The 71487-nt window shown below is 39.7% G+C and overlaps 4 protein-coding genes, 1 long non-coding RNA gene and 1 pseudogene across 10 annotated transcripts; 1 reads left to right on the top strand and 5 right to left on the bottom strand.

Annotated features, from left to right (window-relative positions):
• Positions 1 to 15467: 15467 nt before the first annotated feature.
• On the bottom strand, positions 15468 to 19809 carry LOC121766130. 4 transcript variants are annotated; one of them, XR_006042918.1, is made up of 13 exons: positions 19650 to 19809; positions 19335 to 19452; positions 18692 to 18927; positions 17691 to 17834; positions 17548 to 17627; positions 17037 to 17123; positions 16835 to 16959; positions 16690 to 16746; positions 16545 to 16598; positions 16378 to 16455; positions 16004 to 16119; positions 15783 to 15922; positions 15468 to 15692 (listed from the first exon to the last, which is right to left on the bottom strand). It is a non-coding gene; the product is annotated as an uncharacterized LOC121766130 (long non-coding RNA). The 4 variants fall into 4 exon arrangements; XR_006042919.1 differs by having other exon boundaries at positions 18692 to 18774; XR_006042916.1 differs by having other exon boundaries at positions 18692 to 19452.
• Positions 19810 to 22194: 2385 nt separating this feature from the next.
• LOC121764942 lies at positions 22195 to 23396 on the bottom strand (annotated as a pseudogene).
• A 21056-nt stretch (positions 23397 to 44452) lies between these two features.
• LOC121763996 (xylulose kinase 2-like) lies at positions 44453 to 48607 on the bottom strand. Of its 3 annotated transcripts, none has more exons than XM_042160087.1 (12): positions 48533 to 48607; positions 47515 to 48169; positions 47336 to 47424; positions 46988 to 47052; positions 46396 to 46451; positions 46192 to 46312; positions 46037 to 46111; positions 45903 to 45956; positions 45744 to 45835; positions 45490 to 45664; positions 45049 to 45301; positions 44453 to 44637 (listed from the first exon to the last, which is right to left on the bottom strand). In XM_042160087.1, exons 1-11 carry the CDS (start codon positions 48589 to 48591, stop codon positions 45069 to 45071), a joined length of 1674 nt encoding a protein of 557 aa, XP_042016021.1. In that variant the 5' UTR covers positions 48592 to 48607; the 3' UTR covers positions 44453 to 44637; positions 45049 to 45068. The 3 variants fall into 3 exon arrangements, with proteins under 3 accessions (XP_042016021.1, XP_042016023.1, XP_042016022.1); XM_042160089.1 differs by having other exon boundaries at positions 44454 to 44637; positions 45777 to 45835; XM_042160088.1 differs by lacking the exon at positions 44453 to 44637 and having other exon boundaries at positions 44863 to 45301.
• A 1658-nt stretch (positions 48608 to 50265) lies between these two features.
• LOC121763671 (xylulose kinase 2-like) lies at positions 50266 to 54382 on the bottom strand. The gene is made up of 11 exons (XM_042159732.1): positions 53454 to 54382; positions 52574 to 53228; positions 52390 to 52478; positions 52216 to 52280; positions 51897 to 51952; positions 51476 to 51596; positions 51317 to 51391; positions 51189 to 51242; positions 51020 to 51114; positions 50771 to 50945; positions 50266 to 50679 (listed from the first exon to the last, which is right to left on the bottom strand). Exons 1-11 carry the CDS (start codon positions 53510 to 53512, stop codon positions 50447 to 50449), a joined length of 1677 nt encoding a protein of 558 aa, XP_042015666.1. The 5' UTR covers positions 53513 to 54382; the 3' UTR covers positions 50266 to 50446.
• A 1650-nt stretch (positions 54383 to 56032) lies between these two features.
• LOC121764778 (MLP-like protein 34) lies at positions 56033 to 56879 on the top strand. Its single transcript, XM_042160802.1, has 2 exons — positions 56033 to 56262; positions 56477 to 56879. The coding sequence occupies exons 1-2, from the start codon at positions 56073 to 56075 to the stop codon at positions 56737 to 56739; spliced, it is 453 nt and encodes a 150-aa protein (XP_042016736.1). The 5' UTR covers positions 56033 to 56072; the 3' UTR covers positions 56740 to 56879.
• Positions 56880 to 64990: 8111 nt separating this feature from the next.
• Positions 64991 to 67000, bottom strand: LOC121763957 (probable cinnamyl alcohol dehydrogenase). Its single transcript, XM_042160048.1, has 5 exons — positions 66833 to 67000; positions 66640 to 66753; positions 66281 to 66508; positions 65649 to 66088; positions 64991 to 65478 (listed from the first exon to the last, which is right to left on the bottom strand). The coding sequence occupies exons 1-5, from the start codon at positions 66907 to 66909 to the stop codon at positions 65273 to 65275; spliced, it is 1065 nt and encodes a 354-aa protein (XP_042015982.1). The 5' UTR covers positions 66910 to 67000; the 3' UTR covers positions 64991 to 65272.
• Positions 67001 to 71487: the final 4487 nt, after the last annotated feature.

The raw sequence follows: 71487 nt of genomic DNA, 5'->3' as shown, positions 1-71487 counted from the left end.
TGGAGTAGCAACATCTTCAACCAAATACTCGTCGAAGAGACACTGAAATTTAATGTCATTAAAATGTGATTATCATTGTTATCTGGGGTAGTATAAACAAAAAAATTATTCAAATAAGTTATAACCATCTCACCAAATTGGGGTCCCTTTTAGACGTGCATGATTTATGCAATAATGCACTACGTCCTTATTTTATGTAAGAATTAGAAATATTTATGTAAGAATTTGAAATATTTATTGACGACAAAGGATAAGACCGAGTGACCTATTTCTTGTGTCACGATTCATGTATTAATTAGAGTATACTATTGCTTTTTAGAATTTATTGTCACTTTTAAAATTTTGAAAGTAGCTTATTCAAAATTATTTTTTAATAAAATATTAGTTTTAATAAAAATATCAATACATAAATAGTATATCAATTGATAATATGCCATTTTGAAGCCAAATATGATTAAAAAAATAGCATGATTTGGTAAATGAATGCTGGTCTTTATCAAAACGTATTTGCTCAAATTTAAGTAAATGTTAATTATATTGGTAATATATACAACTTTTAGATGATCGAGCACATACGAATATGATGGGATACGAACTAAACAACTAAACAATAATTGCGAGCCCAATAGCAGTGACGGCCCATCAGCCCAAAACCCAAGAAAGAGTATCAGTTCGGCACAACCAAAGAGTTCGGTCACAGCCTATAGCTCGGTAAAAGCCGACCAATCGAGCTCAACTCTCAGATCGGCAAAAGCTGATCGGCAAAGTTCAGCAGTTCGGTCTCAGTATTCGACCGAACAAGGAGATAGTGGACCCATGCAGGATCTCCACGACCTCCATTACACCCACGATCTATTTAGTGGTATTAAGCAGTTATCAACCCCCCTACCAGGGCTGCAAACCACGATCTTAGTTCGAATGTATAAATAGAACTTAGATCAGATAGACCAAGGTTAAGTTCTCTAGATCCTGAATCTCTTATAGCAAATCAGTATTGTAATCTGTAAGCGAGATCAAGCAATACAAATTTGCCCTCTATTCTTCCCGTGGACGTAGATTTACCTCAGTAAATCGAACCACGTAATTTTCAGTGTTGTGATCTTCATTTATTACTTGCATTTATTCCCATCAAAAATTCGCTAAATCATCACTGGCGCCGTCTGTGGGAAACGACAGAAAACCAAAACTGTGATAAAAGCGAGTTTTTGATCCTCTTCCACCAAAAAATGCGTACCAGATCACATAATACCCATACTTCCGTCCGTGATGAACGTGAGGAAGCTAGTCCAGCCCGTAGGTCTGGGAAACAGCCTCGGGAGAAATCTGCCTCCAGTTCTCACGGTGAAAGAACAAACCACTCAAAAAGTCATCGCACCGAGCCTCCCCAGCAGCTCGATTTGAATGAGGCTGTCAAGTTGTTCTTGGCTGAGAAGCAGGATGAGTTCTTAACATTCCTGCAAAAGAGCCAGAAGCCGGAGAAGAAAACGGCGGATTCTCCCTCCCCCTCCAGACATGAAAGTCACTACCGCAGTAGTGTCGTATCTTCCAGGAGAAAGAATCCTCACCACCGATATGTTCCTTCTCCTCCTTGTTACCGAAATCACAGGAGAACTCCATCTCCACCATACCGTAGAGATGTCGGATTCGCTATGTATGGAGCGCTGAAGACTCCATTTTCGGATGATATCACCAGAACTCCGTTGCCACAGAATTACCGAACTCCGTCAGTGACTTATGACGGGTTAGTGGATCCTCATGATTTCCTGGGACGCTATCAGTATAATATGGCGAACCAAGGTCTCAATGAGGTTCATATGTGTAAGCTGTTTCCCGAGCTGCTCATCGGGAACGCAAGAAGGTGGTTTGATAGCCTCCCTCAAGGCAGCATTAGATCTTACAGAGATCTAATGGATGCTTTTCATAGGAGGTTCTTCCAGAAAGCTGAAACCCGAATCACTTCGGCTCAGCTGCTTTCTATACGTCAAGGTCGCGATGAAAAGATTAGCGACTTCATGACAAGATTCCACAAGGAATGCCTACAAGTAGATGATCTCAATGATCTACTTGTCATTTCGGCATTCCAAAATGGAATTCTGCCAGGAGCTCTCTACAGAAAGCTCGTTGAATGCAGTCCGCAAACAGCTCAAGAGATGTGGGACATTGCGGACCAGTTTTCTCGTGCTGATGAGGCAGACCGTCGAAAACGGTCTTTAGACAGCTCTTCCAGAGGAGACAAGAGGAAGCCCGATCATAGCGATCAGGGAACTCCTCGCCGAACTCCTTTTGAAAGAATTCAAAGGGCACCGGTACAAGACAGATTGGGACCACGTCTCAATCCTGAGAAACCACCCGCTCAGTTCGTACCATTGAACAAGTCGAGAGCGGAAATTTTCGAACTGCATTCTGATATGTTCGAAAAACCAAAGCCGATGACGAAATCGGCCACGCGCCGAAGTCAGGATAAATATTGCTCCTTCCATCAAGACCACGGTCACGATACCGAGGAGTGCCGAAATTTGGCAGCAGATGTTGATGTTCTTGTGAAAGCAGGGACGTTAAAAAAATACCAAAGCAAGCCGCCGAAAAAGAATAAGAAACAGAGAAGTGCGAACTGCGCACCTCAGGATCCTAAAAGGCAACAGGATCCCGAAGACGATGACGAGCCGCAATATGATGGAGTGATCCAGACTATTGACGCTCTCCCAGCCGGGAAGACTAAATCGTCTCTAAAATCAGAGCGCAGAGGCTTCAATCGAGAGGAGCCAACACATAAAAGGCTGAAGAAGGAGGAAGTAATTACATTTTCAGATGCAGATCCCGTCCCGGCCATTTCTCCTCATCAAGACGCTATTGTCATTCAAGCTGGAGTGGCAAACAAACTGATCCACAGAGTGTTTGTGGATACAGGAGCGTCGGTTAACATTCTTTTTAAAGAATGTTTTGATAAACTGGAAGTGGATCCAGCTCGGCTCAGTCCGGCCCCACTTCCTCTGAAAAGTTTCGCCCAGGAGGACACCCGCCCTGAAGGTATTATCAGCCTTCCGATTACGGTAGGAAGAGCGCCTACTAGCTCCAGTACGGTGATCGAGTTTTTTGTGGTAAAAGCTCGATCCCCGTATAACATTATACTGGGATTTGCTCTACTTATCACCTCACAATCAAGATCCCCACTAAAGGAGGGATAGCAGTCATCCGAGGTGATCAAAAGAGAGCAAAAGAATGTTTGCAGATTGCGCTTAAAAGTGCCGAACAATCAGATCGGCACCATCAAGCATAGCAATCACAGCAGCCAGAGTCAGAGGCAGACGAAATGAACGAAGTCACACCGGAGCCGAACTAGATGAAAGTTCAGTTATACGAAGATGATCCATCCAGAACGGTCGAGATCGGTTTCGCGGGAACACCTCTACTCCGGGAAAAGACCATCCAGCTCCTCAAAGAGTACAAAGATGTCTTTGCGTGGTCTCCGTTGGACATGACTGGAGTGTCTCCCGAGGTAATTACACATCGGTTAAATATTGATCCTTCAGTCCGGCCTATAAAACAGAAGCAAAGACTCTTTGCGGCAGAAAGAAATCAAGTCATCCATGACGAAGTCCGCCAATTACTGAAAGCGGATGTATTATTTGAAGTAAAATATCCTTCTTGGGTGGCCAATCCTGTGATGATCAAGAAAAAAGAAGGAGGATGGCGGATATGCATAGATTTTACGGATCTAAATAAGCACTGTCCTAAAGATTGCTACCCCCTTCCCAACATAGATAAAAAAGTAGAAGCTCTGATAGGCTTCGAAATTTTCTGTTTTCTTGATTTGTATAAAGGATACCACCAAGTTTTAATGGATGAGAATGATGCTTCAAAAACGGCTTTCATTACTGACTTCGGTATTTTTGCTTATAAAAAGATGCCATTTGGTTTAAAGAATGCCGGAGCCACATATCAAAGGATGGTAGATAAGCTATTTCGGCACCTGATCGGAAAAGAGGTTGAAGTATATGTTGACGACATAGTTGTTAAAAGCAGAAGCACTTCGGAGTATGAAAACAATCTCAAATCCACTCTCGACGTGCTCAAAAAGGCCAACCTCAAACTCAATCCCCAAAAATGTACCTTTTTGGTAGATTCGGGAAAATTTCTGGGTTGTTGGGTTTCAAAGGAAGGACTCAAGGCAAATCCCCTAAAGGTTCAAGTTGTTCAGAACATGGCAATGCCGAAGTCCATACATGATGTGCAAAGGCTAACTGGATGTCTAGCCGCACTGAATAGATTCCTTTCCCAAGCAGCCGAAAAGCAAATGCCGTTCTTCAATGTTTTGAAGAAGGCACCAAAGTTTGAGTGGGGAGCCGAACAGAAAAAGGCTTTTGACGAACTCAAAAGTTATTTAACCGAACTTCCTATTCTCTCTGCTCCAACAGATGCCGAAGTGATATTCTTATATTTAGCAGCATCAGATCAAACCATTAGCGCGGTGCTTGTACGAGAAGAAGGCTTAAAATAGCGTCATATCTACTTTACAAGCCGAGCATTAAGAGGTCCCGAAACAAGGTATCAACCTCTAGAAAAAATTGCTCTGGCATTAGTAAATGCAGCAAGGAGACTGCGGCCATATTTCTATGCTCACAAAGTATGCGTCTTAACCGATCTTCCACTTCGGCAAGTTTTGACTAAGCCAGAAGCATCAGGCAGAATTGCCAAGTGGGCCATAGAGTTGGGAGAACATTCAATAGAATATCTACCTCGGAAAGCCATCAAGGGACAAGCCTTGGCAGATTTTCTTGTAGAGGCAAAGTTCGATCAGGCAATCCCTATTATTGCCGAACAGAAAAATCCTACCAATGATGAACTAACACAGCCCCAGAAACCCGAAGTAGAGCCGCCGGACTGTTGGATTGGATTCGTAGATGGAGCTTCGAATAAGACAGGAAGTGGAGCTGGTATTCTACTTATCGCTCCCGACGGACACGAAGTAACTTATTCACTTCGGTTCTTATTCCCAACCACTAATAACGAAGCCGAATACGAAGCCCTTCTTGCCGGACTTCAGTTAGCGCAACGTCTACTTGTCAAATCTCTCAAAATTCATTGTGATTCACAAGTCATAGTGAATCACATGCTGGGTACAAGTGAAGCCCGTGGTGAAAGGATGAAAAAATACTTGGACAAAGCGCAAAGTATTAGCCGAAATTTCTCTTATTTTCGGATAATCCACATTCCCAGAGCGGGAAATAGCCGAGCAGATACTTTAAGTAAGTTGGCCTCATATCCGAGCTCAAAGGTGGAGGAATTACCGCACAGAAGCATTGATGAAGCTGAAGTACACTCAGTAACCAGTTCACCAAACTGGATGACGCCAATATTAAAGTATCTAGATCAAGGACAACTGCCCGAGGATAAGAGAGAAGCAAGGAAAATCACATGCCGAGCACGTCGGTATGAACTTCATGAAGGAGTCCTATATAGAAAGTCCTACCTTCAACCGTTATTGCGATGTGTAGGACCAGAAGAGACGGATTACATCCTTAGAGAAGTTCATGAAGGATCTTGCGGTAGCCACATCGGAGCTAGAGCATTAGCTAAAAAAGTTCTGAGATGGGGATATTATTGGCCAACTTTGGTACAAGAAGCAGTACAGCTAGTTAAGAAATGTACGAAATGCCAAATCCATGCAAATATCCCAAGGACGCCGCAGACTGATCTATGTGCTATGCAAAGCCCTTGGCCTTTTATGCAATGGGGCATAGACATAGTAGGACCACTACCACAAGCTCCCCGGCAAATGAAATTCTTGATCGTTGCCGTGGATTACTTCACAAAGTGGGTGGAGGCTGAACCATTAGCTACGATAACAAGCTCAAAGGCATTAGATTTTGTCTGGAAGAACATAGTTTGCCGATTTGGCATACCCCATATCCTCATTTCAGATAATGGGACTCAGTTTACTGACAAAACATTCAAGAATTGGTGCCAAGAGTTGAATATTCAACAGCGGTTCACTTCAGTCTCTCACCCACAAGCAAACGGACAAACGGAAGTAACACACCGTACTTTGGTGAAAGGATTAAAAACTCGGTTAGAACAAGCCAAAGGACAATGGGTAGAAAATCTTCCTCAAGTCCTATGGTCTTACCGAACTACACCAAAAACCTCCAACGGTGAAACTCCGTACAGTCTAGTGTACGGCACTGAAGCCGTAATTCCGGTTGAGATCGGCATACCCAGCCCCCGAACTCTTAATTTCTCAACAGAACTGAATGACGACGGACTGAGAGCCGAACTAGATCTTGCCGAAGAAAGAAGAGAATTGGCCTTCATAAAAGAAGCCAAGTACAAGGAGCAAGTAACCCGGTATTATAACCAAAGGGTGAAAAAGCTGCAGTTTCAAGTGGGAGATCTCGTATTGAGAAACAATGAAGTAAGCCGAGCAGAAAAGCTGGGCAAACTTGAACCCACATGGGAAGGTCCGTATCGGGTGTCAGAAGTCCTGGGAAAAGGGTCTTATAAATTAACTCACATGTCAGGAGAACAAGTACCCCGAACATGGCATATTTCCAACCTCAAGAAGTTCTATTTGTAAGAGACAAGGTCCGGTCAGTCTTGTGTCTAGTTCGGTCCTAGGGTTATGTGCTTTCATATTTTTATTGTGTCTAGTTCGGTCCTAGGGTTATTGTTCGTTTTTTAAAAGATTAAAATCTTTTTCGTCCTTTTTATTTGTCTCTCTATGTGCGTTTTGTCTCTTACAAATGTTACTGAGGTATATTGTTCCTTAAAGGCTGATCCCCTTTTTTTAGATCATGTATTAAAGACAATGGTGAGTCCAAGCTTCTAAGGAAGATACAAGATTCCACAATTCAGCTTAAGAAACAAGCAATTCGTCTGAAACGAACTGCAATAAGCCGGAAACCACTCCGGTTAACTAGGGAAAGTCCAATCCAAGCGATAAAACTCGCCAAATAAGGACACTAACTAAGTCCGGTCAAAGAAGAGTTTACTTCATAAGACCGAGGACGAGTACAATAAATGAAATAAAAAATCGCTGAACTGTAAATACGCAGTGATAGAAGCGAAATGAAAAAAATTCATTTACTAAGTCTTGTTGGGCATACAATTCCGCTGCCCTACGAGAATGCGTTACACCATTACAAAGGACTATTCTACTGTCTACGATTGCTAAAGTTGAGCCACCTATCCGAAAAATCCTCATGATGCTGAGTTCGGGCGTTCCGAGCAGATGAATAATAAGTAGGTGGGCGAGATGCTCTGATCGACCTACCGCCTCTTCCCTGAGTCCGGGAAGTTCTAGCACCTCGGCGGCGAAGAGTCTCTTCACGAAGCATTCGCTGATCTTGCTCACTCATATTCACAACTCCTCTACGAACTTCAGGGCGTTCTTGTCTTGACGTTTCCGGTTGCTCCTGAGTCCGTTGCTGATTTGGAGTAGAAATTTGAGTAAGTGGATTAGAGGTTTGAGTTGGAGTGTGAGCATCTGTTAGCGGGAAACGGCTAAGGAATCTCTCGATTGAGGGACGCCGGGAAAGAATGATGTCGTACAGAGAAGCCAAGCGCCGCAATGATTTCACAACTTGTTGGCAAGCCGAGCTCTCCAGCACATTGTTCTTCCGGAGTACATGAAGCTTCTCCCACTGTTCATCAACTTGATTCTGAACTTCAGATATAGTCATTCCCCCGCGCCCGCAGATGAAATCTTCATATGCAGTCCTCTCAGCGATGACAGTATTCAGCTCGGCCTCCAGATCTTTCTTTATGGACTCTAAGTCCTTATTGTTGGACTCCAGCTCCACTAAACGAGCCAAGAGTTCATCATACTTCATCTGGTCATCTATAGCTTTTTTCTCAGCTTCATTTAAAGCCAAAGAGTATAGCCGCTTCCAGTGAAGTACCTCCAGCTCCTTAGAGTTAAGAATACGAAGCAGCTATGTCAGTTCGGCATTTCAGTTTACCGAGCAGGCAGTAAACCACAATAGGAGTAAAAGAGATTAAGAAAAGCTATAAGGAAGACACGAGTGTAGAAAGAAGAATTTTTTTTCATTCACAAGAAAAAATTTACACAAGGAGGGCTTCAAGGCCATTTTACAAATAGAAAGAAGGAAACTAAACTAAGAGAAGGGAGACGAAATCATACTCCGCCAGTTTCGTCTCTGGCTTCCCTGTGGGTTTCAGCTTCTTTCTCCTTGTCGACCTCGGTCTCAGCCTCGGCCTCCCTCCTCCCTCCCTCCTGCTCGGCGCCCCCATCGCCGATCTGCTGCACCTCTTGCTCGGCGTGCCCGTCGCCGGTCTGCTGATCCTTCTGCTCGGTCTCCTTGCCGGCCTCATTTTCCTGCTCACCCTCTTCTTTGAAAATTGAAGCGGGTGAAACAGGCCCCAAGGAGGCAAAGATGGCCTCCATGTTCTCGTCACGGTCAGCACGGCAATTACGGACTCGTTCAGCAGAAAGCAGGACCGATGAAGACGCAAGCTCCTCAAGGAGCGGCAGACTTTGGAGACGCGCTGCAATCTCTCGGCCATACAGCGGCAAGACGACTTCGGGTTCCTGCTCAACATTATCGGTCATCAATTTCAGCAGATCACCGATAAGGGCCGAAAATTGATTGCTCAAAAAGAGTTTCTCCGTGTAAACACGGAGAGCCTCCCCCTGAGCCACCACGGCAGCCGCCTCCCTCTGTTTCGACCGCTCTCTCTGGATGATGAGCTGGTCTTTGGCACGCTGGGCTTCATCCTGAGCCGAGATCATAGCGGCCCTTGCCCTCTCAAAGTCTGCCCGAGCCTGTTCGGCCTGGTGACGAGCAGCATTCAAATTCCTCTGCATCTCATCATAATCGCTGGACGCTTTAGAGAGTTCAACTGTGACGAGTTTGCAGAGCATGTTGTTCCTCTGAAAATGGAAAAAGGAAAAAGTCAACAGAGGGGCCACAAAAAAAATATAGGAAAGAAGCAAAGCCAGAAAATCAAGAAGAAAATTCACCTCTACAAAGTCCTTTGGCCATAAAAAGGGCTCAGAGATATGTTCCGAAGTGGCCGTAACCACTCCTGATCCATAACCCCCCTGGACAATGTCTCTCTCTGGCGCTTTTGGGGGTTTCTGAGTCTTCGCCTTCCCCCTTGCCGAGGTCGATCCCGGCTTTTTTGGATCCGAAGACTGACTCGAAGAGGTCTTCTGCCTCTTCGGATTCTTCTCGGCATCAGACGCCGAGCTGGTGGTTTTCTGTTTCTCCGGCTCCTTTGATTCGGAGGATTTGCGACCAAGCCTGCTTAGCATGTTCACTGCCAAAAAGCAAGAAAACAAAGTTAGTTTTCGCCGCTAAAGCAGTAAAGCATAAAAAAGAAATCCTCACCCTCAGTCTCTTCGTCCGAAGACGAGGAGTCGAACACGAAGTCACCCTTGACGAGCTCAGATTCCAAATACTGTTTCCTAATCATGGGAATCTTATTGAGCCCGCCCTTGAGCTCGTCCAACGGTTCTACCCGAGGATGAGGAATTACGGACTTCGGCCCTCTCCAGGAAAAGTCCAGAGCCGCTGTCCTATTGTAAAAAAAGAAGCGATTTTTCCACATCGGCCATTTGGTTTTACAGAAGGCTCTAAAGGGCTGTAAAGGGATCAAGTAAAACCAGGATCCCTTTCTCTTAAACTGAAAGAAATTAAGGATTGCCCTCAGAGACAGATCCTTTTCTAGTCTACGCAGCTCGGCAGCAAAGGCCGATAAGTGCCTCCAAGAATTTGGAGTCACCTGACCTAAAGGAAGTTGGAAAAAATCAAGAAGCTCTACAAAGGCGGGGGGAAGAGGGAAACGAAGCCCGCATTCTAAGCAGGCTTCGTAAACGGTGGCATAACCCTCCGGCGGCGAGTTAGCCCTATGAGTGTCGTCGGGAATCACCACTAACCCCCCAGGAAGAAAATATTTTCTGTGTAAGGATATCACAGTATCCTTACTCAAAATGCTGTGAAAATATTCTACCGTCTTCTCCCTGGACTTTTTCCGGCCAGAAGATCCCTTACCCCCCTTCCTACCACTACCTGATTCAGAAACAGTTTCAGAAGAAGAAGACATGATTCTTACTCTTTGATGGTCGAAAGTCTCTGAAGAAATTCTTGAAGAAGCGGAAGAAAATTTTACCAAAAAGAGAGAGAATGCAGAAGAAATAATCGCAAAAGTGTTCCAATGATGAAGAAAGGAAATATTTTTCAAATTCGTCGCACCGTTTCAAATCCCACTTTTTCTGGATTCTCTGGCCGGATTTGCTGTCACATTTAATGCAGACACGTGCAGAGCACGTCCCCTGACGTCAGCCTCCCCCTTACACTTATCCAAAATGCCGAAGTGATTCACTTCGCTTTTCGGGGGGGTGGTGATGGGATACGAACTAAACAACTAAACAATAATTGCGAGCCCAATAGCAGTGACGGCCCATCAGCCCAAAACCCAAGAAAGAGTATCAGTTCGGCACAACCAAAGAGTTCGGTCACAGCCTATAGCTCGGTAAAAGCCGACCAATCGAGCTCAACTCTCAGATCGGCAAAAGCTGATCGGCAAAGTTCAGCAGTTCGGTCTCAGTATTCGACCGAACAAGGAGATAGTGGACCCATGCAGGATCTCCACGACCTCCATTACACCCACGATCTATTTAGTGGTATTAAGCAGTTATCAACCCCCCTACCAGGGCTGCAAACCACGATCTTAGTTCGAATGTATAAATAGAACTTAGATCAGATAGACCAGGGTTAAGTTCTCTAGATCCTGAATCTCTTATAGCAAATCAGTATTGTAATCTGTAAGCGAGATCAAGCAATACAAATTTGCCCTCTATTCTTCCCGTGGACGTAGATTTACCTCAGTAAATCGAACCACGTAATTTTCAGTGTTGTGATCTTCATTTATTACTTGCATTTATTCCCATCAAAAATTCGCTAAATCATCAGAATAATTTATACACACAAATAATACTCATGCACTGTTTTCAACTAGTGATGTAAATACGAGAGTCAAAAGAAGAAAGGAACAAGAAAAAAAGGTGTTTTATATGGGTCATTAGAGCATCCACAACGGTGGACGGCGGCCCCGCCTCCGTCCATACCAGCGGCGAGGACGCATACCGCCGCCGCTGCCCTTGCGCCGTGCCAGCGAGCAGGCGACGTGGCGGCTTACGATTGGGCAACGGCATAGCCGTTGCCTTTGAATTATTATTTTTTTTTATTTTAAAATTCGATTTTTAATTATATAAAATGATAAAAAAAAATAAAAAAATATTTTCTAAATCCCAAAAATATGGCCATTTTTCCCGTTTTTTCTGAATTTTTTTGATTTTTTTTTGATTTTTTCCCCCCAAAATCATCTATAAATACACACATTCATCATCCATTTATCACATCAAATCATCTCTCATTCATCTCTCATTCATAATTCTCATACAAACTATCAACACATTCATCCCTCACTCAAAACCTCAAATGGATTTCACCCATATTATGGCGGAAGCGGAACGCGAAGAATAAGAATACTACGAACAACATCGTGCCGCTTACGAAGCATATGTCGCGGCGAATACCCCCGCTCCTCCTCCTCAACGAACCAGATCAAATCGCCGCTACATCCATCGCGACCGGGAGGGAGCCCACGAAAGGCTCGTTGCCGACTACTTTGCCGACCAGCCGCGGTTTCCGGCAGATTACTTCAGGCGCCGTTTTCGCATGTCAAAGCACTTGTTCATGCGAATTGTCAACACGTTGTCCGCACGTGTTGAATTCTTCCAAACAGGTCCAGATGCAGCCGGCCGGCAAAGTATCACGCCGTTGCAGAAGTGTACGTGTGCCATCCAACAACTCGCTACTGGGCAAACGGCCGACATCTTCGACGAGTATTTGCATATCGGTGAGTCCACTGGAATCCTTTGTCTAAAGAATTTTTGCGAGGGCGTTCGTTCAGCTTTCGGGGATGAATTCCTTCGGGCACCCACCACCGATGATTGCCAACGGTTGCTTCGTCTTCACGAATCAGTCCATGGCTTTCCCGGAATGCTTGGCAGCATTGACTGCATGCATTGGAGGTGGAAGAATTGCCCGACTGCTTGGAGGGGGCAACACTTGAGCGGTGTCAAAGGCGGCGGCCCAACGCTTATCCTTGAGGCGGTCGCCAACTACCGCCTATGGATTTGGCATGCATATTTCGGCGTTGCTGGATCCAACAACGACTTGATGTGCTATATTTTTCACCACTCTTCAATGATGTGATGAATGGTGTAGCACCGGCGATCGACTTCACCATCAACGGAAATAGATACCACATGGGTTACTATCTCGCCGATGGTATCTACCCAAGGTGGTCGACTTTCGTGAAGACGTTCAACAACCCGCACGACCCGAGACGGGTTCTTTTTGCGCAGCGTCAAGAGTCCGCACGGAAAGACGTCGAAAGAGCTTTCGGGGTCCTTCAAGCCCGATTCAACATTGTGAAGTCCCCGGCTCGGCTATGGTACGTGAATAATATCGCCGACATCATGTTCACGTGTATTATCTTACAAAACATGATTATAGGCGACGAAGGGCCGAGGGCGGCTAGCTTCTACGACGAGGACGAAGTCGGAAGCTCAACAGCGAGGTCTCCCCCACGCCGAGGCGAGCATACGACGGTCGGCCAAAGAATCGAGACAAGGCACACAATGCGTGATACCCGAATCCACAATCAACTACAAGAAGACCTAATCAAACACATGTGGGCGAAATTCGGCAACGCGTAGTGGTTTTTTTAATTTTTAGTATTTTAATTATGTAATTTTAAATTTTTTAGGATTTTAATTGTGTCGTTTTTATTTTATTTGTCATTTGTAATATTATTTAGATTTTTTTAATGAATTTTAGTATTATTGAAATGTTATTGTTTAATTGAATTTTAAATTAATTGTGCTCGTCCTTGCGGAAGAGCACAGCTGTGGGTGTTGTGCTCTTGCCAGAGAGCAGGCAGAAAAAGTGGGGTCGGGCCCACAACCGTGCCGCTGGAAAGAGCACGGTCGTGGATGCTCTTATATATACACATAAAGACAAATTAAAAGTCAATCAACGTGTTGTCTTTACCACCTTGACTTAAACCCAAGATGTGAATAATTACTAAGCAAGTTATCAGCAATATTTGTTAGTATTTATTTGTTTTGTTTTATTTAATAAGAATATCTCATGTAATTAATGATATAATAGTTTTACTTATGATTAAAACGTGAGCAATTTGTCCAAAAAAAAAATTTGTTTCGGGCTACCTTGATTATTTGGCAAGCCATATATATAGGAGTGGGGGAAGTCCAACCACCAAGTTTAAGACCAAGTTTTACGTTTATGAATAAATCCATAATTCGGCTAAATTTAGTGACATTACCGACTAATTGCTCTAAAATTATAGTACTAAAACATAACATTTTCTCCAATTACGTATTTATTTAATGAGAAAAGATAAATGTACATTTATGGAAGACTTGGATTTTAATTTAAGATTAAGTAGTTGTGCCCTTCATGTATTAATTTTGTGGTGTTTATTTGGGTTTTTGGGGTATTTGTTGTTTTCTTTCGTTTTCAACTTAAGGATCCCACAACATTTGGCATTTTATTAGGTACACTGGCGATATATGCATAAAAACCAATTTTTTAATAATTCATCGACATTAAGAGAACTCAAAGTTTGTTCCTTAATCATTGCATAATAATTAAGTACTCCATGATTAGCTCCATGCTTATGCACAAGTGAATTTGTTCTGAACAAAGATGAAACAAAATAATACTATCACAACCACGAAATTATTCAATAAAATTGCTGATACTCTACCATAAATTAAATATTCATTACTTGAAAATAATAAATTAAATACTTTCATTTGAAATACATTTCTATATCATCGAACGCCTATGGGCTATGTGTATCGAAAGGTTGTTTGGGGTCAAAATAAAATTTCAACGAGAAGTACAAATTACCCAAATATTATAAAAACGTCGATGAGATATATAAAATGATGTTATTTAATTCAACCCCTATTTCATATTCACATCATAAAGTGACTAAGTACCATACTACGTCCTTAAAAAATAGACAAATTTGTAAATGACACATACTTTAATGTGCAATTAGCAAAATAAGATAGAAATGAGAATAAGTAACAGAGCGATGGGAGAAAATGGAAGTAGTGGTAGTGGATCATGTGATCAACATTATTGATGGTGTGTAATTGGCTAAAAACATTTCATATTTAGACTTTGATATAATTTTTGGGGATAACTCAAAATGGTAAAATTAGTTATTTTTTAGGATGAAGGTAGTATGTATCAAAGCCTCGCATTTGAATATTGGACTTTAAATAAATATTTGTGTAGTCAATTATATCTTATAAGATATGTCAGGAATTGTGATAATAACCATACACATAATATTTCACAAGACAAAAAGTCAAACTAATTATAGTCCCTCAATGTCCTAGTGTAGATTACTATTACTATAATGTCACGAATATACTTTTCAAATAATATTAACTCACGAGAAATCAGAATGGATGTAGAAGAAGGGGTAGAAAGGGTAACATACCATAATGAAAAAACACTCACGATAATCAACACTAGATCAAAAGAACCAAAATTTTAAGTATCCATCAAAAAATAAAGTAAATTAAGATGATTAGTATTCATTTATTAATTTAGTAGTAATACCCAACCGTATTTCAAAATAGATTTCAATAAGTCATGCCATTTACACCTTATTTAAGTACTAGTAAAAGTTTGGTGGTGCAGTCATGTATCTCCAGGTCCATCATGGATATATCTCCAAATTGCACTTGCCATACTTACTTCATCTTCACGGCTCAAATTAAAACTATTTCCAGTATCGATAGCCATTACGTTGAAGAAACAAGTAATAAGAACATAAAGAGTAAGTGTACTGCCACATGGAGCTATTGTTTCTTCGTATGGAGCATGGAGCATTTGGTCCTGCACATATGGCCTCACGAACCTCATCAACGAACCTCATCAACAAAATATTTAGGCAAGTTTTTATAGCAATCGGGTCCTGGGAGAGTAAATGAGTACGATTCATCTAAGATTGTTGCACATATTACTAAGGAATGTCATCATCTTGATTATGGATTCAAACTTCATTATCAGTCTTTCCTTTTGACAATTTTTGTTCAATTCCTTTTGACAATTTTTGTTCAACTATAATTTTTTATTAGTCTTTATACAAGTACACTGTTCTAGATGGATATGTTACTAAACTACTGTTGAAACATAATTTTTATCTGTTACTAAATTAATGTCGAAAAATTAAATATGCATTCAATTAAGTTTATAGTCAAGACATAACGATTTGAATCGTTACATTACACACACTAAAAATAATACTTTAAATCATGACTATTTGAATCGTTACAATACACACACTAAAAATAATACTTTAAATTATGACAATAACCATACGCACAATAATTTACAAGACAAAAATCAAATTAATTATACTAGTGCAGATTACAATTACAATAATGTAAGGAATATACTTTGCTAAGTCTCTATCATATACATAATAAGAATAATCAAATAATAAGACCCGATCAATTATTTAGGAGTACATGATTGTGGATATAAATTAAGACTATCTATCTCTTGAAATGTACTTCGATCATAGAACCAATCACCAATAGCTTCCCGTACAGTCTGCGCCACATAGTATGTCACACCAAATAATTATCAGTATATAAGGAGACTGATAACACCAAAATACTATATATCGAGTGATATTCTTACTCTATTTTGAAGTACTGGTGATGTCATCCAATTATATCTTTGCAAGATATGCGTATGAAGATAGCATGAATCCAAAAATATCCCTCTACTCGAAGACTTATCGAGTTTCATTAATGTCTTCTTGAAAATAGGTCCAAAATCTGAAAATATGAATACCGATGATGAAAAATTAACATTTTATTTCACAATTTCAAAATGAAAGGAAAATTATTTAAAACTACCTTTTATGATTCCTATTTGTGCAGCAGTGCACCGTTCCATGCTATATGCAGAACAACTAACTAACCCATTGCGTTGGATCCAGACCAGGAACAGTTAATATGAAGTTGCTCTTAATCTGTAACATGTATAATTAAACATAGATAAGTAATTTAGATTTGTTGTATTTGATGGATATGTATATTTAGCTAAATATATAATATTACTTTGTTTCTTACTTTTTCTATGAATGAAAACTGTATGCTTAAGCTAGATGGCAAGCAAAGTACGTCAAGAATGATAATAATAGAAATGATAGCAACAACTTCATACAAAAATATGATGCATGCATATGTATCGAGTTTGCAGTATACAATACAAATTTATCTTTTCTAACCTGGTATGTATCAAAAGCTGATTCAACTATAAAGAGTGGAGTGGCAACATCTTCAACCAGATACTCGGCGAAGAGACACTGAAATTTAATGTCATTAAAATGTGATTATTATTGTTATCTTGTGTATTATAAAGGAAAATAATTCAAATAAACTATAATCATCTCACCAAACTGGGGTCCCTTTTAGACGTGCATGATTTAGGCAATAATGCACCAAGTCCCTATGCCAAAAAAAAAACAGTACAAATTAATTTATTGCACTATATGAAAATTTAATTACTATTTAAATTTAGTTACTAATTAGAATGATACATTTGCAGCAATCACTTGAGCAAAATGCCTCCTGATTGGTTTGCCAATTCACCTTCCCTGTTAAAAAATCAATTAGGTGATTTAACATGTAATCTATCTGTATTACCGTAAATAAATAATAAAATTAGTTTTAACTTTAATTTACCCGCGAATAAAAAATCCACTATCTGATATACACTTCACTCTTATAGTATTTGGAAACAGAGCTCGAAATCTATCACAATGCAGGATTGTGCTTAATCCACCTGCTGACATTCCCGTCAAGATAGCCTAAAAAAAATCAAAATGATGAATATATGTTAATGAATAATATAAATTGACAATAGATTTTAGGCACTGATATGCACATTTTGAGCATTCCTCATTCCTTTGTCGAGCAGCTCCTCCATTACAGCATTATAGATCCTCCCACCTCGGAATGTGAGCTTGTTAGTCTGAAACAATTTTAATTAAATAAATAAATAAATTATTTTGATGTAAATGACACAATTTTAATAAAATTGAGATAAAAAATACTAATATATATATAGGGAGATGATCAAAATAAAAATGCATTTAAATCCAGAAATGCAGCCCAAATCTTGGCCCTAGGATTAGATGATCTAATGGTCAATAATTAACCAAAAATACGGAAGGTCATAATTAAGCAATTTTAGGTCATATTATAATATTTGGGTTTAATGTCATGCTAATATCATTTTAGGTCATGCTTTGTTAGCATGACCTAAAAATTAACTAACTATGACCTACAAGTGCCCTACGTATGATATTGTTCTGCGTTTCTGTATTTAAATCTATTTTTGCATAGATCAAAACCCTATATATATATATATATATATATTTATTTATATGCCTTACAGGATCAACTTGGTCGACGTCCGACATAAACAACGAGCCATCACAGTAGTGAACATAAACTTTATGCCAGTTATAAAAATCTAAAAAAAACATAGTTAACTTACGGTTAAATTATAATTAATATAATTGATTTTTAAACTTACCAGGATTAAATTGACAATCTGAGTCAAGTATTCCGTTAAATGGTGTCTCTTTTTTAAAAAATTCATCGCCGGTGCTTCCTAAATAGGATTTTGACCTGTTTTGACAGCTTGTGTCTCTTTCTCGAAATCACACCATGCACCGCCCTAACATGACAAAACCATATTTCTTTTTTTTAATTTGAACAATTTACGTTATACACATGCTCAAAATATTGAAACAAATTATTAATATACCATGATATCCCTATTTTTTTTTTTAAAAACAGCACCTATAAGATCCAACATTTGAGTAATATTTATGTTGAGATAAATTATACTCCATCAATTAACAACCGATGCCTAGAATCATGAAAATTAAAGATAAATGGCCCAGAAAACTGCATCTAGAAAATATTTGAGAATAATTCTCAAGTCTTATAGAAAAGCCTATTTTGTGTGGGTTTGGTAAGTGAGAAAAAGTATAGGGCTTGTTTGATACAATGGCCCATAAAATATTTGAGAATAGGTGTATTTGATAAGTTAAAAATTGATCCATATTAAACACACGAATTACTTTTTCTTTTTCACCCTTTGCAAAATGCTCCATGAGTGTTGGTTAGAAAACATTAATAATTTATTAATTAATTACCGATCATTAATGTATTTAATCGATGACAGACTAAGGTATCTTAGTGTTTGTGTTGTGAAAAAGTGAGGTGTGAAGAAAAGCCCATAGCAAATCAAACTGGTCAAGAACACGAGAAAAAATATGGAGATGAATATATGGGAAAACTCATGAAATTATGAAAAATTAAAACAAGAAAAGAACATGTGAAAAAATAAAGAGATGAATTTGAAGATGAACATTAATTAATTTGAGGACACATGCACAGAATCTCCATCACACATCAAATTTGGACAACAACAGGGAGGAACTATAGGAATTTCAAATCAACACAAGATATCATAAACTTCATAATTAATTAAAACATAATGTAAATTAGTAAGAAAGATTTAAATACCTCCAAGAAAACGAGCCAGTTTGTAGATCCATCTCCAAATCCCTCACTGTAGGCATATGCTGGTGGAGTTCCATCTAAACAGACTAAAATAATAATCTAATTAATGAGTAAAAATTATTACTCCAATATTTACAAAATACTTATATAAGTCGGTGGCTCCGGATCCGGTCGCAGCGTATGGCGTGAGGATTGGCGGCGATAATACTCGTCCATGCGAGTCTCTAGCCGAGCCATACCTGCCAGCATATGCTCGAACATCACCTTAATCTGATCGAGGGAGGACGACTCGGTGTAACGAGCCATGAGGACGACAATGAAAGCACCAATTGTTAAAGGGATTTACCCCCTTAACAAGATAACGACGTCGACGAGTGATCGACGATGAGAAATAAGCGGCGGACGTCTCAAGCTTTCCTTGAGATCAGCTCCGATTTAAGGTTTTGCAGAAACGTAAAGAACAAGGAAATAGGGAAAACGGTAAATTGAGGAAAATGATATGTTATTTCATTGATTGATTAAAGAGAATCACAATAACCCTATTTATAATAAGCAAAAGATATGAAAGATAATGCTAAATCAATGTTAAACTAACTAAGAGAGATTTGGTGATATTCTTGGAGATATTCACGTATCATATAATTACCTGCTCCTTTTGGAACAGCCGAGTGTAGCAAAGTGAATTTGACTTGCTCTGAGCAGATGACTTCAAGTGTACACAAGAGTATGAGGAAGCAAGCGATCATCATGTGTTTACCCATTTTCTTCACATACAAAAGAAAAAAAAATAGATTATTTACAAACAATTCTAATTCTACAGAAGATTGTCTACCACGTCACTAAAACAAATGACTTCAATTCCCGATTTTGGGGGATTTCTACAAGATTCTTTAAACACTAAATTGAAGAAAGAAATTGATGGAATAAGAATAATTAAAAGAAGGGGAAAGGAAGTTCTTACTCGCTTGATATTGGTAGAAGCGTTGGAAGAAAAGAACGTGAAAAGAGTTGGTTTTTTCAGAGAATACACTATACCATTTGAGAAGTATATATAGTTGGGATATGAGACGTTGAGGAGGAATGAATCAGACGATGAAAAGTTAAAAGATGATTGAGAGAGAGAGAGCTTTGAAGCAGCCATGATAATATTTCATTAGATTTTTTAAAAACTCATTTCCTAATTTAGAATTTCATAAATAAAGTAGTTCATTTTGTTTTTTTGTCTGAGATTGGTAAATATTTAAATTATATTGTGTAAATTCTAATTCGTTAACCCATGCCTAATAATGTACGTATAAACCTAACGTTACTAAAAGTGAGATAAACTACACATTTGGACACCCCATTCTCCAAATTCCCAATACATATATATTCACCTAATCACCCATGCCTAATAATTATAAACCTAATCACCCTAATAATTAAATTAATTGGGTTTAATTGTGGTGTGGTAAATAGAATTATTTTTTATGAAATGGGAAAACACAAATTTCTATGTACTTAGAATACATGATTATCATATCATGTGGAGTACTAAATTAGTCTAAGAACAAAACACACATAATTCCATTGACATGAATTTTGAATACAGCTGCTGAGACTGCATAAGAAATTTTAAATTGATCATCAACAAGATGACTTAAATAACAAGAGATCAATTACTAATAGCTAGAGATTTCAATGTTTATATGCCATGAACCTAAGAAAATATCATCTTGTACATTTTATTAGACACTATATGCGTATGCTATCAATACTGAATGTCGAGCTCATTTATGTTATTTAATATTTCTAATATCAATTTAGGTCCAAATTAAACATCATTGATTAAGTTAAGTAGACACTAAGGGTTAATTTATGCCATAATTGCAGTAAACACCTCTCTTTTCTAATGAATATATATGTGCACGTCAGTATCATCAAAAAAATAATCATTTTTTTTAAATACTTAGAAATTACTTATTTGATTAATATGAGTTTTACCTAATTGTAGGATTTTAATTAATGCTATCAAAATAAGACATACACAAATACAATGAATGAAAAATACAGTCTTCTTATTTTAGGCCTTTACCCTTTGGGAATATGATTATGTAAAGTAATTTAAATTTTAGTTTACTATATCTATGAATCATTTTGAAATATTTACATATATTAATTAGTGAGAATTTTGCCAATGAAAATACAAACATTTAAATATTTAAATCAATGCATACATACTTAAGAAAAAAAAAGAACGTGCATTTAATTCGTTACTATAATAAGCAAGCATTCATTTGATCTGTATACCTAGGTCACTGGGTATCACTTTCTAGTGTAATTTCAATTCTATTGGAGTAGGTATGGTTTCTTGTGACTTTTCTGACAATATTTATCATGATTTACAAATTTCAACATTTTTTTTACCAATGGTCTTTTCTAGTGTAATTTCAATTCTATTGGTCTAGTATTTGGTAGATTATTGTATAGTGTCTTGTAAAATGAAAAAGTGGTGCACTAGAATTATTGATTATGGTAGCTAGGGTCGTCCTATGACAAAATAAAACAGACCACTACATTCTCTTAACTTAAATCACATGAATTAAGTTTGTAGTGTTCTTAAATAATGTTACGATATTAAGAAAATAAAGTGAAAAAGAAAAACCCCTATAGGAAAATAAGCAATAAAGGTTTGATATAAAATGTTTGAAATTTGCATAAACGATATAAAAAGTTACATCCATGTTTTGTTTTATACATTCCGTCATATGTGTTTTAAAGCCGTTAGTCTTAACTTATGTGACGTACAAAATTGACACATTAATGATAAAAAAATTGTACTAATATAAAACAATGATGAAATATTTTGCACTTCACATAGATCCAAGTTAACTACATTAAAAAAAAATTAACAGAATTACTAAACACCAATAAATCAATTTGAAATTCAGTATACCAAACTTGATCCCACTTTAATTTTTTTTCTCCATCTTTCTATACGTTAATTTAAACACTAAGAGGACACATAATTTGATCCGATGCATTTTGCAATATTAAAAGTATCTTGTACAAATACATGACATAATTAAACTGAAAATATATTACAAACTATGACAATACAGCTACTAAGCTAAATATTCAGCTAATATACAATGATTGAAAATACACTTTAATTGAAAACGAAAGGGTAAGAATGAGAGAGAGGGAAGATGCAGTAATTGTTTTGGAGTAATTGTATATTGCCATTAAAGTGTTAAACATTTTTCTGCCAAACTCCATTGGAGTATATGTGTTGTGGAGCATATCACACTAACTTTTACTGTCATCTTTCTTTTCAAGACCTTACTAACGAAGACATCAACATCTTTTAACTTTAATAAAATGGGAAATCATACACCAAACAATTCCGTTTGTGCTCTCTCTGTATATACATGCAACTTTATCATGGAGGAGTAGTTTGTTATTAAACTGCAAATGATACAATGTGGCTTATTGATAATATCTTGATCATGTCCAACAAAAAGAAAACCGCTCTTGGTATAGTCATAAAAAATTCCACAATTATTCATGTTAAGATGAAATTAATTTGGGGAAAAGCCATCCCAATTCACAAAACTGGACAGCTCTCAGTATTTCCCTCTCAATGAAAACCACTTGAGTTTCAACTGATACCACAAAGGAGAAACCCCCAACACACCTTGTGCCAGTCTTGGGTCAAACACATCAAACTGACGCGGCTTAACGAATCGAGGATCACCTGCGTGGGCACAGCAGGCAGCAGCACCGGATGAGCCTCACGGGGCACTGTCTTAGCCAACGCACGAGCTTTCTGCATATGCGCATTGGCTACAGACACACCTCCTCGCGAGAATCCATACGGATTTCAGACTGTCCACTCTGATTCACCAGCAACCCGTGTTTCTCCGCGATCTCAGCGGGTATGTAAGAGGAGTGGCGGTTCCGGCTGGAATGATACGGCAAGGATTTGATAAGCAATGCGAGGCCACTTGCCTTGCCTATGTGTGACGCAGCATGGTCTGCTGCAGTGGACTTAATACCACTTGCTTCAAGCGTCGAGTATAAGATGGTTGACATGGTGTCCTCACCGTATCTCTCTAGTTCTTCGAGGGTTTTTGGAATATCAGTAGGCTCTCTTCGGGCATCAATGATCCGAGCTTCGACCGATCTCTTCAACCAGGTCTTGCGAGCTTTATTTTGGGATGCCACGGAAGCAAGCGCCTGTGCTACTGGATGCTCGATTAACTTGTTGGAGAAGATCTTGTCGATGGCTTCTTGCCACCAAAGCAACCGCATCAGCCCAATTCTGGGGTCAGAAGCCACATCCATTGCTCTCGCTGTCTCAACATTAAACGCTCGGAGCGCGAAGGCAGATTTACGCACGTTTGGTGGAAGCTCGAGAAGGCACAGGTAGTGGTGGTAATCATAGTTTCGTACTTGTTGAACGCAGTAGGAGAGAGCTGCTCGTACACCACTTGAACTAGAAGCACTGCTCATTGATGTCTGATGTCAGATGTCAAGTTCTCATCAGGTTGGTGCTTCACACAAGCTGTTACGCTGCAGGCATTCAAGCAAATTAGAGATATTAGGTTCAATTGACAATCAAAGGCAGCCATGAGACTTCGGCCGAGAAAGATATGAGGCAGGGCAAGAAGCAGTGAGGAATATTAGATAGCTGAACCCCTAGCAAGAAATATCACCTTCTTTTCAGTATTGCTAAGTTAGGAGGAATTTTTCAGAATCTTAACACTTAATTAGTGACTTCACATGACTTTTAAAATGACACAAGTGCAATTTCGAATTATGATTTTTTTGCAGGAGTTTCGTATGCAATTTTTCATTTTACATATCCGTCAATATACATCTACTACTTTGGAATTCTTACTTGCAAAAGTAGTCTGCAATTTTTATGACTCTTTACAATATACAATAGCAAATGACATGATCCATATAACATTCAAAATCATATAAGTAATACAAAAATCCACATGATAATTACATGATCACAAAATGATGATTCCGCGAATTTTTGATGATGATAAATGCTCGTAAAAATAAATCACGACACAGAGAATTTAACGTGGTTCGATTTACTGAGGTAAATCTACGTCCACGGGAAAAAGGGAGGGCAAGATTGTATTGCTTGATCTGCCAAATACAGCTTACAACACAGACTTGCTATATGATTGTTTCTCTAGAGAGATTCTAACCTCTTCTATCAGATCTAAGTTCTATTTATATAATGAACTCAGATCATGGCTTGCGTCACCACCCTAAGTCGTGGATGTCGTGTAGGTTATGGCCTAAGATCGTGGGTGAAGCGTAGGTCATGGCCTACGATCGTGGCCTGAACTGACATCACGTGGTAGTGGGTGTGTTGGACATCCGGTATGGGTCCACTAACTCCTTGTTCGGTCGAATACCGAGACCGAACTGCTTTGGTTGCCGATCTGAGAGTAGAGCTTGATGCCGACCTGAGAGCAGAGCTTGATTGGTTGGCTTTTACCGAGCTGTAGGCTGAGGCCGAACTCTTTGGTAATGCCGAACTGAACTCTTGGGCTTTGGGCTGGCCGAGCTGTCACTGCTATTGGGCTTGTTTAGTACGTACCCCATCACTACCCCCCCCGAAAAGCGAAGTGATTCATTTCGGCGAAGCGAGTCACTTCGGCATTCTGGAAAAGGGTACGGGGGAGGCTGAAGTCAGGGGACGTGCCCTGCGCGTGACTGCATTAAATGCGGCATTAAATGCGACAGTAAAATCCGGCCGTTGAATCCTGAAAAGGTGGGATATGAAACGGTGCGATGATTTGAAATCTTTTCCAAATCTGATAAATACCGTCTTTCTTCATCATTTGAACACCTTTGCTATTGGCTTCTTCTGCACTCTCTATCTTCTGCGTGAAAAATTTCCTTCCGCTTTCAAAAATTTCTTCAGACTACCTTCACCTTCAAAAAGTAAGAAAAATGTCTTCTTCTTCTTCTTCGGAGTCGGGTAGCGTTAGGAAAGGGGGGTAAGGGGTCTTCTAGCCGGAAAGAATCCGGGGAGAAGACCGTAGAGTATTTTCACAGTATCTTGAGTAAGGATACTGTGATATCCCTTTACGAAAAATACTCTTTTCCTGGGGGGAAGGCGGTGGTACCTGACGGTGATCACAGGGCTGACTCCCCGCCGGAGGGTTACGTCACCGTGTACGAGGCCTGCTTAGAATGCGGGCTTCGTTTCCCCCTCCCTTCTGCCTTTATAGATTTACTAGATTTTTTTCAGCTTCCTTTAGGCCAGGTGACTCCGAACTCTTGGAGGCACTTGTCGGCCTTCGCTGCCGAACTCCGTAGGTTAGGAAGGGATTTGTCTTTGAAGGCGATCCTTAAATTCTTTCAATTTAAGAGGAAGGGGTCTTGGTTTTACTTGATCCCTTTACAGCCCTTTAGGGCCTTTTGTAAAACGAAGTGGCCGAAGTGGCAAAATCGCTTCTTCTACTATGATAGGACCGCGGCTCCTAGTTTTCCCTGGAGAGGGCCGGAGTCCGTTATCCGTCACCCTCGGCCTGAACCGTTGGACGAGCTCGATGGCGAGCTCAACAAGATTCCCATAGTTAGGAAACAATACACGGAGTCTGAGCTCGTCAAGGGCGACGTCGTGTTCGACATCTCGTCTTCGGACGAAGAGGCCGAGGGTGAGGATTTCTCTTTATCTTTATGCTCTACTGCTTTAACGAAGAAAATCTGACTTTGCTTTCTTGCTTTTTGGCAGTGTTCATGTTGAATAAGGCTATCAGAAAGTCCTCCGAGCTTGTGGAGCCGGAGAGAGAGAAGGCTACCAGCTCGGCGCCTGATGCCGAGAAGAATCCGAAGAGGCAAAAGACCTCTTCGGGTCCAAAGAAGCCGGAGTCGACTTCGGCAAGCAAGAAGGGGAAGACCCAGAAGCCCCCAAGGGCGCCAGAGAAAGACGTGGTCTTGGCGCCTCCTTCGGAGCATATCTGTGAGCCATTTTTATGGCCCACGGACTTCGCCGAGGTGAATTGTCTTCTTGATTCCTTGGCTTGGCTTGTCTTGTATTTTTGGTGCCCTCTGTTAACTTTTTTCCTTATCCATTTTCAGAGGAATGATATGCTCTCCAAGCTCGTCGCCGTCGAACTCTCCAAAGCGTCCAACGACTATGCCGAGATGCAGAGGAAATTGGCGGCTGCTTGTCACCGGGCCGAGCAGGCTGAGGCAAACTTTGAGAAAGCCAGGGCTGCTAGGATTTCGGCCCAGGATGAAGCTCAGTTTGCCAAAAACCAGCTCGTCATCCAGCGAGAGCAGACGAAACGGAGGGATGCTGCCGCCGTGGTTGCCCAAGGAGAGGGTCTCCGTGCCTACACGGAGAGACTCTTTTTGAGCAGCCAGTTCTCGGCCTTTGTCGGTAGTCTGGTAAGGCTAATTGCCGATAAGGGCGAGCAGGGGGCCGACGTCGTGCTGCCTCTGTACAGCCGAGAGATAGCAGCTCGGCTTCAGAATCTGCCGCTCCTTGAGGAGCTCGCTTCATCTTCGGTCCTGCTTTCTGCAGACCGAGTCCGGAGTTGTCGAGCTGATCGGGACGAGAACCTGGAGGCTATCTTTGCCTCCGTGGGACCCGTTTCACCCGCTTCGACTTACAACGGAGAGGGTGAGGCCGAGCCGCTGGAGCGGGAGGCCGAAGTCGATCAGGCCGGGCATCCGGAGAAGGAGGCCGATCAGGAGGCGGAGGCGAGGCCGGCAGGAGGCGAGGCCGAGGCTGAGGTAGCCCAGGAGAAGGAAGCTGTACCAGACCGAGGAGCCGGAGACGAAGCAGGCGGAGTATGATTTCGTCTCCCTTCTCTTAGTCTAGTTTCTTCCTTGTAAAATGGCCTTGAAGCCCTAGTGTAAAAAATTTTCCTTGTGAATGAAAAATTCTCTACATTTGTCTTCGTATAGCTTTTCGTACTCGCCTTTATTCCTGTTGTATTTTACTATCTGCTCGGTATAGCTGCCGAACTAATAGCTGCTTTGTACTCAAGGAGATGGAGATACTTCACTGGAAACGGCTGTACTCTTCGGCTTTAGACGAAGCTGAGAGAAGAGCTATAGCCGATCAGACGAAGAATGACGAGCTTCTGGCTCGTTTAGTGAAGCTGGAGGCCGATATCAAGGACTTAGAGTCCGATAAGAAAGATCTGGAGGCCGAGCTGAATACGACCATTGCTGAGAGGACAGCGTACGAGGATTACATCCGTGTGCGCGGGGGATTGACCATATCAGATGTTCAGAGTCGAGTTGACGAACTGTGGGAGGAATATCTTGTACTCCGGAGGAACAATGCGCTGGAGAGCTCGGCTTGCCAACAAGTTGTGAAATCATTACGGCGCTGGGCTTCTCGGTACGACATTGTTCTTTCTCGGCGCCCCTCCATAGAAAGATTCCTTCGGCATATCGTGCCAACAGATGCTCGCACTCCAGATCAAACCTCTGGTTCCCTTGTTCAAAATCCTACTCCCAGCCAACAACGAACTCCGGAACAGCCGGAAACGTCAAGACGAGAACGGGCTCAGGAGCAACCGGAATCGTCAAGACGGGGACGGACTGAAATTCGCCGAGGAGTTGTGACTATGAGCGAGCAAGATCAGCAGATGCTTATTGCAGAGACTCTTCATCGCCGAGGTGTTAGGACTTCTCGGGCTCGGGGAAGAGGCGTTGGGTCGAGGATAGCATCTCGTCGACCTGCTTATTCTTCATCTGCTCGGAACAACCGAACTCGGCTTCCAGAGGATTTTGCAGATAGGTGGCTTAACTTCAGCAACCCTGGACGGTAGAATAGTCCTTTGTAATAGCGTAACGCCATTTTGTAGGGTAGCGGAGTTGTATGCCGAACAAGATTTGATAAATGAAATTTTGTTTTCGCTTCTAACACTGTATTTACAGCTTAGCGAAAAAATTTCATCGTACTTGTCCTCGGTCTTATGAAGTAAACTTCTTTGACCGGACTTGGTCCTTGGTCTGATGAAATAAACATCTTTGACCGGACTCGTCTTTGGTCTGATGAAATAAACACCTTTGACCGAACTCGTCTTTGGTCTGATGAAATAAACATCTTCGACCGGACTCGTCTTTGGTCTGATGAAATAAACATCTTTGACCGGACTTGGTTTGTGTTCTAATTTTGCGATTTTTGTCGCCGGGATCGAACTTTCCCTTGTCCTAATTCGGCGAGTTTTATCGCGTGGATCGGACTTTCCCAGTTAACCGAAGTGGTCTTATGCAGTAAACCTCTTTGACTAGACATGGTCGTCCTCGGTCTTATGAGGTAAACTGCTTTGACCGAACTTGGTCGTCCTAATTCGGCGAGTTTTATCGCGTGGATTGGACTTTCCCTTGTCCTAATTCAGGCAAGTTTTATCGCGAGAATCGGACTTTTGTTGCAGTTCGTTTCAGACGAAGTGCTTGATTCTTAAGCAGAATTGTGGTCTTGTATCCTCTTTAGAAGCTTTGACACACAATCGTGGGCTTGTTGCAGCTCGTTTCAGACGAACTGCTTGTTTAAGCTGAATTGTGGTCTTGTATCCTCTTTAGAAGCTTTGACGCGCAATCGTGGGCTTGTTGCAGCTCGTTTCAGACGAACTGCTTGTTTAAGCTGAATTGTGGTCTTATATCCTCCTTGGAAGCTTGGACTCACAATCGTTGGCTTATTGCAGTTCGTTTCAGACGGACTGCTTGTTAAGCTGAATTGTGGTCTTATATCCTCCTTAGAAGCTTGGACTCACAATAGTCTTTAATAATCGATCTAAAAAGGGGATCAGTCTTTAAAGAACGATATACCTTGGTACCATTTGTAAGAGACGACAAGCACATAGGGACAAAACACAGAGAAAAAATGAAAAAGACGAAAGAAAAAACTTTAAACTTTTTATAAAACGACAAGTAAAAGGTGCAAGTAAAAAACAAACAAATAAAAACACATACCCCTATGACCGAACTAGACACGAGACGGACTGACCGGACTTGTCTCTTACAAGTGGAACTTCTTGAGGTTGGAGACGTGCCATGTTCGGGGTACTTGTTCTCCTGACATGTGAGTCAATTTATAAGACCCTTTGCCGAGGACTTCTGACACCCGATATGGACCCTCCCATGTGGGTTCGAGTTTGCCCAGCTTTTCTGCTCGGCTTACTTCGTTGTTTCTCAAGACGAGATCTCCCACTTGAAATTGAAGCTTTTTCACCCTTTGGTTATAATACCGGGCTACTTGCTCCTTATACTTGGCTGCTTTTATGCACGCCAATTCTCTTCTTTCTTCGGCGAGATCTAGTTCTGCTCTCAGTCCGTCGTCATTCATTTCTGAGGAGAAATTTAGAGTTCGGGGACTGGGTACGCCGATCTCCACCGGAATTACGGCTTCAGTGCCGTACACCAGACTATACGGAGTTTCACCGTTGGAGGTTTTGGGTGTAGTTCGGTAGGACCATAGGACTTGAGGGAGATTTTCTACCCATTGTCCTTTGGCTTGTTCTAACCGAGCTTTCAACCCTTTCACCAGAATCCGGTTCGTTACTTCCGTTTGTCCGTTTGCTTGGGGATGGGAGACCGAAGTGAACCGCTGTTGTATGTTCAGCTCTTGGCACCAATTCTTGAACGTCTTGTCGGTGAACTGAGTCCCATTATCCGAGATGAGGATGTGGGGTATGCCAAATCGGCACACTATGTTCTTCCAGACGAAGTCCAATGCCTTTGAGCTCGTTATCGTAGCTAATGGTTCAGCCTCCACCCACTTCGTGAAGTAGTCCACGGCAACGATAAGGAATTTCATTTGCCGAGGAGCTTGAGGAAGTGGTCCCACTATGTCTATGCCCCATTGCATGAAAGGCCAAGGGCTTTGCATAGTGTATAGATCGGTCTGCGGCATCCTTGGGACATTTGCATGAATTTGGCACTTCGTACACTTCTTGACGAGCTGCACTGCCTCTTGTACCATGGTTGGCCAATAATATCCCCATCTCAGAACTTTTTTAGCTAAAGCTCTGGCTCCGATGTGGCTACCGCACGATCCTTCATGAACTTCTCTGAGGATGTAGTCCGTCTCTTCTGGTCCTACGCACCGCAATAACGGCTGGAGGTAAGACTTTCTAAAGAGGACTCCTTCATGAAGTTCGTACCGAAGAGCTCGGCACGTGATCTTCCGAGCTTCTCTCTTATCCTCGGGCAATTGTCCTTGATCCAGATACTGCAAGATCGGCGTCATCCAGTTCGGCGAGCTGGATACAGAATGTACCTCGGCTTCATCAATGCTTCGATGCATTAATTCTTCCGCCTTTGAGCTCGGATCTGAGGCCAACTTACTTAAGGTATCTGCTCGGCTATTTTCCGCTCTGGGAATGCGGATTATCCGAAAATAGGAGAAACTTCGGCTGATGCTTTGCGCTTTGTCCAAATACTTCTTCATTCTCTCGTCACGGGCTTCACTTGTACCCAACATGTGATTTACTATGACTTGTGAATCACAATGGACTTTGAGAGATTTGACGAGTAGACTTTGCGCTAACTGGAGTCCGGCCAGGAGGGCTTCGTACTCGGCTTCATTATTAGTAGTGGGGAATAGGAAACGAAGTGAGTAGGTTACCTCGTGTCCGTCGGGAGCGACAAGTAAAATACCAGCTCCACTTCCCATCTTGTTTGAAGCTCCATCTACGAATCCGCTCCAGCAGTCCGGCGGCTCTACTTCGGATTCCAAGGCTTGTCCCTTGATGGCTTTCCGAGGTAGATATTCAATTGTGTGCTCTCCCAACTCTATAGCCCACTTGGCGATTCTGCCCGATGCTTCTGGCTTGGTCAAAACTTGCCGAAGAGGTAGATCGGTTAAGACGCATACCTTGTGAGCATAGAAGTATGGCCGCAGTCTCCTTGCTGCATTTACTAACGCCAGAGCAATTTTTTCCAGAGGTTGATACCTTGTTTCTGGACCTCTTAATGCTCGGCTTGTAAAGTAGATGGGAAACTGCTTTAGGCCTTCTTCTCGTACAAGCACCGCGCTGATGGTTTGATCCGATGCCGCTAAGTATAAGAATAGTACTTCGGCTTCGGCTGGAGCAGAGAGAATAGGAAGCTCGGCTAGATAACTTTTGAGCTCGTCAAAGGCCTTTTTCTGCTCGGCTCCCCACTCGAACTTTGGTGCCTTTTTCAACACCTTGAAGAACGGCAGTTGTTTTTCGGCTGCTTGGGAAAGGAATCGACTCAGTGCGGCTAGACATCCGGTTAGCCTTTGCACGTCATGTATGGACTTCGGCATCGCCATGTTCTGAACGACTTGAACTTTTGAGGGGTTTGCCTTGAGTCCGTCTTTTGAAACCCAACAACCCAGAAACTTTCCCGAATCTACCAAAAAGGTACACTTTTGGGGATTAAGTTTGAGGTTGGCTTTCTTGAGCACGTTGAGAGTGGACTTGAGGTTGTGCTCGTACTCCGAGGTGCTTTTGCTCTTGACGACTATATCGTCAACATATACTTCGACTTCCTTTCCAATCAGGTGCCGAAAAAGCTTGTCTACCATCCTTTGATAAGTGGCTCCGGCATTCTTTAAACCGAATGGCATCTTTTTATAAGCGAAAATGCCGAAATCAGTAATGAAGGCCGTTTTTGAAGCGTCAATCTCATCCATTAAAACCTGATGGTATCCTTTGTATAGATCAAGAAAACAAAAAATTTCAAAGCCTATCAGAGCTTCTACTTTTTTATCTATGTTCGGAAGGGGATAGCAATCTTTGGGACAGTGCTTATTTAGATCGGTGAAATCTATGCACATCCGCCATCCTCCTTCCTTTTTCTTGATCATGACAGGATTGGCCACCCACGAAGGATACTTCACTTCGAATAACACATCCGCCTTCAATAATTGACGGACTTCGTCATGGATGACTTGACTTCGTTCTGCCGCAAAGAGTCTTTGCTTCTGTTTTATCGGCCGGACCGAAGGATCAATATTTAAACGATGAGTGATTACCTCGGGGGGCACTCCGGTCATGTCCAACGGAGACCATGCAAAGACGTCTTTGTACTCCTTGAGGAGCTGGATGGTTTTTTCCCGAAGTAGAGGCGTTCCCGCGAAGCCGATCTTAACCGTTCTGGATGGATCGTCTTCGTACAGCTGAACTGTCATCGAGTTCGGCTCCGGTATGACTTCGGTCATCGCCTCTGACTCCGGCTGCTGTGATTGCTATGCTTGGTGGTGCCGATCTGACTGCTCGGCACTTCTAAGCGCAATTTGCAGGCATTCCTTTGCTCTTTTTTGGTCACCTCGGATGACCGCTATCCCTCCTTTAGTAGGGATCTTGATGGTGAGGTGATAGGTGGAGCAAACGGCCCGAACTGTGTTGAGCCAGTCTCTTCCCAGGATGACGTTGTACGGGGACCGAGCTTTTACCACGAAAAACTCAATCATCGTACTGGAGCTAGTAGGCGCTTTCCCCACCGTGATCGGAAGGCTGATAATACCTTCAGGGCGGGTGTCCTCCTGGGCGAAGCTCTTCAGGGGAAGCGGAGCCGGGCTGAGCCGAGCTGGGTCCACTTCTAGTTTGTCGAAGCACTCTTTAAAAAGAATGCTGACTGACGCTCCTGTATCCACAAACACCCTGTGGATCAGTTTGTTTGCCACTCCGGCTTGGATGACAATGGCGTCTTGGTGAGGAGAGATGGCCGGGACGGGATCAGCATCCGAGAACGTAATCACTTCGTCCTGCTTCAGCCTTTTATGCGTTGGCTCCTCTCGATTGGAGCCCCTGCGCTCTGACTTCAGGGACGACTTGGTCTTCCCGGCAGGGAGAGCGTCAATAGTCAGGATTACTCCATCATATTGCGGCTCGTCATCGTCTTCGGGATCCGGCTGCCTTTTCGGATCCTGAGGAGCGCAGTTCGCACCTCTCTGCTTCTTATTCTTCTTTGACTGCTTGCTTTGGTATTTTTTCAATGTCCCTGCCCTCACAAGAACATCGATACCTGCAGCCAAGTTTCTGCACTCCTCGGTATCGTGACCGTGGTCTTGATGGTAGGAGCAGTAGTTATCCTGGGGTCGGCGCGCGGCAGATTTCGTCATCCGCTTTGGCTTTTCGAACAGGTCGGAGTGTAGTTCGAAAATTTCCGCTCTCGGCTTGTTCAGCGGTACGAACTGAGCGGGCGGCTTCTCGGGATTGAGACGGGGTCCCAATCTGTCTTGCACCGGAGTCCTTTGAATCCTTTCAAAAGGAGTTCGGCGAGGATGTCCCTGATCGCCAAAAGGAGTTCGGCGAGGATGTCCCTGATCGCTATGATCGGGCTTCCTCCTGTCTCCTCGGGACGATGAGCTGTCTAACGACCGTTTGCGACGGTCTGCCTCATCGGCTCGGGAGTACTGGTCCGCAATGTCCCACATTTCCTGAGCTGTCTGCGGACCGCACTCAACGAGCTTCCTGTAGAGAGCTCCGGGCAGGATTCCATTTTGGAATGCCGAGATGACAAGCAGATCGTTGAGATCGTCCACTTGCAGGCATTCCTTGTGGAATCTTGTCATAAAGTCGCTGATTTTTTCGTCGCGACCTTGACGAATGGAAAGCAGCTGAGCCGAAGTGATTCGGGCTTCCGCTTTCTGAAAGAACCTCCTGTGGAAGGCATCCATTAGATCTCGGTAAGATCTGATGCTGCCCTGGGGGAGGCTATCGAACCACCTTCTCGCGTTCCCGATGAGCAGCTCGGGAAATAGCTTGCACATGTGGACCTCGTTGAGACCCTGGTTCGCCATGTTATATTGATAGCGCCCCAGGAAATCGTGAGGGTCCACGAGCCCGTCGTAAGTCACCGACGGAGTTCGGTAGTTCTGTGGTAGGGGAGTTCGGGTGATGTCGTCCGAGAACGGAGTCTTCAGTGCTCCGTACACGGCGAATCCGATATCTCGTCGGTATGGAGGAGATTGAGTTCTCCTGTGATTCCGGTACCGAGGAAGATCAGGAATATGTCGGGGTTGAGGATTCTTCTTCCTGGAAGACACGGCACTACTGCGGTAGTGACTTTCATGTCTGGATGAGGAAGGAGAATCCTCCGTTTTCGTCTTCGGCTCTTGGCTCTTTTGCAGGAAGGCTAAGAACTCATCCTGCTTCTCGGCCAAGAACAGCTTGACAGCCTCATTCAGATCAGGCTGCTGGGAAGACTCAGTGGGACGATTTTTGGAGCGGCCTGTTCCTTCGCCATGAGAACTGGTGGTGGATTTATCCCTAGGCTGTTTTCCAGACCTATGGGATGGATTGGCTTCCTCCGGGTTCTCACGGGCAGGAATGCGGGTATTCTGCGATCTGGTATGCATTTTTTGGGTGGAAAAAATGGATCAAAAATTCGCTTTATCACAAATTTTGTTCTTCGCTTCCCACAGACGGCGCCAGTGATGATTCCGCGAATTTTTGATGATGATAAATGCTCGTAAAAATAAATCACGACACAGAGAATTTAACGTGGTTCGATTTACTGAAGTAAATCTACGTCCACGGGAAAAAGGGAGGGCAAGATTGTATTGCTTGATCTGCCAAATACAGCTTACAACACAGACTTGCTATATGATTGTTTCTCTAGAGAGATTCTAACCTCTTCTATCAGATCTAAGTTCTATTTATATAATGAACTCAGATCATGGCTTGCGTCACCACCCTAAGTCGTGGATGTCGTGTAGGTTATGGCCTAAGATCGTGGGTGAAGCGTAGGTCATGGCCTACGATCGTGGCCTGAACTGACATCACGTGGTAGTGGGTGTGTTGGACATCCGGTATGGGTCCACTAACTCCTTGTTCGGTCGAATACCGAGACCGAACTGCTTTGGTTGCCGATCTGAGAGTAGAGCTTGATGCCGACCTGAGAGCAGAGCTTGATTGGTTGGCTTTTACCGAGCTGTAGGCTGAGGCCGAACTCTTTGGTAATGCCGAACTGAACTCTTGGGCTTTGGGCTGGCCGAGCTGTCACTGCTATTGGGCTTGTTTAGTACGTACCCCATCACAAAACTTGTTGCGGATTGTTATGAAATAAGACTAGTAAATACAAACAACAAGATGAACACACAGATTTACATAGAACCCAAGACTGGAAAAAGCCACCGGCAAATGAGAGTTTCACCATGAGTCGAAAAACCAGGCATAAATCATCAAAAAGTGCATAATGCTAGAACCTAGATTGAGTTCTGCTCTATTTATACAGGTCCATAACGCGGGGGCCTTCCCCAACCATGTTGCAGAAAAAGTCTCTCGGACTCAACCCAAGCAATTCGGGTCACTAATAACAACAATAATCCTTCTACAGCTACTACCACACTTACAAAATCAACATAATAGGGCATTTATTCAACAGTTAAAAGGAGGAAAATGCTACCAATAGCTTAAATTCGATTAAGACTCCATGGATCTTCAAAAGCAACCAAGTAAAATGTCGAGCAAAGTCATGTTATCTACAAGAACAACTCTGAATAAAATTGGGCATTTAGGCAATAAAAAATTATTTGCTGCATAACAATTACAACATTGCAATTTTTCGTCAATAGTGAATTCAGCTATAGTAATTTCTTTGTTCTGTTATCATTTTGGGTGAAAGTTCAGCTAATCCATTTTCCTCTACAAATTCATATTGCAAAACCTAAAATGCAGTAAGAATTTTGCTCCAAAGTCCAAACCATTCCTATTAGCGTTTTTCAGCTAGTTTTGATTAGTAGAATCGCATATTGGGGTTTTCTACTGTTCCAAACGCGCATATGCAGAAATTTTTACTTCATTTTAATTGCAAATTTCTTTTCTTTTTCTTTTCGAGGATAAATTGTGATTTAGGTAAAATAAAATCGTAATCAAATTAATCCATTTAATCTCGATTTTTTAGAGTAGGGTAAAGTGGAATCCAAAAGTAGGGGTGGGAATACGGGTATCCGTGGATACTCGACCCGAATAACCGGGTATCCAAACCCGAAAATTATCTAAGTATCTATCCAAAACCCAATCCGATATATTTTCGGGTACTCCAATACCCGCCCCGGGTATCCATACCCGACGTATCGGGTACCTAAATACCTAACTCTTTACATGTGTTAATAACTAATAAAAAATTTAAATTTTATATATTAATATAAATATAGAAATATTTAAATTGACTAATGTCTTTAATGTTGCATTTATTTTATAGTATAAAACTATAAAAAAAATGGGTCACTTTTATTTTAAAGTATGTGATTATATTTATGGGGATTGGTTATGCAATATGTAAATAAAATAATGAAAGTTACGCATTTAATTAAACAGTAGAAGCAACCAATAATATAATTCAAAAGTCAAAATAATTAACTAAAATATAAAAAGCACACGAGTTAGTTATGCAATACGTAAAACATGAGAGTTTGGAGAAGCCGTGACATAGAGTAAGAGAGATTGACTTATTTGCATAAGTTTAGAGAAAGTTAACCTAATAAGTTGTAAACTAAACAAATTAGCCTAGTTCTTGGAGCCCAAAATGGCTAAACCTAATTTAAAAATTGCTTTAAATAATAAATTGGATATTCGGGTAATATCCGATACCCCATTCGGGTTACCCAATATCCGATCTATCTTAAATTTCAATATCCAATCCCGTACCCAATCCCATAAAATTGGATATTGGATATCCAATACCCGGCAGAAATCGGGTCGGGTACAGGTATACCCAATACCCGATATCCATATTTCCCACCCCTATCCAAAAGTCAAGGGTAACAATACCGTATATAATTTGATTTTCAAAAAAATAAATTTAATTCAAATACACAATGAGCATATAAAATTCATTAACTGTAAATTGAAGTTACTACACTAACATTTATGTTTCTTGTTAACTGGTATGATACCTTCGTCCATAAAAAATAGACTTGGCAGTGTTGACACAATTGAGAGAAAAAGTAATCCATGTATTGTTATTATGTTTCATGTTAAGAGCATCTCCAACAAGGAGAGGTAAATGAAAGAGGTATATTGTGAATTTACCTTCTCATAAAGTGAAATATATCCTTCCAAAAAATAACACATTCCAAAGGAAGAAGGTATATAGAAAGGTAAATCAATAAAATAATAGTAAAAAATGCATTAAAAAATATAAAGTGTGATACCTTCTCAAATACCTTCCCCCTTGGAGAATGTTTTTTCATGAAAAGAAAGCAAATATGGTAGTTATGAAATTTTACCTCTCCATTGATGGAGAGGTAAAGATACCTCTTCAAAATGGGAAAAGGTATAATACCTTCTCAAATACCTCTCCCTTTGGAGCATGATTTTTCATGAAAAAAGGTAAATATGGTAGTTATATGACTTTACCCCTCCATTTACCTCTCCCCTTGGAGATGCTCTAACTGGTATGATACATTCGTTCATAAAAAATAGACTTGGCAGTGTTGAAACAATTGAGAGAAAAAGTAATTCATGTATTGTTACTATAAAAGTAGACTCGCCTCATTAAAAAATACAATGATTAAAAATAGATAAAGACTAATTTTGATGAACGACATAAAACAAAAAAAATGACTATTTTTTATAAACGGAGGTAGTAATAAAGTGAAAAGTATATTAGGGGGAATGTTACGCACTTGAAGACATTTGTATCCAATTAGAGGTCAATTTTCGACAAGATACCAAATCTTACACGAGCACAAACAAAAATTAATTGGTTTGACTGTTTGAGTAAAGCCTTATTAGGTTTGTGTCTTCGTTGAATTGAGTCGTTAGAAATCCGATTTTTTCGCGTTTTGGGTAACTCGTTAAAAAAAATTACTCCTATTATTAATATTTTCATTATTTTTGTTTTTAAAAAAAATATACTTTAGTTTTTTCTCTATGTTCTTGTAAATCGGATTTAAATCGTGTAAATCAGTTTATTATTGTGGAATATGAGGTTTTAATCGTATAAATCATGTTCGTATTATTATTATTATGTTGTTATGGTGTCATGTCAATCCATATTATTTCGTACCGTTAATGAGTTTGTTTTGTGTGTGGATCGGTCGAGTTACTAAAATTCTTATCAGATCAGGTTCAGATTATGTCTTATTGGATTGAACCGCAACTAGCTTAATTCGATAACAACCTAATCCGCATAATTTACCACTCAATATGTTGAATGTCTTAAAATCAGCAAATAAATGTCTAAAATTTAGATTAAAAAAATAGCTCATTGGATTGAATTTAGTATGCAAAATGCAACTACTGCTGAGCCATACCCTCTTAAAATTTAGGAATATATAGCAAATTGCCGAAAAATAGTGAAATTTGGTCAAATTCTTATTTGTTGTCTGACTGTCAATATCGGCGAAAGGAATCGTCCAGTCGGGCTACTTGTGTGAAATTATTGTAATGAAATATGTGTCTTAAATTGGAGATGAGATGCAACATACTAGTGATATATTATTGTTGGTTATGTGGTGATAATTACACTATTCATCTACAAACAATTGCTTCATACTATTAGTCAAAAAGCTTGAAATTGGCATAATTTGAAACTACATGAATCATATGTAAAGATACCAATTAGTTGCCCCAAATGTTGAAACGTCAAAAGAGGAAGTCGTCACCAAGGACACAGTCGAGGCTGAGGCCGAAGGAGCTGAGGACGACGATTGACGCAAAAATAAATTATTGGGGTGAGAGAGGCTCGAACTCAAGACCTCAGGATCACTCAAACACAGCTATGAGACCTACGCGCTAGCCAACTGCGCCACCACCCCACATGTCTTACTTCTCAGTTATACCCAAGAAATATGCAGATTACAAAAAAAATTGTAAAATACTTGATTAATAACATCATATAGGAGTACTATTCAAAACCTGCGCCAATTGGGGGAGTTGAAAGAAACAGTTATTTTGACATATTACTACTTGGGTTGGAGGTTGGTGACCGAACTTTCTCTTTTTACCGATGCAAATGATTGATAATCTGAGCGATGTCAAGAACAGGATTAATTCACGAAGAGGGGGAGAAGCTTTATTTTTCCTAACATTGCTTGGTTTTCTCTTTCGCTTACTTCAAAATGGCGTTGTGTTCCTGTTGAGCGATGTCTCTTTCGATTAGGCTTGCTAATTGTCTACACATCCCTAGGATATAATCTTCAGTGGTTTTTTTGTGTATTTTGTTTTGTCTTCATTTTCTTTGTAATTAAGCTTGGGATTCTTCAATGTTTTTCTTGTTGCTTTGTGCTTGTTAGTCATAGTTGGGTTTGGAGCATTTTTATTACAAAAATAAATTATTACTACATTTTATTCGAAAACAGAAATAACTGCTATATTAAATATGAAAACATTTGTACACTACACCAATTATAAAACCTGCAAATTTTTAAAAATCAGAAATCAGAAATCAGAAATCGCAAATTATTCACGTGAAGTGTGAACTAAAAATAACTGATCATGGACAAATGCAGTTGTACGGAATGTTGACTAGTTCCTTCACTTTTGTTTTTTGTACTACAATCATTTTTTACATTGCTTCATATTCTACTAACGGTTCTCTAGTACTTTTTATTGATGTTTTATTTTTGACCATAAACTAATTTCATATACTGCTATGTATATACTCACTCCATCCCATAAAAATGTCTCATTTTCCTTTTTAATTTGTCCCACTAAATATGTCATATTTTCATTTTTAGAAAAAGTTATCTATCACAATAATATAAATATTATTTTTCCACCTAACATACAAAATAAAATCTCCTAAAATCTCGTACCGTCCCACAAGTATAACATCTCTTGTGGGATGAAGGGAGTAATATATATCTTTAGCTTAAAGTGTTTTGTAATTCTTAAAAAAGGAGAGTAAACTTGGAAAGTCTCACAATCAACAGGCCTCATGCTGATCAACATGTGACGAGTTTATTTATTGGTGACTAATAAATCATGTGACGAGTTTATTTATTGGTGACTAATAAATCATTTAACAAGTCCCTATATAAATCATGAATATCAAATTTTTATCTATATAATTTCGAAATTCGAGGAAATTTGTTAAACAACAAAATGTTTTCAGCGGCATCTTTCTCTCACAAAACATATGATGACATTTTGCTGAGAGCTGACTTCGCATCTGTTTATATTGCAATAAGTGAATTAATTAGAACACTTATCATTTAAATATTAAACATGTACAACACTTAAATGATTTCCAAAATTTATATGACGAGTTACAGATAATTACGAAATAAATTAATTATGAAATGGAAAATACACTGCAATATAGGAGTACTAATTACAATTTACACCTAGTAAGTTATATTGTGAAATTAATTACTCTGATTTTAGTCAAACTTTTCTGAAGCAGCAGACTGAAATTACACTTTCACCCTCACTTGTCGGTGCTACTGTTCGTCAAAATTAATTTCGACGACAAATTGCACAAAAATAATTACTCCACTACATAGTAATTAAGAAATGGATGATGATAGTATATAAAGTTTGTGGTAGGCCAAAATTAAGTCCAGTGACTTATCATCAGTTGGCATAGTCATGTCACAACTCATATTGAATATACAATTGGAAATAAGAATGTACAATATTTATTTTTATTTTATTTTATTTTTTGTTATTTGCATGAATTACACAAACGAAATTTGATTCTATGTCTCTAATACTATTAAACTAATTTACTCTAATGTAAGTATCAAATGTAGTCGCTTTATGTCTCTGCAACAACATGTTTTTATTTTATGTGAAAAAAGTTACTAACCCGATGTTGAATATATAAAATAGTAATAACAGGATTATATCATGGGACAAATAATCGATTCAGCATTTTTTAATTCGATCCTGGTTATGCATTTCTAGGTGCTTCGGTTTTATACCCTGGAACTGAAATTAATATTAACTTTCTTGATATTTTACAGATAATTTTACTGTAAATTTGATTTTATACGTATAAATATAATCTAACAAATAAATATCTCACGAATGAGAATGGTCTAACGTTATAGCCATTGACTCACTAGCCGTAGACCCAAATTTGACTCTCTCCAATCCTTTTTTTCAGAATCAATTCATTTACAATTAATTTTTGTTATTCAGTTCTTACACAAATTAACCCGTTAGTATAGGAACTAAATCTTAAACGGTACTCCGATTCTTTTTTTTTTTGTTTAACCAAAGGGGTAACGAATCCGCCTTTTTGGCGGAATTCAAATAATCCTGCTGGACCGGGTTTGCGGATTACGGCCGAAAATCCGATCTTAAACGGTACTCCGATTTTTTTTTTTAACCACATGTGTAACGAACCTGCCTTTTTAAGGGAATTCGACTAATCCTACTCCACTGGATTTGCGGATTAAGGCTAAAAGTCTCCCAGCAAGTGGCGGGGTTTGAACCCGTGACCTCAAGGTCAGCCCAACTCTAAATTGCCAGTTAAATGATTGACCGAATCGGTTAGGAGAGGCCGACTAAATAAGTAGGCCTAAATGTAATATGTAAAAGTTTTAACGATGAATGATTAATCACTTTAAAATAGTGGTGCAGTTCAAATTATATAAATTACAATCAGTTTCTATAGTATAAGTTTTCATTTAATGAATTTAAATAAAATGGTATGTGGTTGAATATTTTAGAGATACTGAGAAGAAGAAAAAAATCTAAAATGGACACATAATTGATTTGTTTCACTTGCTATTGATCGCATATAAAACAAACAATTCGTTTGAACAATTTTTTTTAGTATTTCAATTTTTATGGAGCATTTCAATCTATTTAATCTCTTTTCTTTATTAATTAATTTATCTCTCTTAGTATTTTATCTCTTTCTTACTTCTCTTTTCCAACTTTTTGCTTCTCTTTTCGAGAGATACCCATTAAAATATTTTAATTTAAAAGAGAGAATAAATAGAATAAAATGCTTTTCATAGAGTTGAAGGTATTTTCGTCCAAAAAAATTAAAAATAATATTACAAAAATAGTTCAAACGATATTACATCGAAGTTAATGAATCTCATAAATATTTTCAAATGTTACGAACCAAAATTGATATCTTAATAAAGTTCGCGGACCAAAACATATTCTTTCTTTTTTAAATGATGGATATATGAGATTTATGACTGTATATGGGTAATAAGTTGGTGACAACTTTCTATGAATTAAAATGCTCATATTTTTATCGGACATAAGAATATGTAAAATGCAAATATTTTTATGGGACGAAGTAGTATAATTTATCCTAAATAATGTAAAAAGAAAATAACTGAAGAAGTTAAAATTATGTGAGTTGTACGAATCAATGGTCATTATTATAGGTTGGAATGAATTTTGACAAGTGGAATATATAGAGAGGATTATATGGAGAGAAAAATATAGAGAAAATTAAGTTAGTTAAGAAAAAGGGAACATCATTGAAAATGGCCTTTCACCGGAATTTCTCCATTTAAACTATATTCCTCAATCTCCCCATCCTAGAATCTCCAATCCCAACACACACACACACACGCAAACACAGTTTTGACATTTACACAGCTTTGGAAAACCAATCAAAATCCAATCTTTTTCTCTAGCATTTCAAAGACAGGTAAAAAGACTGGATTTTTACAGAGTGGAGTGAGAGAGAGAAGGGAAATCTTGAAACCCATTTGCTGAACAAGAATGGAAGAAGGTGGTGGTGGTGATGGGGCGGCGGCGGTTCTTGGGTGGAGGGGGGTGGTGGGGTGGAATGACGAGGTGGCCCTTTTGATGGAAGACTGTAACACTGTGAATCTGAGGTGTTTATGGGATTTTCATAGGTGATGGATGGAGAAAGAAATGCTTCCTTTTTTTGCTGGTTGAAGGCAAACAGGATGGAGCCAGGCATTTTTACAGTTTTTTGTTCTCTTAAATATTGGAAATTGAAAAAAAGGAGACTCTTTTATGGAGTTCATATGTTATTGGCTCTCTTTCTTCTCTTTTTTTCCTGAACTTAAAATTACTTTTATTGGCTAATCTAATGAGGAGAAAAGGAGTTAAATTTGGAAGTTTTAACATTTTCCTGGAGGGAGCTGATGAGGAGATGGGAGGCTTTGCCAATGCAGAGTGGAAGAATTTGGGAAATGAAGCATTTTGGGATTTGGCGGTATACATAGATTTTGTGTATTTATCTCAAGAAAAAAGGAGAATAGTACTGTACTTGAATTGAAATTATGATTATGATTAATTGATGATGAGGGTATCTAGTTTATGCTTTCATTTTTCATGTCCCTTTTCCTAATTCTTGTTGGTTATATTAGCTACTTCCTTTTCTGATAATGCTGGTCTTTGATCATCCAATTTCCTTTTATTTTCTTTGCCTTTTGAGTAAAGGAAGGGTGCTTCTGCTTCTTCAACAAATGCAAATGTAATCTTAGTTTCCATATGTTTAGTTTCCATATGTTTTCATCTATGAAAGGCTTGATCTTAATCATTAGTTTTGATATTTGAAGCAATGGCTGCAACAGATGGTTTTGTGTCAATGAGCTAGTTTTGGATTTATTGTTAAAGACTCGAACAGAAGGATGCTTTAGTTTAAGGGCTTATGAGGGCATGAATTCACTTCTTTCCACTTGAAGGTTGTGAGTCGTTTTTCTCTATGAATTCACGGATAATAGAGGAGAACGAATCTGGTTAACAACGTCATCAGTGGGCAGGGGCATTGTTATGCCGTCTGCAGTGTCTATTGTAGACAACTTCACATATTAGGTGAAATTCATTTGCCAATCATATTATGTGATGATCAATCTTGCATATCTTGATCAGATGATTATTAATATTTCGAGATTGCATTTGAATTTCTTCGTTCGATGGCCATTCTTCAGATTCAATATCATATGATCTGTTTTGTTCAAGCTGCATCTTTGTTTTCTATATATACATCTTAGAAAATGACCAAATCGAACATGAGTCCTCGAGAGTCTATAGCTGATAGCTCACTTGATTTTTTGCTGCAAATCATGATCCAAGAACACATATTTCTGGAATTTGGTTACGTTTTGAGGTCTCGAGCTCCTCAGCCGTGCTAGTTGATGATATGTTTTACTTTCTTGCATTAGAATGAAACTTTTTCTGCAATAACTTATGATCATAGATTCATACACACACACACACAGAATGTGTATATATTTGTGTGTATAGATAAATCAACAAACATCTGCTTTGTACATGATGCCTCATTAAGATGTTCTATAAAGGTATCCAACTAAAATTTTACTATGGCATTAATGCAGTGAAAATTTATGAGCTAGTTTTCTACTATGGATCAAAGATGTTTTATTTACTCATTTAAAAAAAAAATTCTGCTGTAATTTGAAGTAGTAACTGTGTACAATTTTGAATCAGTTTCCAGCAGCTCTGCCACAAAAAAAGGACTCTATTAATTCTTCTGTTATTATGGTTCATTGTTCTGTGCAATTGTTACAGCTACGGATAAGAATGCAGGTAAATGTCTAATTCCACTTTTTGCCTCCTGCAGTTTGTGGAATTAATTATTTTTGTATTCTCTTTTTTGGGGTTGTGAGGTAATAATAATAATACTAATATTAATATTATTATTAAATATTATTATCATTATTATTATTAGTAGTATTATTAATATAATCTTGGAAGACATGGAATTTTGAAAAGTGTTTTCTTGACATAAAGTAATTATTGGTTCATGACTTGACAAATTACTCCGAAAAATAAATGGGATATGAGAATGTATAATTTTTAACTTTAGAAACAATTATATAAAAACGAGATTAAATTGGTAGGAGTTGAAAAAACTTCGATACAATTAGTAAGTTAAAAAAAAATGGAATAGAACAAGATTTATAAAGATAAAGTTGATAAATTTCAAAATTTGGATTAGATTTGATAAAACAATGATGGTCATGATAAATTTGATCATTAACCATTACCAAATAAATTTTAACAGATGAATCCATTTCCAAGACTATATCTCCCTCCGTCCGGCATTAGGAGTCCCGGTTGACCATTTTCATCCGTCTGGCATTAGGAGCCCCGTTTAGACATTTTCATAAAAAGTGAAATAAAAGTATTATAAAATAAAACACTAAAAAGCACAAGTAAAAACACATCCAAAGAATAAAGCAAATAATAATGCAAATGGGTCTCACATTCCATTATCACACACTCCAATTATTACAAACTGCCGACCGTTACTTGGATTGATTTTATAGATGTACGTTTTGTGAACAAAATTAAATTAAATAGATTTAATTATTTCCATTAATTATATTCAAATAGCAAAGATAAACACAACTTAAGTTAGATCGTTTTGAAATTCTAACTGTAAGTAACATTATTACATGAAACACAAACATTTAAATTGATGCAAACAATGATCATAATAATCATACAAAATACAACAACTATGGCAAATGGCAATCAACTTACCTTATCAATCTTCAATCGTTTCAAACGCGTCCTAGTTTACGAACCAGGTCCTTTTCGATTTCGCCTCTTTTCTTCATCATCAACGTGTACTTATCAACGAGTTCTTGATCACCGGCCTGTGCTGAAAGCCTGCAGTTGAGAGAGGTATGCTCCAATCTGTCCGTATACATGCTTCTGATTGGAACGAAAGCTCCCTTCTCGTTGCACAACCATCCGTGCGCAGCCCTCAACGCTGCCCCCAACGAAGCTGAGTCTGCCAAGAACAATGTGATCACCTCAATGTTCAATTCAGTGCATCTGTCCTAATTAAATCCTAATTGTAATTAATAAAATAATTATTTGTCTGTAAATACATGAACTTTCGATCCGAAAATCCAATAGTTCATGTATTAAAATCAGAATCCATTAATCTTATTTTTCCTAATTAAATGTAAGCATTACCTGGCCTTTGAACTGTATACACATTGCATCCAAAAATGGAAGCTATCAAGCTGAGTATGCACTCATTTGCAGATGCTCCACCGGTGGCGATTATTCGCCTTGGAGGAGAAGGCATCCCGATTCTTTCTGCATGAGCACGCATGGAGAGTAACTGTCCCTCGATCAATGCTCGAACCTGCAAAGTTGTAACTATAGATATAGAGCTTCTCAGTTAATACATGCAATCGAATTAGCATCACCGGATGGATGCCAACCTCAGAAGGAGGATCAAACTCCGCGACACTAACCTCCTTTATTCCAGAGAGAGGGTCGTTAACGTTTTCAAGAACGTAACGATGCTCACCAACTGCATTGCAACATGAAAATAATGAGCAGCAAAAATTGATAAATGCTATAAAGAAAAATAAACTAACTTGGAAGTGGTGGAAGAATTTCATGCTCCTTGTAGTAAAAGCCTATCTTCCCGTCTGTAGCATGAATCGGGATTAGAGCTGACAAAACTGAAACATTGTAGCATGAAACATCTGTAACAGCATGCTTTACTAACCATTCAGAGGTGGTGTTTGGTTCAGATATGCATTGAAAAGTTCCCATGATTCTTGGGCACACCTATTACGAACGTCTATCAAGTCGTAGTCACATTATCAAGACGGACCTCCACAGTTTTCTCAAAAATGTAAGCACCGGACATGAGAATGGTACCTTCACGGGTCAAGGACCCGTTCTTATAGACCAACATTACCATATAGTCTTCTGTATCCACCGGATTGGGAAATGTGTGCCCGTCAAGGCTGGGCTTATGTTCTGTGGCTATCCCAAATACCTGAGATATTGCTTAATCTGTGTTTTAATGTTCATACATATTTTAAAGGAAAGAACGAACCCTACTCTCGATGGTTGACTTACAGTATCGCTAGTGCCGAGACTTATAGCCAGATCTCCGGGAGTATTAAGAGTCAACCCTACAGATATACCAAAAAGGAAAATGCATCATATACAGATAGACAGAAAATTATTATTAGAATTGGTGGAACAATTCTAGAAACAGATTGTTCATTCGAGAAGATATGGAATCATCCCAAATACATTTCTTCAACTTCTTTGGTCATATTTTAACGCAACTGTACCATAGAACGGAAATGAAAACAATCAATGAACATATAAGCAGGAAGCAAAGAGTCCATAGGCATAAATCAGATATTCATTTTCGACGATTCAATAACTTTTCATTACTGCCAGGTATAAGTTAAGCACAGATTCTGTCAATTATGTTTGAAAAGTTGATGAGACTTGAAAACCAACAAATATTTTCACTAAACACTAAAATGCATTTTAGAGCATAAACGCTTGCATTGATTTAGTTTTGTTGAGGTAAATATTCGATTTTTCAATGTAGCACACAGAAAGGGATTACTGTCTTACATTTCGTTAGCATAATTTAATCACGATGACTCGTGTCTTTAGCCAAGAACATGTCAATCAGTTACGGATAACCCACCTGCCAAGCTATTCGGATTGTCCCCGGACCATTGAACAACAATACAACTACTCTTGAAACGATATCTGAAAGCAATACAGAACATCGATCTTCTTAATTAAGCCAGTGGATATAAGTATCAATGCTCGTGAATGCCTCAACCTCAAATCAAAATGACTTATTTTGTCATTAGCTTATCACGAGGGATGCTCATTAAACTATGGGAAAAGCATATGTATAGCAATATTCAAATTACAAGACTTAAGTAAGCTAAAAATCAATCTTGATTATAGAAGTTGTTGCTTCAATCTTCATATAGACAATGTATTAAGGACTATTGAGTAGACTGTGAATAGAAGAGTTTCCAACCTTTGCACGAAATAGTTCGATAAGAAACCAGCAACAGCATGTGCTGGTGCTAAATCTCCAAGCTTCTTCTCCAAACCTGGGGCTACGGCCTGAAAAATCGAAAAACACCAACATTAACAAACTACCAATAGCTTTAACATCACGAAAATATGATGAGAAGTCGATCACATGACACAGACCTCCAATGCTATCTTAGACCAAGACTTTGATTTAATATCCATTAAGTTCATTCCCGCCCCATCCGTATGGTCTATACAAGCATAGCCCCCAATCAAAAGCGAGGCCATGAAGGAGCTAACAAGCGAGACCCTCTCTGTATTCTCATAAACATCGGGCCATGTTTCAAATATCTTCCGAATTTGTGGTCCCGCATACCTCTCATGAGCACACGAACCAGTGAGCTTGGACAGCTCCAACGCACCTCCAACCGCTTCCTCAATAGCCCTGCACTGTCGCGTGGTGCTACAGTCCATCCATATAGGCGATTCCTCAGCAGAAAACGCACCACCAAGCTGTGCCACCAACGGCCTCTCAGAGTCCAACGATGCTAGCACCACAGAACTCCCCTTCTTCCAGTAAACACTTCCGTGTTGCTGTGCGCTGCCGGAGACAGCCACAACCCTTCCGAAATCAAACTGCGATTTCTCAAGCTTTTGCAGTATGAGGTCCAACGCCTCCACCCACATCAAAGGAGGCGAAACGATCCTCCCATCGACCACAGGGTCCCGATGAACACCACCCTTGGTTTTGTAATGGGGCAACTCATCATCATAATTCACAACCTCTGTAGCAAATGTTTTGAGGTTTTGATCTAATACAGTTGCCTTCAGCGACCTAAACAAGAAATCAACACCATATATTCAACCTTTGCACTCATCATTCCAAATTCATTAACAAAATTCACAACCACTGTAGCAAATATGTTTAGATTTTTGACCTAATAAATAAATTAATACAACACATTCGCTCAAATAATTAAAGATTCAATTTTTCCACAAGTTTCTTCATCATCATCAAAGATTTCTGCAATTTTACAAGCAATAGAATATACCGTTTAAAACAGGTGCAAGTGCTAAAGCAGAGATGCATAAACAAAGTAGTACTAATAATAGTAGTGTTGAGCTGGGAAATCTGTATCTAACTTTTTCGCTGCATAAATTAGGTTGTGATTAAGATTTAAGGGAAGAATTGACTCACTGAGTGGAACAGTCAAAACCAAGAAACAGAGAGTGCAGTGGGAGAGAAGAATACTCCATTAGAATCTGAGATGAATCAAACTGCTTCAATTTCAATCATATTCAAATGCATATATATTTTCATTCCATGCTATAAAAATATGTGCACTTTCCATTTTCGTCCGTCTCAAAAAAATGTGTGAATGGATCCATTTTCATCCGTCTCAAAAAAATATGTGCATTCCATTTTGTGTAGGTTAACTAAGTTAACTATCCACTAACTCAACTTTAACTATCATTCTCCTCCTCTCTCTTACTTTATCATATCATTCTCATCTCTCTTACTTTACCAATTTTGTCTTAATTCTCGTGCCATCTTATCTGCCCATATTTTTATGGGACGGAGGGAGTACTATTAAATGCAGATTACCCTTCGTAAATTATACTCCCTCCGTCCCTTAAGAATATGCACTATTTCCTTTTTATTCTGTCCCACAAGAATATGCACTTTCTAATTTTGGAAAATATTTTCTCTCTAATGAGGTGAGACTCATTCTTTACTGACAATACTTTATTTACTTTTTCTCTATACCTCTCTGTCTTACTTTACTAATTTTACATTAAAACTCGTGCCGACCCCAAAGTACATATTTTTTGGAGATGGAGGGAGTACTATTAAATGAACATTATACTATTAAATCAAAATTATCAAATCAAAATTATACTATTAACCCTTCGTATTATTTCTACGTATTTGTTTGTTTAATTATTAGATTAGTTTTTTTCATGAAATTTTTAGATTAGGTTGTCTACGTACGTTTGCTTTTTATTTAATTGATGATATTAATTACTCTTACGATTTAATAAATTTTAATTAAAATTACATTAGTTTCAACTAATTTTGGAACATAATAAATGTAACTGGCATCTAAGTTGAAATGAATATGTAGTTTGTTTAAAAGAAAGTAGTAATAAAAGTAAAATAAAATGTTTATTAATAGATATTCCTTATTGTAGGCGGTGAATATTACGGTTTTAAACCATCTTCTAGTTTTAGATGTATTTTTTTTAAATCTGAAATATTTGACACTCATTTTAAAATCAAATTTCTCTTTTTAGTGACCCGTCATCTTAACTAAGGTTACCGATGACCATAGTCTTGGAATGAGAAATGACATGCTACATACCTTGTGTGAGCTCCTTATGTCAGCATCACTCTCGTTTAACGTATGTTTAATGTTGTCCGTTTTGATTTATATATTTAGTTTGATTCTAATACATTAATAAATGTTTTTAAAATTTTTAATTTCATAAAATCATAAAAATATACACTCGATTTGCTCGTTTATTAATTTATTTGAAGTTATAGAGAAAACGAGCAAATCGAGCTTTGATTTTTATGAATTTTATCAAATTAGAAACTTCAATAACATTTTTTAATGTATTAGAATCAAACTAAATATATAAATTAAATCGAAAAACGTTAAACGTACATTAAACGAGAGTGATGCTCATATACGGAGCTCACATAAGATATGTAGCATATCATTCCTCGTCTTAGAATATCCAAAAAGTTCATACTCCGGTTCAAGAATTTATGTGTAAAAATAGTTAAGTCCACATACGTGATACGTCGGGACACATTTCAAATATTCATACACAATATTAAAATAATTCTCGAGCATTTTAAATATTTTCATAAGACTATATCTGATGTTTGTGTTGCGATTGAAACAAAGAAATAAGAAAATGACGTAACTGTAACAATAATATCATCATAAACTTTAAACTTTAAAAAAAGAATCTGTTACTGGATTAAATCACAGAGAAACCAACATATATACAAGTTGGATAATTGGAAAAAGATCATCAAAATCCCAAACCTAAAAAGAGCATAACTCATGTGAACCCAGTGTATTAAAAACCGGACCGGTTTTCACAATCGCCCGAGCTTTTGCACGAGGCGATTCTCGATTTCTACTCTCTTCTTCATCAACAAACCATACTTGGAGACGAGGTCATGGCCTCCAGCAGCAACAGCAAGTTGGCAGTTGAGAGAGGTCTTTTCCAACTTGCCCGAATACATGGACGAAATCGGAACAAAACTGCCCTTCTTGCTGCACAACCAACCATGAGCAGCCCTTAAAGCAGCTCCCATAGAAGCCGAGTCTGAACAAGACATTCCATAATCGAATATCAATACCCATCACCAGAATCCCATATTGATACAGTGGAAAGAGAAGATTGAACAAGAACTTGCCTGAGCTTTGGATTTTATAGACGTTGCACCCGAAAACTGAAGCTACTTCCTTGAGAATGCTGTCATTTGCTGATGCTCCACCAGTTGCAATTATGCGTTTCGGAGGTGAAGGTAGTCCAAATCTCTCAGCATGAGCTCTCATAGAGAGGAACTGGCCTTCAACTAATGCTCGAACCTGAAAAGAAGCTTTGGTTAAGCGTGTGTTTGCATGTAATAATTTATGCTAAGAGGTAGATTTTAATCCACAACCTCCGAGGCAGCATCAAATTCCGTAACCTCAGTTTCTTTCACCCCATCTAATGTATCTCCTTTGAAGTTCTCAAGAACATAGCGATGGAACCCAACTGCAATTATAGGCCAATCATGTGTGTATGTTTGATGGAAAATACGACACCTATACTAAGTCGAGTATGCTAACCTGGTAACGGGGGAATAATTTCATGGTCTTTGTAATAAAATCCCAACTTTCCACCTGAAAAAGTAGGCATTATAAACATCTCACTAATACAAAATTTGAGTAAGTAGGCATAAAGTAGATGCACTCACCATTTAGAGGTTGTGTTCGCTGCAAATATTCATTGAAAACATCCCAAGATTTATCCGCACAATTGTTCCGTATCTCTGCCACGGTTAAAGCAAGAAACTCAATGTACGCCTAATTATACTTTCAGGAAAGATAGCGTTGTGTTAGTGTTTTGTTCTTACCTTCACGGGTCAAGGAGCCATTCTTATAGCATAGCATAACCATGTAGCCTTTTGTATCCACTGGATTAGGAAAAACGTGCCCTTCTAAGCATGCCTTGTGCTCGTTAGTAATGGCAAAAACCTATACAAAAAAGCGGGATCGGTCAAGCTCTACCCAAATGCATTCTTGAATGTCATGTATCCTACTCTTTAAAACTCTGCATTCTAATGCCTAATACATAAACACTATTGTCGTATGCATGAAAAAAAACAAGTCAAAAGAAGTGAGAAGAGGCTCCTGCTTTAGATTGGTAAAGAATAGCTTTATGTTTCTTACTCACTAATTTCACAGTATGAAGACCCGAGATAATGGACAAAAATGGAAAAATCAATGTTAGGAATATCATAAGCGGAAATAGGGAACAAGAGCAAGCTAACTTACAGTGTCACTGGTGCCAAGACTGATTGCCAAATCCCCGGGACTATTGAGAGTCAAACCTGACAGAGTAAACAAACACAATTTGTTGATTAATTCCACAGTTCAACCCCCAATAAAACTAGTACTAGTATTACTATCAGCATCATCAATTCATCAGGTAAGTACCCTGAAGAAATAGTACAGCTCAAGTGCTCAACAAACACTAGGAATCGACAAACTGATGCAGTGTAATCGGGCAGTAATGAAAGGTCAGAGAGTAATATATTCATTATGAGTGACTTATATTTTACGAGGAAGAATAGATACACAAAAAAACATATACCTGCTAGGCTGTTAGGATTATCACCAGACCACTGAATGACTAGACAGTTTTTGTCGAAATGATACCTGAAAGAATTTTATAAACAGGCATATCAGATCAAAGAAAAAGAAATACTACATGCTATTAGGTATTGAAATAGCCACCATCAAGATTCGAGATTAGGATTCCACCCACCTCTCTACAAAGTAAGGAGCGATTTTGCCGGCAACATCATATGCAGGCGCCAACTTCCCTAGTTTTTCCTCCAAACTCGGGGCTGTGGCCTAAGAAAATCGAAGAGTTAACACTGAGACTAGAAGCTAGCTACATATAATTGACCTGCAAACTTCACAAAATCACATAATGCAGCAAAAGACACCTCCAAAATCTTCTTTGACCAAGCTCTCTCCTTAATGTCCATTAAATTCATCCCGGCTCCATCAGTGTGATCGATAGCAGCATAGCTCCCAATAAGAAGCGAAGCCATGAAAGAGCTAACCAAAGAGATTCTCTCTGTACTCTTATAAGCCTCGGGCTGCGTCTCAAAGACTCTCCTAATCTGTGGGCCGGTGAACCTCTCATAAGCACGCGAGCCAGTGAGGCTCGACAGCTCCATGGCGCCACCCACAGCTTTCTCAATGGCCCTACATTGCTCCGTGGTGCTGCTGTCCATCCATATAGGCGACTCCTTCACGGAGAAGGCATCGCCAAGCTGATCCGCCAACTGCTTTTTCGGATCCAGGGACGACAACACCCTCGAGCTCCTGGTTTTCCAATACACACTGCCGTGTTGCTGCCCACTGCCGGAGACAGCAACGATTTTCCCAAAATCGAGCCCCGATTTCTGGAGCCTCTCAAGGATTAGGTCTAATGCCTCCACCCACATTATGGTGGGAGAAACGATTCTACCATTAACACTAGGGTCTCGATAAACACCATCTTTAGTCTTGTAATGCGATAATTCGGAATCAAAATTGACAATTTCCTGAGCTACAATGTTTAAGCTTGCATCCAAAACGGTTGCTTTCAGTGACCTACATGGCACCATGATCATCAATTTCCTCTCAATTTCAAATCAACATCTTATATTCAATAACAGCAAATCAATTTCAAAGGAAGCCCTATTATTGAAACAATAAGCAATTTATGATCACCTGAGTGTTGATCACCATGTGAAAATCGCTATTTCAAAAAATTAATGATTCCACAAAGCCAGAAGTGAAAATGAAAATGGAAATAAAAATAAAATTCAGACTTACTGAGTGGAGCTATCGAATCCAAGAGAAAATGAGCCTTGTGGGAGAGAGAAATCCTCCATCGAGAGTAGAAGAAGATTGGGAGACTGCCGTCAAACAAAGAGAGACCAAACAAAATCGATCTTTGAAATCCAAAAAATAAAACTCAGGGTATTTTGGTAGTGTTAATGAATAAACAAAAATAATGTGATAGAATTTAGTGCTGAAATATTGGATAAGAAATTGATTAGCTAAAGATGATGACATGGATTTGACGAGATAATCGGATTTAAATCCTCAAAAATCCAAAGGAATTATCTACAATCTCATAAATTATTTGTCATATCAATATATGAATTTATGAAAAAATAAATAATTAGGGAGTATTTAAATGATTTGTTATTCATACAGTATTTATTTTGTAATTTTGAAATTTATTCAGATGGCAACCAAGTGACAAATTTATATTTAAAATTTTAAATATGTAAAAAATTGTAAGGATAATTGGATGATAATTAATGTACAAAATTTGGTATTTACTTTAGTTGGATTTGAGAAATATACAAAGTTTATATGGAACTTTATAGTTGGGTTCAAGCATTAATCGGCATGCTAATATTGAACCTTTTTAGTTGCATTTTTATCTATGTTTATTTATTATTAATATTTCCTTTATTGCATTCGTGTTGTCATTGTGAGAGAACTAATTATAGACACTAGTATAATTTTTCCTCCGTCCCACTCAGACGTCCATCTTTTCTTTTTCTTTTCAGTCTGGCCCACCTAAGACGTCATCTTTCTAAAATTGAAAATAAAGCATTCTCTTCTCATTAAAATATTCGGCAGGTGCTTTTTTTTATTCACTCTAGTCACCTCAGCTCATCTAACAATTCATTCTAAAATCTTGTGTCACTCAAGAATATGAACATCTTGAGTGAGATAGAGGTTATGTGATTTTTTTTTAAAACCTACCTCAGCATTTTTATCTTTTTAAATGGTTATTTTTAATGTAATTGGTTTTCTTTTTGTGAATGATGTGTAATTTTAGGTCTTTTTAAATCAGAATAGATATGCACTCAAGTTCACAAAATTATCCCTAATATTACCACTTCACTACAAGAGTAGTGCTTCGTGTGTAGTAATTTAAGGTGTCGATACACAGGAAAGGTAAGTTCGTTTAACTCTAAATAAATAAAAATAACAGTAAAGATGAAGGTTTTTGTTTGAAGTCTGTTTTCTGAAAATAATGAAAAATAAAGTTTAATTCAAATTAACACAAGTGAAACAATTGCTACTCCAAACACTTGTAAACAAGGCACGGATTAATCCTATGCATTCAATTCTATCTCATACGTTCGGGACAATTTAAAATTATTCAACCTTCAAGCACTAAACATGATAAGCATCCACTAGTCAAAGAATAGCTAAACACTTACTCTTTAAACCAAATTCAATAATCCTAAGAACCCTACGGAAGCGCGAGATTCAAAGTACAATTGCAATTAAGATCAAAATCCATTATCAAGTTGTCATCTAAACAATTCCAATTGATAATTCATTACCACCACAATCCATCTCAATTCAAGCTAAAAAAGCATTAAATCAAGACTATAGTATTATCACTAAAGATGCACCTAAAGTAATAAATTCATTCAATTAAATAAGTAGTAATAACGAACATGAGATAAAAATGAGCATAGAATAAATCACTAAATCAAAATGTCATACTACGTGTTTGGAGCAACACAAGATTCTTAGCCTAACATAATTAAACCAAGAACAATGATAAATAGAGATAAAACCCTAGAAACCATGGAGTAAATTTGAAGTAGATGATGGCTGGAATTTTCTCTCATCTCTTCTCACTTCATTTCCTCACGCTGAATTCCTCTAAAATAGCTCTTCTCCTCAATTGCTCAATGCTCTGTTTCTTTCTGTGTCGTATGGTCAAAAGTGCCGTCTCCCATTTTCTCAATCCCTTTTTATATCTTTTTTGTCCTTGCCCAAGTAAGTCACGCCTTCTTTCCACCAAATCCTCCACTACTTTATTTTTTAATTAATTGCTAGGCCCCTCGTGTATATCTTGTACATGCAAAACAAATAAAACTCAAGTTACACTTTGTACAACATGTGTATCTCCAATTTACATGTACATATATCAACGGATAAAAAATAATAAAACTTTAAAGATTAATTGATATATGATTTAATATAAAAATTAGGAGAAATCTTGGAGTAAAATTAACATTATTTGATTTACATCGGTGAAACCATCATTAACTCTAAACAAAATCTAGATTTAGAACTTAATTTCATGATCGAAATCACCATTTCTATTCTTATTACAGTTTAATATTTTAACCCTATATTTCTATTTCACAAATGAGATTATAAATGTGACATCCAACAACCTAGATGTATGAATAATATGAAATTGATTATCCAACAACCTAGGTTTAAGAATACATGTGAATCATGCATGAAAGTGATATGAATGTACATTCATTGTCCAACAAAATAGGTATACATATACATGTGAATCACGTCAAAGATTTGATCTAGATAATACGTCTTGCAGACTTCATACATATATATAAGGACTTGACAATGAACAATTAAATAATCTACAATCTTGAGACACCAATGGCTGGGCTACCATGTAAGCTTGTGGCGCAGGTAGCGTTTAAGGCCGGAGGCGATGTGTTTCATCATCTAATGTCGAAGAATCCAAAACACTTCGCCAAAGTCTGCCCTTCCAACATCCAAGCTTGCGAGCTCCACCAAGGAGAGTTCGGAACTTGTGGCTCTGTTATTCAATGGAAATACGTCCTTGGTAAACTACCTATGCCCTCTCAAATTTTCGTAATATATTTGATTTTGTCATATTAATTTCCGTTTTGACCATTATGGGACAATTGAAAAAGAATAACAAGTTATGATTTTATATTTTAATTTTTTTAAAATTTATAGTACAAGTATCATTTAAGTGACAATAATCTTTTTAAAGAATAAAAACGTATAATCGGTGTTAATCTCGATACACGCAGATGGGAAAGAGCAAAGATCAAAACAAGTTATAGAAGTAGATGATGAGAAGAAACAAGTAATATTCAAAGTGATTGAAGGAGATGTTTTGGAGCTTTACAAGAACATGGTGATAAGCTATCATGTTGAGACCAAAGGAGGCATAGATTTCGTAATTCGGACTATAGAGTATGAGCTGCTTAAACCAGATAATCCACATCCAGTGGGGCTCTTGAATTTAGGTCTTGAATTATCTAAAGAAGTGGAAACTCATATTTTTGGATAAAGTAATATCACCAAGTTAATCAATGTAAAGTGAAAGGAACATCTTTTAATATGTGATGCTAAAATAATACTATGTGTGTGTGTAGTGAATAAAGCATTGGTGAATGAAATAATGAGTGTTCTTGAGCTTTTTATTGTTCACTCTTTCATGTTTGTGTCTTTATTACTTCAATTTTTAGTATTTTATAAAAAATTTGGATTTTGAGACGAATTAAACAATTTAAAGATGAAATTCTGAAAATGAACTAGGCCAATTTTAAATCCAAACTTTCTATAGTGAAACAATAATGTAACAACGAACTTATCTGTTCTCTTATAATAACCTACTATTTCTTTTTTAGTTTTACATTCTCTGTTTAAAATTAGTTATGCGTTGATTGCATACCATGTTTGTTGGTACAGTGACTGGAGTTACAGGAGATAAACAAAACCGGGCGTAATACAACCCAAGAAAGAAGAACAGAAACTGAAAAATACAACGAAACGATACTAGAAAATAAACTTAGCCGGGTCGAGGATGCCCTCTTTCCGCAAGACGAGATACGCTCCGGTAGTGCTCTCGGTTTGGCGTGTCGTCCCCAAAGATAAAACGGCTACGTCTCTGGTGAAGCAGCACCGCAATCAACAGAGCTCCGGCGAACTAGAAGAGGAGAGGGCAGAGCTTTCGACAGAAAAACAATGCTGGAGAGGGAGAGAGCTTATGATGCAAAATGCATGTGTATGTTATGTAGAGATGCATGGAATGACTAGCCTATTTATAGGCTCAGTCCACTGCTGGGGTCAACAGCCATGATGGCTGTCATCATTGCGAGATTGTAACTGCCGAACGTTACGGGCGTTACAAACCGTTACGAGAGCTGCTCCTTGACGCATCGGGGCACGCGCGTGTCTAGGTTCGTCATGACGTGGACTTCATCACGTGTCAGCCACGTAGGCTCTTACCGCGTCATACTGATGTGTTATCCCACTTGGCTCGCTGGCGTGGAAACGTTGGTGGTCTAAAAAGAACTACACCTAGGGGTGGCAAATCGTGCGTGTCGGGTCGTTATCGTGTCGACACGATAACGACACGAACACGATAACAACAAACACGAACACGACCCGTTAAGAAAACCTCAAACACGAACACGAACACGACACGAAACCCTCAGACACGAACACGACACGAACACGACACGAACCCATTAACGACACGAACCAATTCGGGTCAACACGACACGATAACAACACGTACACGAGATGACACGATAACGACTCGATAACAACACGACATGATAACGGTTAAACCTATTAAAAATGAAAATAATAAGAATTAATAATATTAAAATATTATTTATTAACGGATAACACGAACACGACACGAACACGACACGGACACGTATTGTTAACGGATAACACGAACCCGACACGAACACGACACGAACACGACACGAAATTTTCGTGTCCTTAACGGGTCGACCCGATAAGGACACGAACCCAATAAGCTCTGACCCAAACCCATTATTTTCATGCCGGTTCGTGTCGTGTTATCGTGTCGTGTCAAAAATTGCCAGCCTTGGGTCGAACCCAAGCACCGAGCCCCACGACCAGGCCCAAAGAACAGTCCAAACACCACTCAAAGACCAATTGCCAAGATCCAAGATCAAGAACACGGGCACGGGCTCGAGCTCGAGCTCGGGCTCGCGGCACGCGGCTCGCGACGGCGCGCGCGTGTGCGCGTGTGGGCTCTACAGCCCATCTTAGTCCACTAGAAGTATTACATGTAATAATCCCACTTATTAAATACTTGTTTAATAAGCTTCTAACTTTCAATGTGGGATAATTAACACTTAATTAATCGCATGGCTTCTCTCATAACTCATTTAATTAACTAGTAATTATTTCGCAACTTTAATCCATTATTTCTCACTCACCGGGAATCGGATTTGAGAAAATGAATATACCACGGTCATCTACTCCGAACGTAGATCGACGCTATATTATTTAATTTCACAAAATTAAATGTCTCGTTGGAAGTATTCTTAGTCAAAGTACTTTGACCGCAACGATTCCAACAATCCCCCACATGAGTGGAAATAGCCAAATGCATATGCATGCAGACACAAACTCAACCCTCGAGAGGTATATAAGCATAAGGATAGGTAGTTGTTGGCTTTGAACCCTCCATAGTCGACACCATCGGATACACAGGCGGCTTAGTAGCGCGATGCTTTGAACTAATCCCCCACGGCGTGCACCGAGACAATGGTGTCAACGCTTAAACACCTCAACCTCATCCGTTCTCACGTTTTGTGTCCCTTGCGGCCTTGGACACTACTTTGGATTCATAAGTGTGTTATTTGAAGCGGCCTCACTTCACACTTATATAGGTGATTCCTAATCGAGTATCTTGCCCTACTCGGTCTCCTTGAGAACTCAATCTCCTCGAGATCCTTAGGAGTCATTAAAAGTCATAAACTTAGCCTCACCACTAGGCAAGTTTTCCAACACTCTATTGCTCTCTACGGAATAGATATAGTTGAGTGTTTCTCGTGAACTCTCATAGCTTCGCTGTCCCTTTGAACCAAGTTCTTGGGATCTCCAGTCATCATGGTTGGGTTACCACTATGACAGTTCTTTAGTTTGTGGATTTCAAACTCATTCCCTCTAGCAACTTATTCATTTGATCACGGTTTAACCCTTTGGTTAGCGGATCCGCTAGATTATCTATTGACTTCACATAGTCAATTGTAATCACCCCTGTTGTGATCAAATGTGTCACGGTGTTATGTCGTCGGCGTATATGTCGAGACTTACCGTTATAGAAGCCATTGTTTGCCCTTCCAATAGCCGCTTGGCTATCGCAGTGGATCAGCACTGGTGGCACTGGCTTAGACCAACATGGAATGTCTTCAAGGAAGTTCTTAAGCCACTCGGCTTCCTCACCAGCCTTATCTAAGGCAATGAACTCCGATTCCATTGTTGATCGGGCTATACATGTCTGTTTTGTGGATTTCCACGATACAGCACCACCCCCAATAGTAAAGGCGTATCCACTTGTTGAAAGTGAGTCTCTATGTCGGATATCCAATTTGCATCACAGTACCCTTCAAGTACCGGGGGTATCTCGAGAAGTGTAGCCCATGATTTTGAGTATGTTTTAAATATCTCAAAACCCTCACAAGAGCTCTCCAATGCTCTTTGCTTGGATTGCTTGTGTAACGACTCAACTTGTTCACGACACAAGCAATGTCAGATCGAGTGCAATTAGTCAAGTACATAATGCATCCGATGACTCGTGCATACTCTTCTTGTGCAACGGGCTCGCCTTTGTTTTTGCTCAAGTGAACGTCGAGTCCAATTGGAGTCTTAACCGGCGCGCCATCATAGGCTTTGAATTTATTCAATATCTTCTCAACATAATGTGATTGTGTTAAGATGATTCCATCAAACGTTCTTAGAATCTTCATTCCAAGAATTATATCGGCTAGACCCATGTCTTTCATGTCAAAGTTTCTCTTTAACATGACATTTGTATCGTTAATTACTTGAGTGTTGCTACCCAAGATTAACATATCATCAACGTATAGACACACTATAACGTGGCCGTTATTAGTGCTATTGATGTAGACACATTTGTCGCACTCGTTGATTTTAAACCCATTTGATAACATCACATTATCAAACTTCAAGTGCCATTGCAATGACGTTTGTTTCAATCCATATAGAGACGTTACGAGCTTGCATACCTTTTTTCTCTTGTCCAGGTACTACAAACCTTTCCGGTTGTTCCATATAAATTTCGTCTTCTAGTTCACCATTTAGAAACGCGGTCTTTACATCTATTTGATGAATCTCAAGATTGTGCAATGCAGCAATAGCGAGAAGCACTCGGATAGATGTAATCCTTGTTACAGGTGAATAGGTATCGAAGAAATCATGTCTTTCCTTTTGTTTAAAACCCTTTACTACTAGTCGGGCTTTATACTTATCCACTGATCCATCGGCCTTAAATTTCCTTTTAAGTACCCATTTGCAACCTAGAGGTTTCGCACCTTCAGGTAGATCTACCAATACCCAAGTGTGGTTTAGCAAATTGAATCAATTTCGCTTTGAACAGCTTCTCTCCAATGTAGCTCGTCTGGGCCATCGAAGGCTACTTTTATAGATGTCGGTTCTTCATCTAACATAAAAGCAATGTAGTTAGGACCAAATGTTTTTGGTGTTCTGACCCTACTACCACGTCTTAGTACTGTATCCTTCGGATCGGGCCTTGCAAGCTTGCGCGATTCAGGTTCCTCATCCGCTGATTTAGAACTAGTGGCTTCTTCTTCCACTGGTTTAGAACTAGTGGCTTCTTCTTCAATTCTTGTCTCAGAATTGGTTGAGACTTTTTCCTTGTCTTTGCAAGGAAATGTATTTTCGAGAAATACAACATTCCTTGACTCAATTGTTGTTCCTACAGTAATAGTCGATATTTTAGACTTGTGAACAACAAATCGATATGCACTACTATTAAGTGCATATCCAATGAAGATGTAATCAACCGTTTTAGGTCCGATTGTAACTTCTTTGGGAGGGGGAACCATTACTTTTGCCAAACACCCCCACACTTTGAGGTATTTGTAGGATGACTTCCTTCCCTTCCACAACTCATAAGGAGTAACATCTTTTCCTTTGAGAGGGATTTTATTCAAGATATAGTTGGCTGTCAAAACAGCTTCCCCCCACATGTTATGTGGTAATCCTGAAGTCAGAAGCAGTGCATTCATAATCTCTTTTAGAGTTCGATTTTTGCGTTCTGCAACACCATTAGATTGTGGTGAATATGGAGCAGTTATTTGATGAATTATACCACTTGCGTTGCATAACTCCTCAAACGGGGCTACATATTCGCCTCCTCTATCGCTTCGAATCATTTTGATTTTACAACCAAGTTGATTCTCAACTTCGTTCTTATAATTTTTGAACGCTTCTATTGCTTCATCTTTACTTCTTAAAAGATAAATGTAGCAATACCTTGTGCAATCATCTATGAAAGTGATAAAGTACTTTTTACCACCTCTAGTTTGCACCATCTTTAAATCACATACATCCGTGTGAATTAATTCAAGGGGTTTTGTGCTTCGTTCAACCGAGTGAAACGGCAACTTAGTCATTTTTGCTTCAAGACAAATTTCACATTTATCTTGGGTATCCACTTCATTAGCCTTTAGTAAATCTAAATTCACTAATCTTTTAATGACTTTTGAATTTATATGTCTCAATCTACAATGCCACAAATTTCACTCAGTCAAGTAAGAGGAAGTAGATGCTTTATTATTATTAGCCAACGGCTTTGCAACACTGCGAGTTGCCACACTAAGCTTGAAAAGTCCATCGGTTACATAACCTTTTCCGAGTGACTTTCCAAACTTGTACAATGCAAACCTATCAGACTCAAATACAAGTTTAAACCCCTTATTAACTAGTATTGATCCTGACACTAGGTTCTTGCGGATGTCCGGGACATGCAGTACATCCTTCAAAGTGATAGTGACGCCAGACGTCATCATGAGAATCACGTTGCCAATGCCGAGGACTTCGGACGATGCTTGATTCCCCATGTTGATCTTCCTTCCTTCAACAGCAGTGTAGGAGGCAAACTTGCTCCTATCTGAGCAGACATGAGCAGTAGCGCCGATGTCGATATACCAGCCACCCTTGTTATCAACAAGGTTAACTTCTTCAGTGACCACAACAATGAGGTCGTTTTCATCCCAGTCTTTGAACTCCTTCTCAATGACGTGGGCTGCCGGCTTCTTCTTCTTGCTGGTGCAGTCCTTGGCAAAGTGGCCAGTTTTGCCACACTTGAAGCATTCGCCTTCAAATTTCTTTGCAGGCTGCTTTCCTTTCCCTTTATCCTTTTGACTTGGGCGAGGGCGTTTGTTGGAGGGACCGCCCCGCTCCAACAGATTGGCTTTGGCTTCAAGAGGGCTAAAGCCCTTAGCCTTTTGGTCGCTTTTGCGCACATCAGCCTCAATGCGCAATTTCACGATCAAGTCTTCAAGGGCTATCTGCTTTCGCTTGTGTTTGAGATAGCTCTTGAAGTCCTTCCAACTGGGAGGTAGCTTGTCAATGATCGTGCACCTTAAGAATTTGTCGGGCAAGGTCATCCCTTAAGCCACTAGTGCGTGGATGATCATTTGGAGCTCTTGAACTTGCTCCATGATGGGTCGAGAGTCGAGCATCTTGTAGTCCATAAATTTGGATGCTACAACTTGTTCAGTACCTGCAGCATTATCTATGCTATACTTTCTTTCTAGGCTTTCCCACATCTCTTTTGATGTGGTTACAACGGATTTACATTGTACAAACTATCATCTAAAGCACTTAGAATTAAATTTTTACAAAGATAATCTCCTTTTCTCCAAGCTTCATAGTCCGCCATGACTTCGAGCCTAGTCTCTTGATCGCTTGACGCGGGCGGCTCGTTTTCAATGAGGAAGTTGGCGACGCCCAATGTTGTCAAGTAGAACAACATCTTTTGGTACCACCTTTTGAAGTCAGATCTTCCAAACTTTGGTGGCTTCTCGGCAGGTGGCATCATTCTTGGTGCCAAAGGTGCCGTACTTGGTCCATGGAAGGAACCAATTCTGTTGCCCCCGAAGGAGCCAACAACGTGGTTGGGCATAGAGCCCCCACCATTCATGTTGGGCATAGAGCCCGCCATGGTCGTACCAGTCCCGAAGGGACTAGCACCCGCGTGAGACCCGAAGGCCCCAGCATTCGTGTGAGACCCGAAGGCCCTAGCACTCGATCCATTAAAGGATCCGAATGAACCACTAAAAGTGGAACCAACCGATCCACTCGAGGTGGATCCACCAGTGGGCCCAAGGGGGTTAACAAACTCCCAAGGCTTTGTTGATGAAGATGGATAGCGCCCGGGAGTGGGCATCATCGTCGGGATCGACGATGTGTTGACCGGTGCAGTGGTCGACATGGTGGATGGAGATACGGCGGCGGTGGTGGCAGCGACGGTGTTGGATTCAGTCGTCATCTCCAGCAAGGTATTAAGTTTCGAAATTGATTAAGTTCAGTTAAGGTTCTGTCCTTCGATGGCAAGTCTATCTCGTCTTGCGATTGTTGGTACAGTGACTAGAGTTACAGGAGATAAACAAAACCGGGCGTAATACAACCCAAGAAATAAGAACAGAAACTGAAAAATACAACGAAACGATACTAGAAAATAAACTTAGCCGAGTCGAGGAGGCCTCTTTCCGCAAGACGAGATACGTCCCGGTAGTGCTCTCGGTTTGGCGTGTCGTCCCCAAAGATAAAACGGCTACGTCTCTGGTGAAGCAGCACCGCAATCAACAGAGCTCCGGCGAACTGGAAGAGGAGAGGGCAGAGCTTTCGACAGAAAAACAATGCTGGAGAGGGAGAGAGCTTATGATGCAGAATGCTTGTGTATGTTATGTAGAGATGCATGGAATGACTAGCCTATTTATAGGCTCAGTCCACTGATGAGGCTCAACAGCCATGATGGATGTCATCATTGCGAGATTGTAACAACCGAACGTTACGGGCGTTACAAACCGTTACGAGAGCTGCTCCTTGACGCATCAGGACACGCGCGCGTCTAGGTTCGTTATGACGTGTCAGCCACGTAGGCTCTTACTGCGTCATACTGACGATGTGTCATCCCACTTGGCTCGTTGGCGTGGAAACGTTGGTGGTCTAAAAAGAACTACACCAACCAGCCTTGGGTCGAGCCCAAGCACCGAGCCCCACGACCAGGCCCAAAGAACAGTCCAAAGACCACCCAAAGACCAATTGCCAAGATCCAAGGACAAGGACAAGGACACGGGCACGAGCACCGGCTCAGGCTCGCGGCTCGCGGCGGGGCGGGCGGCGGTGGCTCGCGCGTGTGTGCGCGTGTGGGCTCTACAGCCCATCTTAGTCCACTAGAAGTATTACATGTAATAATCCCACTTATTAAATACTTGTTTAATAAGCTTCTAACTTTCAATGTGGGATAATTAACACTTAATTAATCTCATGGCTTCTCTCATAGCTCATTTAATTAACTAGTAATTATTTCGCAACTTTAATCCATTATTTCTCACTCACCGGGAATCGGATTTGAGAAAATGAATATACCACGGTCATCTACTCCGAACGTAGATCGACGCTATATTATTTAATTTCACAAAATTAAATGTCTCGTTGGAAGTATTCTTAGTCAAAGTCCTTTGACCGCAACGATTCCAACAATGTTAACAATCCATAAGTATCACAAAAAGTAAAAATACCACTACGTAATATCATTATTAGAAAAAGTGCCAACGGAAGTTGTAGGGAAACAACATAAGAAAAGCACACCTGACAATAATCACCTAGTTCATTACAACGAAAAGAACACAAGAAAAGCACTAGAAAACGGTTACCTAGTTTACGCCTACAGTGTCTCGTCCAAGGAAAGCGATGCAATATGAAACCTCGATGCGACCATGCATGAAAACTTCATCACACATTCTTCAACAAAGAACAAACATGAATTCAACCATTATAGGTCAATGAAGTTTGTTGGCCCATGCAGCTACATCAAGCACAAATCGGTATCTCACATCGTTTCTCTCCATCCTCTCAAACGCCTCGTTAACATATTCAGCATTCACCACCTCGACCATAGTCACCAGTTCCTTCTCCGCCCACAGATTCAGCAGCTCTTCCATATCCTTCATGCTCCCCATCAAACTCCCCTCCATCACCTTCTTCCCTGCATAATAAAAACACACAAGGGAAGTTTGGTAAAATAGATAACTTGGAGTTAATCATAGCGTTTTCTAAAATAATGTCCTTATTTAATGAGAACATAGGTCAAACTTTTCTAAAAGTTGCTGACTAATCGTTTTGTTGTCGTATCATATTTATTAAAGAGGTGCATACCTAAAATGAGATGCGAAGCGATAAAGTCAAGTGGCCAAGGAGGTGCCCCCACTAACAACATCCTCCCCTGCGCTTTGAGAAGCGAAATATAGAGGTCGAGGAGATGAAGAGCAGGGACCGTGTCAAGGATATAGTCGAGGCTGTCGACAGCTTCTGCCATCGCAGCCTCGTCAGAGCTGACTAGGTAGGCGTCGACGCGCAGATGCTCCATCGCTTCCTCTCTCTTCTTATCGGAGGAGCTGATCACCGTCACGTGATGCCCCATCGCCTTCGCTATCATGACTCCCAGGTGACCCACTCCGCCTAGCCCTAGGATTCCTCCTCTCACAACCTCTTTACGATTCATGAACTGTTTCAATGGACTGTATGCTGTCACACCGGCACATAGTAGTGGCGCAGCCTGCTCCGGTGATAGCTTTTCAGGTATTTTTACTGCAAATCTGTTGAATGACATGAAATTTTAAATGAAGTTCAACACGAAATTTTAAATGAAGTTGTTAAGTATACTAAAGTATATAGATAATGCAATATTTTAATTAGAGAGAAGCTATAATTTTTTTAACTAAATAAGAAAAGTGACCGTTTAAAAGATAAATATTTTGAATGGGACAGAGAGAGTAATAGTTATTGACCTGTGATGGACAATCATTGCAGACGAAAAGCCGCCTTGTGTGATAGTTTCGTCGCCCAAGGCGTGGTTGTAGGTTAAGATCCTGGCGCGACAGTATTGCTCTAGGTCGGAGTTGCAGAGATTGCATTCTCCGCAACTCCCAATGATTCCTCCCACTCCAACCACATCACCAGCTTTGAAATTCTTCACTTCTACCCCTACTTCAACTACTTCGCCCACTATTTCATGACTTCATCATTCATAGCACATTCATTAATTGCTCATAATATATGAACTTAAATATCAACATAATTATTTATAATAGATATTTTTATTTATTAAATAAATACAATGCATATATTACAAATTATTTATACTTACCCCGGAACCAAAGGATAGCTGGTCTTGCCTATTTGACCCCGGACCTGAAGTAGATCCGTGTGGTCTACTCCACAATATAATACGCGCAATAAAATGTCGTTTGCGTGTATTTCCCTGTTAACAACAATTTTGAGGTATTAGAATCGGTATAAACGCAAAAAAAGAAGGGAGACGCGAGAGGTGCTATCGGAACCTGAGATTAAAGGAATAAGGCGAGAGATGACCGGATGAGTCCCGGGCAGCCCAACCATTGGCTAGTCCTCCAACCATTTTGTTCAACTTTATATCAGTGTTGATGAATTAATGAGAGAAATTTGGTTACACTATATTCATGAAGTCACATACATATATATACTAGAGACAATTGTGATATTTCATCAGCTATGAGATCAGAGGTTGAGAAAACCAAATAAAATATGGGTCAAATCTACAAAGCAGAATCTGAATTATTGCTAGGAGGCAAAAATGAGTGGTCTTATATATTATAATATTAATAGAGTATGATACATAATTATGGATGGGTGGTTGAAAGTTGCTGTCATTTGACTCTATATTTTAATATTGTGATAATAGAAGAAAAGGAAACTCTTCATTGCAACATGGATAAAAACTCAAAGAAGAGAAATTGGATTCGGATTCATTCTGCTGGAAAAAATAAAATTGTAGTCTGAAGCAATGTGATAATTATAATTTGATTTTATAAGTTAGTTCTCTCTTATTCGCATTTCTTAATTATATTTGAGATTAGATCAATATCCCATCTTAGGCCGAGAAGATCAACATAATCAATTCACACTATCTATTTATAATTTATAGCCGAATAACAAAACAACTTGTTGGGTTGCGTTGCCGCTGATCTCACACACGTAATCGAGAAAATAAAGCACGCAAACGATATAACGTGGTTCGGTGATAAACCACCTACGTCCACGGAGAAGATGACCGGAATCTTATTGATGAACTCTTTACAATTACAACGAACTCACACTCACACTCTACCGCTCACAACCGCTCGCTATCTTGAGAATTAATCTCTCTAGGTGTGTGTGTATATGGTGTAATTCTGCTACTTCACTACTGAGCTCTATCGAGCTATTTATACAAGATGCAATCAAGAAATAAAGTCCAACTAACTCTATTTCCCAAAGTTAGTTATAACCGCTACTCGGCTCAAAACCGAACTCTTCCTTCTCGGCTAGTTCCAGCTCAAAGCCGAGCTTCCTTCTTCTGCCTTCTTCTTCTCGGCTAGTTCCAGGCTAGTTCCAGCTCGGTAAGCCGAGCTTACCGAACTCCTTTCACCGAACTCCTTTCTAGCCGAACTCCTTTCTAGCCGAACTCCTTTCTGGCCGAACTAGCTCAAAACCGAGCTTCATTTCTTGATCTCTTCTTTGAGCTGCAGCTCGGCTCCAACACTCGATCAAATCAGTAGTTTGCACGGACACACTTTCACAAATCTCCACCTTGTCCTTGCAAAACTCCATCAATATCTAGATTCCCTTCTCAATCCTGTTCCATACTTCAACATTCCACAATTTCCACCAACTTCAAGCAATGCTTGAACTTCAAAGTTGGTAGTGACTTGGTTAACATGTCTGAGGCATTTTCTTCAGTGGGAACCTTCACCACATTGATCTTCCCACTCTGAATTTCGTCTCTGATGAAGTGCCTCCTTACATCGATATGTTTAGATCTCTCATGGAACATTTGGTGCTTGGCTAAGCATATGGCTGAATTGCTGTCACAATTAATCATTACTGCTCCCAGCTCTATCCCCAGATCTTGTAAGATTCCTTGCAGCCATTTTCCCTCCTTTGCGGCCTCTGTCAGTGCAATATATTCTGCCTCAGTTGTGGACAATGCGACCACCGGTTGTAGATTCGACTTCCAACTAATGGCTGTACCAAACAAAGTGAATATGTAGCCGCTTTGGGACTTCCTATTATCCAAGTTGGCCGCATAATCAGAATCACAGTAGCCTACAAGAATCTCATCTTTCTCAGACCATGCTTTTCCACCAAATCTCAAACCAATCATAACAGATCCTCCCAAATATTTCAAGATCCATTTCAGAGCCATCCAGTGTTCTCTACCCGGATCAGCCATGTACCTGCTAGCCACGCTTATAGCATGGGCCACATCCGGCCTTGTACATATCATCAAGTACATTATGCTTCCCACTATATTCGCATATGGTATCGCACTCATTTCCCTTCTGATTTCATCGGTTTTAGGCGCCTGTTCTTTGCTCAACTTAAAATGGCCTGCTAATGGAGTAGAGACTGCCTTTGCATTTGTCACCTGATACTTCCTTATCACTTTCTTGATGTACTCAGCTTGCACAAGCCTCAGTTCCTTCTTCTTCCTATTTCTGACAATGTCCATGCCTAGGATTCGTTTTGCCTCCCCAAGATCCTTCATCTCAAACTTTTGTTTAAGCTCATCTTTTACAATCTGCAATTCACTCAAGCTTGATCCAGCTAGTAGAATATCATCTACATACAGTAACAGGTAGGCTATTATCAAATCTCCACTTCTCTTGACATATACACAGCTATCAAAGCTGGATCTCTCAAACTCCATCAGCTCCATTTGCTCATGGAACTTCTTGTTCCACTGCCTACTGCTCTGCTTGAGCCCGTATAGGCTTTTCTTAAGTAAGCAAACCTTCTTTTCTTCTCCAGGCCTTTCAAAACCCTTAGGCTGCATCATATAGATCGTCTCCTCTAGATCCCCATGTAAAAAAGCTGTTTTTACATCGAGTTGATGCAGCTCCCAATCAAAATGAGCTGTCAAGGCCAATAAGATCCGAATGGAGGTGTGTTTTACCACTGGAGAGAACACCTCAGTGTAGTCAATACCTTCTACTTGTGTGAATCCTCTAGCTACCAACCTTGCCTTAAAACGTATGCTTTCAACTTCCCCAACTTCAACCTTCTTCTTAAATAGCCACTTGCAACTTATGAGTTTCTGAGTCCCTGGGTCATTCACCAGAATCCAAGTCCCATTTCTCAACAAGGACTCTATTTCTTCTTCCATGGCTCTGATCCACTTCTGACTTTCTTTGCATTTTATGGCTTCTTCATAGGTTGAAGGCTCTGAGAACATGAGCACCTCTGCTATACAAAGAGCAAAGAAGCTCATATCATAATCTGAAAACCTGCTGGGCAAGCCTGCATTCCTTCTTGGATTTCTTCTGTTTCCTTGATTTGATGGATCTCCACCTCTTGTGTTTTCATCTGACTGAGAACTGGAAGCTCCACCTTCTTCTTGGTGTTCAGAGATTTCAACACCCTCATCAGCATCAGACCAAGCAGATTTCTTATCAAACTCAAACTCTTGAATGCTAGAGCTACTGTCACCACCAGGGGGTGCTTTAGTTATCTTGAATGGCATTTCTCCTTCATTGAACACTACATCTCTACTCACAATGATATTCTGACCCCCTTCATCCATATTCCATAACCTATATCCCTTCACTCCATCTTGGTATCCCAACATCACACATTTTCTTGCTCTTGGTTCCAACTTATTCTGCTTGATATGTGCATAAGCCGCACACCCAAAAATCTTCAAGCCTGAGTAGTCTCCCAAAGTTCCATACCATCTCTGATCAGGAGTCTCATTAGAAATTGATGAAGAGGGGCATTTGTTAATCAGATCAGCTGCAGTAGAAACAGCCTCTGCCCAAAATTTCTTTGGCATTCCAGAGTAGAACAACATGCATCTCACTCTTTCTAGCAACGTCCTGTTCATCCTCTCTGCCAGCCCGTTCTGTTGAGGGTTCCTTGGCACGGTCCTATGCCTTCTTATCCCTTTCATTTTACAGAAGCTATCAAACTCAGTAGATAAGAACTCCATCCCATTATCAGTTCTTAAGTACTTCAGCACCGACCCTTTCTCATTTTCATATCTAGTATGCCATTCTCTAAACCTCTCAAATGCTTGAGACTTCTCTTTGAGGATGTAAACCCATACCTTTCTTGAATAGTCATCTATAATAGATATGAAATACTTACCTCCACCTATGGATTCTGCTGGAGAAGGCCCCCATAAGTCACTGTGAGCATATACAAAGGGAGCTGTTGTAGTGTGCTTTCCACCAGAGAATGGTAGCCTTTTTGCCTTTCCAAGAATACAAGACTCACATTTGTTGAGCCTCTCTGATGTCCCCAGCCTCATTGCACCCAGCCTAGCAAGCTCCTTGATGCCTTTTTCCCCCACATGCCCAAGTCTAGCATGCCACAGATCCAGGCTCTCTGACTGAGTAACATTTGCTGCATTGATCACGGTTTCACCCACCAAGTAATACAGGCTATTCTTTCTTTTGGCCTCCATGACTATTCTGGGACCCTTTGTCACCCTGAGTACTCCGTTACTGGACTCAAACTTGTAGCCCTTGGACTCCAGCAGCCCTAAAGAAATCAAGTTTCTCTTGATCTGAGGTATGAACCTCACTTCTGTGAGAGTTTTTACACTACCATCACTCACCTTCAGCTTGATTTCTCCAATCCCTCTAACATCACATGTCTGATCATTCCCCAACATTACTGATCCTGTGTGTGCTGTCAACTTTTGAAACCAGGATCTGTGGGAGCATATATGAAAGGAGCAACCCGAGTCCATGATCCAACATTCTTCAATTCTTGCCCCTGAGAGTATATTCAAGGCCTCATTGGCCTCCACTTCCTGAGCAAGATCTGCAGTATTTGAACCTGCATTGATCGCTTGTTCTTGCTTCCTTTTCCAAGCAAAACATGCCTTCTTCAAGTGACCCGGCTTTCTGCAATAGTAGCAGCTTCTAGTCTCCCTCTCTCCCTCAGCCTTATCTTTGTTTTGTTTCTTCTTGTT

This window comes from Salvia splendens, chromosome 14, assembly GCF_004379255.2.
Source record: "Salvia splendens isolate huo1 chromosome 14, SspV2, whole genome shotgun sequence".
In the NCBI taxonomy this organism is placed as follows: domain Eukaryota; kingdom Viridiplantae; phylum Streptophyta; class Magnoliopsida; order Lamiales; family Lamiaceae; genus Salvia; species Salvia splendens.
Note: the sequence above shows the minus strand (reverse complement) of the source record. Positions and strands in the feature narration are given on the sequence as shown.

What these genes read in the sequence shown, in the direction of transcription:
- LOC121763996 (XM_042160087.1), bottom strand. Translation starts at nt 48,591, where the DNA reads ATGGAGTATTCTTCTCTCCCACTGCACTCTCTGTTTCTTGGTTTTGAC. An exon ending in GGTCTAAGATAGCATTGGAG is followed by an intron (nt 47,425 to 47,514) that starts GTCTGTGTCATG and finishes TCGATTTTTCAG; the next exon opens with GCCGTAGCCCCAGGTTTGGA. An exon ending in AATTCTTCCACCACTTCCAA is followed by an intron (nt 45,836 to 45,902) that starts GTTAGTTTATTT and finishes GTTGCAATGCAG; the next exon opens with TTGGTGAGCATCGTTACGTT.
- LOC121763671 (XM_042159732.1), bottom strand. Translation starts at nt 53,512, where the DNA reads ATGGAGGATTTCTCTCTCCCACAAGGCTCATTTTCTCTTGGATTCGAT. An exon ending in GGTCAAAGAAGATTTTGGAG is followed by an intron (nt 52,479 to 52,573) that starts GTGTCTTTTGCT and finishes CGATTTTCTTAG; the next exon opens with GCCACAGCCCCGAGTTTGGA. An exon ending in TAATCCTAACAGCCTAGCAG is followed by an intron (nt 51,953 to 52,215) that starts GTATATGTTTTT and finishes TTACTCTGTCAG; the next exon opens with GTTTGACTCTCAATAGTCCC.
- LOC121764778 (XM_042160802.1), top strand. Translation starts at nt 56,073, where the DNA reads ATGGCTGGGCTACCATGTAAGCTTGTGGCGCAGGTAGCGTTTAAGGCC. An exon ending in TCAATGGAAATACGTCCTTG is followed by an intron (nt 56,263 to 56,476) that starts GTAAACTACCTA and finishes CGATACACGCAG; the next exon opens with ATGGGAAAGAGCAAAGATCA.
- LOC121763957 (XM_042160048.1), bottom strand. Translation starts at nt 66,909, where the DNA reads ATGGTTGGAGGACTAGCCAATGGTTGGGCTGCCCGGGACTCATCCGGT. An exon ending in CCTTATTCCTTTAATCTCAG is followed by an intron (nt 66,754 to 66,832) that starts GTTCCGATAGCA and finishes TGTTGTTAACAG; the next exon opens with GGAAATACACGCAAACGACA. An exon ending in AGCTATCCTTTGGTTCCGGG is followed by an intron (nt 66,509 to 66,639) that starts GTAAGTATAAAT and finishes TGAATGATGAAG; the next exon opens with TCATGAAATAGTGGGCGAAG.